This window comes from Hoplias malabaricus, chromosome Y (assembly GCF_029633855.1).
Source record: "Hoplias malabaricus isolate fHopMal1 chromosome Y, fHopMal1.hap1, whole genome shotgun sequence".
Taxonomy (NCBI): Eukaryota; Metazoa; Chordata; class Actinopteri; order Characiformes; family Erythrinidae; genus Hoplias; species Hoplias malabaricus.
The window spans coordinates 62,379,716-62,451,804 of record NC_089820.1 but is presented as its reverse complement, the minus strand read 5'-3'; the positions used below and the strand labels follow the sequence as shown (position 1 = coordinate 62,451,804).

Below are 72,089 nucleotides of genomic sequence, written 5' to 3'. Positions count from 1 at the left end.
CCACACTCCTCACAGACAGTCACCCGGAGGAAACCCATGCAGACACAGGGAGAACACACCACACTCCTCACAGACAGTCACCCAGAGGAAACCCACGCAGACACAGAGAGAACACACCACACTCCTCACAGACAGTCACCCAGAGGAAACCCACGCAGACACAGGGAGAACACATTCATTCATTCATTCATTCATTCATTATCTGTAACCCTTATCCAATTCAGGGTCGCGGTGGGTCCAGAGCCTACCTGGAATCATTGGGCGCAAGGCGGGAACACACCCTGAAGGGGGCGCCAGTCCCCCACAGGGCAACACACACACTCACACCTACGGACACTTTTGAGTCGCCAATCCACCTGCAACATGTGTTTTTGGACTGTGGGAGAAAACCGGAGCACCTGGAGGAAACCCAAACAGACACAGGGAGAACACACCACACTCCTTACGGACAGTCACCCGGAGGAAACCCATGCAGACACAGGGAGAACACAGAACACTCCTCACAGACAGTCACCCGGAGGAAACCCACGCAGACACAGAGAGAACACACCACACTCCTCACAGACAGTCACCCGGAGGAAACCCACGCAGACACACGGAGAGCACACCAACTCCTCACAGACAGTCACCCAGAGGAAACCCACGCAGACACAGAGAGAACACACCACACTCCTCACAGACAGTCACCCGGAGGAAACCCATGCAGACACAGGGAGAACACACCACACTCCTCACAGACAGTCACCCGGAGGAAACCCATGCAGACACAGGGAGAACACACCACACTCCTCACAGACAGTCACCCGGAGGAAACCCATGCAGACACAGGGAGAACACACCACACTCCTCACAGACAGTCACCCGGAGTAAACCCACGCAGACACAGGGAGAACACACCACACTCCTCACAGACAGTCACCCGGAGGAAACCCATGCAGACACTGGGAGAACACACCACACTCCTCACAGACAGTCACCCAGAGGAAACCCACGCAGACACAGAGAGAACACACCACACTCCTCACAGACAGTCACCCAGAGGAAACCCACGCAGACACAGGGAGAACACACCACACTCCTCACAGACAGTCACCCAGAGGAAACCCACACAGACACAGAGAGAACACACCACACTCCTCACAGACAGTCACCCGGAGGAAACCCATGCAGACACAGGGAGAACACACCACACTCCTCACAGACAGTCACCCAGAGGAAACACACGCAGACACAGAGAGAACACACCACACTCCTCACAGACAGTCACCCAGAGGAAACCCACGCAGACACAGGGAGAACACACCACACTCCTCACAGACAGTCACCCGGAGGAAACCCACACAGACACAGAGAGAACACACCACACTCCTCACAGACAGTCACCCAGAGGAAACCCACACAGACACAGAGAGAACACACCACACTCCTCACAGACAGTCACCCGGAGCGGGAATCTAACCCACAACCTCCAGGCCCCTGGAGCTGTGTGACTGCGACACTAACCTGCTTCACCACCGTGTCGCCCTACATAAATGCAGTGATTAATAAATTATTCTTGCATATTTTATATTATTATTATTGCATTTTTGTTAAATAAAAAGACAATTGACCATTTTATCATGCAACATTTACCATAACACATATTTGGCTAGAAAACCAAGCATTCATACAATGTACACAAAATATAGTTCGCTTTATGTGGAGGTACACGTTTATTTCTGATGCCTATAATGTGCAAAATCACCCTAAACCATGTCTCTAACCATCATCCCATTACCCCCAACAATAACACTAACCTCCTCACAATTCACAGAGAGGTTGTGTTTAGCTCATGTTGTCACCTGTGATTGGCGTTGGCCAGTTGTTCGTCCTGAAACCCCCAGCAGCTTCACATTCTTCTTTTGTATTCATTCCCTTTTCTCAGTAAAATGTTCTTTAAGGGTTGCACCTTCCACAGGAATTAAAGTTGTGACAGATGTCTCCTCATTTTTGTTCCAACAATTCCCAGCTCAAATCGTTTTCGCTTTCCAAGATACCATTTTAGGTTTTCACAGCTGAGAAATCATAGACAGCTTATTTAAGAGGAACAACACAATGTCACGGTTTCCCTCGTCACTTGCTCTCTGTTGCTAGGACACCCATGACCCTTTTGACACCTGTTTTGCCATAAACTCTTTACCATAGGCCGGGTCTTCCTATGTGGACCCCCATGCCATTATTCACCAGATATTTCTTAACAAAAAAAAAAGACTTATTTCGCTGAGGAAAAATATATATATATAAAAAAATCTTATTTAGATCGAGGGGGGAAAAGCTAGGGCAGGAGTCCAAAGGTCTGCAGAGAAAAATAATTTGTTCGCACATTCATGTCGTCTGTAGGCCACAGGCTGTGCATCTGCCGGAACAGATTTACAATCTCCCATTTATTGCTTGAATGAAAGGGGCTGATAAGCTACAGTATACCGCATCCCACCTCGGCACAAAGGCTCATGGTGCTGTGCTAACCAGCAGAGTGTGCTAAACTCAAGCCGTGCCTTTGTGAAGCATTTGTGTGCCAACATAGACTCACTAATGTAGGCTTAGCTGTAATAAAGGCCTGCATTAATAAGCATTTGGAGCCGGAGGTAGGTGAAATAGTGAATTCACACTGGATGGTCATGAAAAGATTCCGACTTTACTTCTACGCTTGTTATGAGGGTCGTAACTACATTAAAACAGTGGTCATCATAGATTTAAAAGAGAGAATACTGACATTTGCAGCTTATTTATTTATTTAGTCGCATGTGGCACCATCTCGCTACTGATTCACACGGTATTCATTCCCCTTTGTTTGAAGTTGCCTCATTTCAATGCGTATACAGCCCTCTCCCTCGACCTTACCCCTCTTTCCCAACAAGACAGGGCTCCTGGGATTCAGCACAAATCTCTTTAGACCAATTGGAAAAGAATGGATCAGTTAATTGTGCATTTAACGTACAAACAAACAACGAACAGCTAAGTGTTGTCACCGGACAAGGCTTATTTCTACCATTTTATACACAGTCCTATTCCACTACGTCTCATTTTCTTCAGGAAACGGCATGGGATTTCCACTAATGTTCTGTCAAGCCGCTCTGACCCAGCAACAGGAATTACGAAAGCCCTCATTGAGCATGGACAGCTCAATCGTCCGCGTGTCGTCCACACCTCGGAGGTACGTCCGGATCTACAGCTCACCTGCCTCCACTGTACGCTGCTGTTTGAGCTCCCGGCAGGAGAGTGGGCCGTGTCTGCCGGCAGACCACCACCACCCTCCCTCAAATCTCCATCAATCTGCCTCCTTCCCAATGAGATTAGAGCCCAACTTTGATCTCTCGCCTCCTGAGGTTTCAGACCCACTTTGATGTGTTCCCTCCTTGTTAACGACAGAGGCGATGGTAGATGACAGCATCCCTTCTGGGCCAGAGACAGAGAGAGAGAGAGAGAGAGATTGAACAGAGGTGGGGAATGATGTGGGGGCGGAGGGGGAGGGCAGAGAAGCGGACATGGATGAGAAATGCTCTCCGGAGTGATATAAAGCAGGCCAGCGGGACAGGACATCAGGACAGATTGATAGGTGCTCCTCTGTGCTCTATGCCCCCCCCCCCATCCCCCAAACCCACCTCCGAAACCCCCCTGCCGTTACCTCTCCAACCCCAGGCTCCTCTCTGTAGCCCTGTCCAACTGCCAAGGCATTTTCATGGGCTTTTTGTGGAGATGAGAGATGGCTCCTCTCATTTATTTCATCTTCTATAGGAGGTGTTTTAAGTGCTCCTCTGGGGCAAAAAAAGGGCAGCGAATTCTATCTCTTTTGCCTCTCAACTTTTCGAGGTTTTGCCTCCTGCCTTGGATCTTCCTCAAAGGTGGATATCACCCGTTTGTAAGTGATCCACTCCTGTGTTTGAACCCCGGAATGAATGCGTACAACCAATTGCCAGATTTACTCATGTAATATATATATATTGACCTCTATTTAACCCTCACAATTGAGGCATGGTTTGGTTTGGCCAGGTTTATGTAACATACAAAATTCAGGAAAAAAAACGACAGAAAATGTGTAACTAAATGTTTATCATGTTGTAAAAAGTGTGAAATTAATCTAATAATACACCATTGCTTTTAATCAATAAAAACTGACAATAACGCCTCTAAACCTCTAATGGTTACACCATTAAAACGTCCCGTGAGCCACTCTGATGTCTGGCTGTTGACAGTTTCATGGACGGTCGTTGATACACAGTAAATGCTGTCAGATAAAGCTGGTTATATCGGCTGCGTCGTGTCAGCTCCAGATGTCGTTTACCATTTCACAAACTGTCAAAACAGGTACGATATTGTCATTTAAAAATGACGTTAGAGTAGTGGCGCAGTGGTTATGCCAAAAGGCGCTAACGGAGCGGATACACAGCTGTTGGCCAATTTCTCTCCATACAGTATGTCAGAGTCCAGCAGATGTACAGTAGTGCTGGCCAAAACGGCCTGCTGGAGACCACTCTGCTCCTGTGATCTTCTCCAGCATCTCTTCAATCTCGCCTCAGAATGCACTTTGTAAAGCTTCAAGTCACATCCCTTTAGCAGGAACACTGACATTCTGCCCGTTTCTCCATCATTTATTTGGCTTTTTTTTGGCTTTTTCAACTGACTACATCCACTAAGTTTTAGTTCCACATAAATAATCATGTCTCCGATAGGTTTAATGGCATACTTTTATCAAGGGAGTTTGTGGGTATTAGTAAAATGATTCTTTCTATCACTTTATGTGGCGTGGAGCATGCCTAATGAGGTATTTTGCCTATGGAGAGTTGGAAATTCAAATTGTGGATCCTCATTGTAATGCAGTTTTGTGCACAAAGTGGGACAGTAAATCCAGACTGTGTTCAGGTTTAATTTTTACACGCAATCCACCTTATCACATATGAGCCTCTGACCATTGGTGACATTGCGAAACCATACACTAGGGAATTCAGCAAAAGCCGGAGATGAGACAAGCGCGGTTCGGTTTAAGAGAGGCTGCGAAAACAAAGGTGAAAAGGATGAAAGATTGGACGGAGAAATCTTATTTCGTTGATGGAATGTCAGAACGGGACTAACTTCTTCTTTCTAAGTCACGGCCGTCACTGAAAGATCTAAGAAAGGGACTGAAGCGAGTGGTTTCATTCCTGAGATTGATGGGAAAATTACATATGGCACAGCGGCAGTTGGCTGATACCGTGAACGCATACTTCACAAAGGCCTTGGTTAAACTGGCTCTTTTAAGTTTTCTGACAAACCCAGGCCAGCACAGGTGCTCTGTTTTGCTGCACTCACGGTTGTGGACTGACGGCTTTTAGAGTTCAATTAGTCTCGATTAGGGTTATGCATTCAGGAAATGTGCCCTGGGCCTCTGCGTGATCTCCCATCTGCTTGGTTTGCTTTTATTTGTTAGCACACTCAGAAAAAATCCTCTGTTTTGGCAGCTCGGGTTGGGACTTTAAACAATTTCTCTCAGTGTTGCCAGTTTGCCGCGGAATTTGGCAACCTTTTGATAGTCGTGACTTTTAACGCATTTTTGGAGGTTTTACAGTTTGTGAATTCCACTGCGATCATTTGAAACACAAGCCATGGGCCATATTCAAGAGTGAACAGCTCCACCCTCACCCCCCTTCACATGCCTCACAGTGGTTTGTTCCAATGCTCCCACTACAAACACGAGGGTTGCCAGGTCAGTGTATTTTATGTGATACTGTTTTTTTTTTTTCGGTGAAGTTGCACACCTGCCATGGCCTGGTGCTTAGGGAACAAGGCGTGTAACCGGAAGGTCGCTGGTTCGATCCCCAGAGCCGGCAAACCATGACTGTAGTGCCCTTGAGCAAGACAACTAACTTCCAACTGCTCCCGTGGCTAGGGCTGCCCACTGCTCCGAGCATGTGTGCTCACCGCCCCCTAGTGTTCACCAGTGTGTGTGTAAATGTGTGTTTCACTGCACGGATTGGGCTAAATGCGGAGAACAAATTCCTCTCTGTGCAAGCACTGTGGTCAATAAAGTGATTCTAATTATTGTTTATTGCCCACACAAACATTGAAATGAAAATTGCTCCCCTGAGTACACTAATCTATCAGGTATAAAAGCACCATATAATCGTCAAAAGTGGCGCTACAGAACTACTACACTTATGCCCCACACATCATTGCACAGGGGCGTGCCAGACTTGTACGTTTAGATGTCACACAGTTCGGTTCTTACAGATCATCCATATTGTCATGCTGCTACTCTCAGAACCCATCAATGCTCTTGAATAGACAAAGAGATGAGCACCAAGAGCAAGCTCCTACTCCATCCCCCAGCTGCAGATGAGATTATTAATAGGTTGCTGGCTTGGTTAGAAGAGGCCCTTCAGAAGAATCAATGGTGCACTCGAAGGGGCTATGCGAGTGGACATAATGGCCAGTCCCTCATCCTCCAACCTGAAGTCCCGGCTTTGAGGCTGTTCAGCTTGTATGCTTGTTGTTGTTTTTTTGGGGTAGAGACAAGAGACAATGAGAAAATATTTAGGTCCCTCTTTGTTCAGGTGAAATATATTCTGCAGTGGTTGCTATGACGCAAACCAGAGTGGGATGTTTGAAGAAAAGAGCACAGAAAGAATGTACCAGAGTTGAAACAGAATGAAACTGGTCCATCCTAATGGGGTAAAAAACAAACATTTGCAAGGGCATAAATATCTAAGAAAAAGAGGACCTTCCATTTCAGGACACTATTGCTAATGGACTTCGCTTTTAGACGCCCCCATCGGAATGCAGGTTCGTCTTTGCAAACACAAGGGAGACTCGGCGCTCACGTACATACGTCTCCTAAGTAGTCTGTGATCTGTGCTCATCTTTTTTTTTTTTTACTCTCCCCCCTGTCCATTGAATTATGGATATGGGCATCAACTATGCTGGAGCCGGAGTGACCTCAAAGCCCATGGCCTCTCCGGGGCTGTTTCGCCGAGGAGGCCCGCGAGCCGGAAATCACATTCTACAGGCGAGGCTGGAGCACATGAATTATTCCTATAATTTTTTATTTTTTTTGGAGGGGTTATTGGGGGAGGTGGTGGGGTGGAGGGAGAAGGGAAATAAATGCAGCGGGCGAAATGAAAAGTGCGGAGAAGTCGAGAGCGAGAGATGTGGCAGAACTTGATGATCTTTCATTTCTTCTCATCCCGAGTAAACACAAAGTCATATACTCGCCGAACGGGAGGCGTATTTGAAAACCTGGCGACAACACGGCGTCCTCAATGATAATCCACTGCATACGAAGGCAGCGAGGCAGCTCCAAGGGTTGCGGGTGTGTGGGAAGAGAAGAAGAAGAAGAGGAAGAAGAAGAAGAGGAGTTCAGAGAGGGGGTAAAAAATAAAAATCGATGGCTGCCTCTGTCGAGATGAACAGAATGAGAATATGGCCCATGGTGAGAGACGTTCTTGTGGCCCAAATAAATGTGCCTCTTGACCCTTTCATCTCAGGCTAAGAGCCGGGGCCCGTCCGGTCCGTTGGAGAAGTGTGTTAACACTTCAGATGTTCGTTGTTTTGGAGAGAGCTTTCATGTCTGCCTGCAGAAAGTTGTGTTTGCTTAATGAGGCTGCAAAAGTTCAGGAGTTCAAATAAGTGCCCGCATGAAGGGGCCATTGATTTGAACCTTCCCTGACTTGCCTACGAACAAAAGGCCGGTCCCCAAATCCAGTGGGGGATCGCTACCTGTGTCCTCTCAGGATTGACGTTACCGCAAGGTTCAATCTTTGGACGTGAAGTTTTCTGGCCTTGCTTGACCTCGCCTATAACCTCCTGCGGCTGTTGTTGTGATAGCAGGACCACAGTCACCAAACACTGCACTGTAGGCATCAGAAGACAAGAATACTAAAAACAAGGACCTGAAAAACCCACTGATGCACTGATCTGTGGCAATTCAGGTGGCAATTCAAGTGGCACTCTGCAGCCACATTTCCAGGTTTCCAAATTGGTTTGAAATACTAAATTATAAAGTCGCAAGTATGTTTTAGCAGTTAAGGATTCCATTGGAGTGAAGCTAGGACACTCAAACAATCAAACAGACCACAAAGATTTATTACTCTATTCCATTCTCAAGGGGATGTTCTGTATTATAGCCTTTTTTTCCACAAGGGAACATGGTTCTGGGGTCAGAATTCACTCTTAAAAAGATGATTCTACAAGGGTTCTTTATTATTAAGGAAATGGGTTCTTCAGATGTAGATGGTCCTACATATAGCACCTTTTAGAAAAGGGTTCTATACGACACCAAAAATGGTTCTCCTGTTGTAATAAGCATAACATTGTAATAAAAGATGAACCCATTTTGGTGCCATAGAGAAACATTTTCTAAAAGTTCCTATATATAAGCATCTATAGCATATTCTCCATCAGTTTGAAGAACCGCTTCAAGTGTTCCTTTAATAAAGAACCAGTGTAGAACCATCATTTTTCAGAGTGTAATCTGACCCCAGAACCATGTTCCCTTGGTACGTCCTGTTGAGAATGGAATAGAGTAATACATCATTGTGTTCTGTTTTGGTTGTTTGAGTGCGATAGCTTTACAACATTAGAATAAAATCAAATAACATTATTACAGTAGGTAGTTGGTTTACACCTTTCCCAAATATCCAATGTTTGGTGGATTGGCGAATCAAAAGTTTTCATGGGTGTGGGTGCGTGAGTGAACATGTGAGTGTGTGTCGCCCTGTGAAGGACTGGTGCCCCCTCCAAGTTGTGTTCCCGTCGTGCGCCCAGTGATTACGGGTAGGCTCCGGCTGCGATAAGGTGTCTAAGACTTCTGTCCAGTGTTGTTCACTCTTAGAAAACTGCATATGCATTTCCCAGAATATGTTGTTTGGTCAAGTACGGTACACATGCAGTTTATCAGCTGCTTCTTTTCATATCCGCTTCTTTTCCATCACACTTTGCTTAATCTATACTTGATGAACTCCTAGTTTCAAAAGTAAAAAAGCACTGGAATTAAATGTGGATATTTCATGACAAAAAGACAGCAAAGCCCATGAGAGTAATTCCCCTCCGAGTGCCGGCAGGAAAAGAGCAATCACACAAAAAAAATAAATAAATAAAAAATACAGTGGAAAATGAAAATGTAGATAAAAGCCATTGAAATGAGAGGTGTGTAAAATTAAGAGACAAATGTTCCACACCAGTAACAAAGCGGGGAGAAAGCATAGTGGTCCACATTAATTAGAGTAATCCATCAAATGCGTTCACCATGACGCTGCCTAATGATTGCTTTAAGAACTTTTAATGAGCACTAAGCACACATATAACTTTGTTAGCGGAAAAATGTTGACGTATCACTCCACGGGAGCTGCTATGGAGCCTGCGCCAAATGTCCTTTATGCCGCAAAATAAATAGTCCCTTTGCTTGTTAAATGAGTCAGAACTACGACAAATAAAGGGAAATGAGAGCGGTGCTAAACGCAGTCAGTCAGTGGGTGAGTGGAAAATAGGATGTGACAAAAACGTGTTTAGGACGTCGCCTGGGACACTTCGGTAAATGACAGAAAAAAGCGGGGGAAAAAAACCCCTTCTGGGAGTCTTTGTGTACGTTCTCAGCTCAAGAGGAGGAACCTGCTAATAACAGCAAACCCTCGGCTGTGGCAGGCGACATGACAGCGTGTGAAAAGGAGAGTAAGAAAATGGAAGCGTGAGACGAGCTGAGAGTGGCTCAGCGTCTCAGATTACGACTAAACAGACAGCCAAAGCTAATGAGAAGAGACGTTGAATTTTCAGCAAGGGCCGTGATGGGTTTTACCTACGTTTCCAGTGACATGACTGGCCTTGATTCGCACTCACACACGGGAGGACTGTGTTGGTGGTTCATGAGGGGTCCAGAAACTAAACCCTCCTCGAACACAAAGTGGACGTTGTTTGTTTGTCCGTATGTGAATAGCTGAAATACATTCTAATTAGACGATGCTCAGTACAGCAACATGTTCTTGAGGAAAGGTAAGTAGAAGGCAATTACTTGCCCAGAGCCATCTAGAGACCCCCAGTTTTTTATCAGGCTTTCCATGTAGACTCTGGATCCAACAGGATGTAGCATTTACAGAAAAATAATGAATGAACAAAGTTGTTAGAGTTCATGCTGCTATTCAGAACTTCTGAGGAATGAATTGACATCTCCATGACCGTCAAATTAAAGCCTGATCCCGTATTTCAGAGGTTCCCAATTGTTATAAGTGAAGGCAAAAGTACAAGTCAGTGGAGCGTCACAATGATTTTGAAACTTTAATTTTTAAGTAAAAATACTACCTAGTGTTCTTTTAGTAAAGCAATGCATGTTTTACAGTCGATGTGTAGTTGTCTTATACGTTGACCTATTTAACCTAAAGTGTAATCCAAAGTGGACTAATGAGGAAGTGAGGTTAGTGAGTGGAGAGTGTTCAAAAACTTCAGCATCACTGCTGTGTCTGTTCCACTGACACCAGCGCAACACACACTAACATACCACCACGACCATGTCAGTGTCACCGCGGCGCTGACAATGATACGCCACCCAAATCATACCAGGTCTGTGGCGGTCCTGTGGGGGTCCTGACTATTGAAGAGCCAGGGACAAACAGGTGGAATACAGTCTGTAACTGTACAACTACAAAGTGCTCCTGTGTGGTCAGTGGAGCTGATAAAATGGGCAATGAGTGTAGATACAAGGTAGGAGTTCCTGTGTAGATGATCGTTCCCGAGAATATCCCCCATAGGTCTTCTCTTTCTAAAGCCTCGTAGCACCCAGATTACCACGAGAAGGCATCTACTTCCACTTTGAACACTTTCTGAAACGGTGAGATGATGATATTGTAGAACTTTTGAAAAGCAAAGCCCAAATTCATGTTTTCCCAGCCACACCACACCTGATTCCGCTCATTAAGGGGATTGACAGTTAGCTGCAGAAGTTGAATCAGGTTTGCTGAAGCATGGAGAGCACAGAAATTGCTCAATGCTGTGGCCCTCCAGCGCCGGCGTCACAGAACCCTGCACTTATTACCAGGGCCTAGAGTACAACTAACCTTCAATCAGCTTAGCATCACAGGGATTAACCACACAGACATTTTTTAGCTATTGCTCTGTCCTCGCCACACTCTCGTGAGCGTGCAGCGTGGATAATCTCGTCTCCGGAGTTCACCCGCTAGCCGGCCGTTTTTGATTTGATGTGCTCTCATGATCCTCTGACGTCGGAAAGGCGGGGGGAGGGAGGGACGTCGGGTAGAAGTTTGAAATATCATTTGTATACCGGCATCCAAATTTCAGAAAGTTGATGAGTTCCCTGCCTCTTTGAGGACTGGCATAGTGACCACCAGAAAGAGCACTGTGTAACATTTTTACCTTAAAGTTGTTCACCTGTAAAAAGGAGAACAGAGCCTCTGTGGTTGCAACTCTGTTCGCAGCACTGCAGAAACTGCACTATGTAACTTTTGGGGGACGGCAGGAAACCAACCCCTTCCTTGATTTCAGGACAGTACCGTATAAATGAATTAAACTTGAGGGAACTCACTTACTGTTGTTTTACGTTAAAGTAGGTGTAGAGAAGTAGCAGCTGAAAGGCAACATCAATGATTCTGAACACATCTTGCTCTCTCTGGTTTGTTTGCATTCGGAAGCTCTGCATCTTTTGATGTGGAATGATGTGAAAAAAGAAATGCAGAACTCGAGTTCTTCCATTTTGTAGCACTTTTGCTCTTTGTTTTCTTTCATGCAGTTAGCACACTCTTGAATTTAGTGTCACCTTAAATAATCAGAAACAGCAAAATAACTTTTGGAGAAGGAACAGGGCGCTATCTTCATCGATTCATGTTTTTTCAACGTTTGGAGGTCTCTCTGTAGCCAAAATACCAGCACACCGGACCGAGACCCTTTGTTTTTTTCAGTTGTTTACATATAAACTAAATTAATTTTACTTGCAGTCACACAGCTCCAGGGACCTGGAGGTTGTGGGTTCGATTCCCGCTCCGGGTGACTGTCTGTGAGGAGTGTGGTGTGTTCTCCCTGTGTCTGTGTGGGTTTCCTCCGGGTGACTGTCTGTGAGGAGTGTGGTGTGTTCTCCCTGTGTCTGCGTGGGTTTCCTCCGGGTGACTGTCTGTAAGGAGTGTGGTGTGTTCTCCCTGTATCTGCGTGGGTTTCCTCTGGGTGACTGTCTGTGAGGAGTGTGGTGTGTTCTCCCTGTGTCTGCGTGGGTTTCCTCCGGGTGACTGTCTGTGAGGAGTGTGGTGTGTTCTCCCTGTATCTGCGTGGGTTTCCTCTGGGTGACTGTCTGTGAGGAGTGTGGTGTGTTCTCCCTGTGTCTGTGTGGGTTTCCTCCGGGTGACTGTCTGTGAGGAGTGTGGTGTGTTCTCCCTGTGTCTGCGTGGGTTTCCTCCGGGTGACTGTCTGTAAGGAGTGTGGTGTGTTCTCCCTGTATCTGCGTGGGTTTCCTCTGGGTGACTGTCTGTGAGGAGTGTGGTGTGTTCTCCCTGTGTCTGCGTGGGTTTCCTCCGGGTGACTGTCTGTGAGGAGTGTGGTGTGTTCTCCCTGTATCTGCGTGGGTTTCCTCTGGGTGACTGTCTGTGAGGAGTGTGGTGTGTTCTCCCTGTATCTGCGTGGGTTTCCTCCGGGTGACTGTCTGTGAGGAGTGTGGTGTGTTCTCCCTGTGTCTGCGTGGGTTTCCTCCGGGTGACTGTCTGTGAGGAGTGTGGTGTGTTCTCCCTGTGTCTGCATGGGTTTCCTCCGGGTGACTGTCTGTGAGGAGTGTGGTGTGTTCTCCCTGTGTCTGCGTGGGTTTCCTCCCACAGTCCAAAAACACACGTTGGTAGGTGGATTGGCGACTCAAAAGTGACCGTAGGTGTGAGTGTGTGAGTGAATGTGTGTGTGTGTATTGCCCTGTGAAGGACTGGCGCCCCCTCCAGGGTGTATTCCCGCCTTGCGCCCAATGATTCCAGGTAGGCTCTGGACCCACCGTGACCCTGAATTGGATAAAGGTTACAGATAGTGGATTGATGGATGGAAAATAGCTTGAGAAATGCAAGTATTACAATCTGAAATTACTCAGGAAAGTGGTCGCTACTCTTGACCACAGAGGCACTTCACCAAAGGTTTATACTGTTGCCCTGATGTTAAATCTAAGGCCGTTTGAGTTCAAAGCACAAGTTCAACAGGACAGTGGAAGGATGCATTTAAATGAAGGCCTTAATGCGCTTGTACCATAAGGCAACGAGAGATCTAATGAGGCCGTAGTGCCAGCGTACATATTTTCCGTGAGCTCAGGGTGTCGGGGTGATTGAGTTAAAATGGCCGTCGTGTGAAATGTCACCATCTGCCTCGCGACGGCTGATCCCCAATCAATTTAAAACCGAATCCCCTTTCCCCCACGCCTCAAATCCAGTAGCAAGCCCTGAGATCTCAATTATAGATTGGCCTAATTAACTGACATCCTGTGACAGGCACAAGCCAAGGCAAGACTTCCAATCACAACCATGGAAATCAAGCTTCTGCCATCACGCCTCAGTCATATCGAGGAGTGATAGCAGGTCCACACCGGCAATGCTTGCAAATTTAAGCCGTTTTAAGCGAAGCGCCACGGCTTAATGTTTCAATCACATTGCAGCCTATGGAAAGTGCATCATCTTTGCAAACTGGTCACAGTCTGCGCTGAGTTTGTATGAAGGCTTTTGAGACAGTGGGAACTTTTCTCACAAACTGTAAATGAAGCCGTTTTCACGTATGAACACCGGAACATTTGGTCTGGACATTTTCGGAGTCTGTTTTTACTAGTGGAAATGTTACTTTACTTGTAGGAGGCATGGCATGGATTCATTGTGCCTGATAAAGTCCGGGTAATATCTGGTACAAATGATTCCGACATTTGCCTTCACTCAGACAGCTCTTCCGGATATGTTCTGGGTTACGGATGTCCTCCAGCACATTTCGGAAAGCTCAAAAATGCCAGCAATAAAACTGGAAATCGTTGGTAATGTTTTAAACATGTTGACTGTTCAACGTCAGTTATTCTTTGAACTCTGGCAGAATTAGTTTATTTATTTATTTATTCATTTTGCTTTTACCAGGCAACGTGGAGGAACAGTGCTGTCTGCTCCTTCAAAATCCACGGCTGGACTACTCTATATTGTGCAGAAGAAAGAAAAAATATTTACACACAAAAATACCAAATATTTAAAAGTTTTCCATGTCCTAGCTGTTGTAGGTGTCCAAATATTGCTCGTTTATTACCTAAATACGTACGTGTTTATTTTGTAAATACATCAGTGCTTGACTAAACAATTAGTGCAGTCACGCCCCAATTACTTTCCACCGCTCCATTTATACCAACGGCACTACACAAACGCTTCCAAACTCCCACTCAGAACTCCAGCCCAAATCTCCTTGGGCGTGGCGTACGCTAGCAATAAGTTCCCCTCTGTTCTTAAACACCTGGATGCGATCTGAATTAGTTTGTATTGGGAATGTAACGTAATAACTGTATTGAACCGGAATAAAGCATATTTCAGGCTGAATATGAGCATAATCAAAACTCATAAACTTGTGGGTCAAAGGCTTTCTATAAAAGAGAACATTTATTGTAATGAAAGTAATCCATCTGTACATCATACGAACCGCGACGAGTTTACTCTGAAAGTTACTTTCACACCTCCACATTGAAAACGGTAATATTGGACGTACATGTTTGAAGAATATTAGTCATGTAATATAAATATTTGGTACAAAATATCACAGGATTTAAAGCAAAGTAGTACATGGACATCTTCTACTCTCCCAAATCACTGCAACAATGCACTGTCTCATAGAACCACATTTGTACAACAGTTAGCATTGTTTTTTTTTTTTTCCTTTTCTTTTTTTATTTTATTTTACAGTATATCACCAACAAAGCACAGGAATATTATTGGATGTGAAATCTGTATGCTGCGTGCACCTAAAACACAAATATTTACCTGCCCTTCCACTGCTCGGAGCCCAGTTCAATCATATGTATATTTTAAAAATAACCTCTTTTCATCCCCTTGATAACTGAGGCGGTGAATGCAATTCCAGACTCATTTTGTGGCTGGCACAGAGGGCAGAATAGCAGGGTGGTGATTTATTTTAACATCCCAGTCATACCTCAACATCGGACTGCTGTGATTATAATTCACTGAGGGAATGAATCATCTGTATTTTTATTACTTACAAAGGCTGCTGATAGTTTCTTTTAAGAGTGGAGTATTGCAGAGAAATAATATTATTAGAAAGCACTGGCATGAATACAGCTTACAGCATTCGACCTTGTGTTTTGTAAATTAGCTGAATGGAAACAGAGCGCACTGGTATTCATCTCTACATTTCTACGTTTCCTGTTTGCGGGGTGGCATTTTGTTTCTTTTGGTTTTTTTTGGTTTAAATGTTTGCGAATGTTGCACACACACATTGGCTTTTACAGTGAACAACTGGGAGGTGAACTTATGGAATGTTTGGTTTAGCCCAAGTCATTAGGTAACTGTAAATATGCCTTTCTCTGGAGGCAATACGAATGCAGAGTTTTTCTAAGTTCAGGCAAACGTGTGCCAAAATGCAGCATAAATCCAAGCAAACCACATTTAGTGCCTATGAGAGAGTAGATAATTGGAAGCTTTTGGCATTTTTTCCAGTGGATGATGAAAACCTGTGCCAATCATTAAACACCCCCCCCCCCCCTCTTTCTCAATTTTCCTAAAGTCTGCTTTGAGTGCTGTAACAGATTAATGTTGTTCGTAATACTTGAAGAAAAAGTACAAAAAATAAAAATAAAAATACACATGTCAAATGGTAAACAGCTAAACGGTGATCTCAGTCACTAAACACCTGTAGAGATACCGTTTTATAATGAGCTGCCTTTCACACGCTAATGTAGTGGAAAGTAGAGTGAGTTGCTTTCGCTTTAATTCCAGACACATTCACAGAGAAGTTGGTAAGAAGGTTTTGGTCCTGGCTCTCCAGCTTGTGGTTTCATACCGTGCAGGCTCCAAAAAAAAAAAAAAAAGCTTTTCAAGTAACGCTCAACACTCCTGCTGATAAACTGCCATTTGCAGAGTATCTTGGTGGGGAAGTCAGAAACAGATAGTGAGCGTTTTCCGAAAGTACATTTTCAAGCAATGTGCCACGAAGCGCAGACTTATTTCGAAAGGGAACCTCGGATTATCCGAAAATATGCCTGGTCATGATAACCTTCCTTCCACAGAGTTATATGCAGAAGTGAAGTCTGCGCAGACTTGCGTGTCAATCCGTCTGTGCTGTCTTAATGCGTCTGCCTCGCAGAGAGAAAACAGTCAGCAAACAGTCAGGCCCATGGGGGCTTCGCCTGTCTGCTGGACGGAGTTAGGTGGAAAGGAGAAGGGCACTTTGTAAATAACTCCAGCTGCGCATTTCACCTCCGAGGCAGCTGGTTGCGTGGGTCTGTTAGCAGTCCCAGTCACTGTCCTCGCCCCCGTACATGTCGGCTAATTTGCGGAATCGCGGCCCCCACTCGCTGAGGTAGTTGTAGTCCTGTGCCCCCTCGGACGAGGCTGAGCCCAGCGAGCTCAGAGACTCGGCCACGGAGCCGTTGCCCTCATAGGCGTAGGTGGCCAGTGAGTCATAAGGTGGCGCCGTGGGGCTGCCGTCGTTCTCCTGCACCCGCTGGTTGATGAAGTCCCGAACGTCTGTGTTGTCCCGGGACGGAGCGGTGGCCCGACGCAGCGGGGGCGGAGGGTACAGTGGCTCTGAGGGCAGGATGTCCCTCCTCAGCTTGTTGTTCTCCTCCATAACCTCCGGATGGCGCAACGCCCCAATGTCGAAGGCCTGTGTGTCCTCCTCTCCGCCTCCTTCATCATTGTAGCTGACCACATTGTCCCTCACGTCCTCTTTGGAGATGATCAGAGGCTCTTTCTTTTTCTGACGCTTCAGTGCAGCAAACAGCACCACTATCACTGGAAAGAGTGAAAGAAAAATACACCGTGAGCGGAGCAGATAATGGACAAGTGACGAGCATGAGGTACTCAAGCGCTGAGACTTAATTCACAGTTCTTGAGAGCTGGGCATGGCAGGATTTCTGCCTTTCTTTGTTTGAAAATACACTGGCTAGTGATTCACTGATTAGCACAATAAGCCTTGGGTGCGCATTCAAAGGCTCTGAGTAGGGTTGTCAAAAAAATAAATAAAGAACTACAGAGAACTACAGACAGTAAGAGTAAAAGGAAATACAGTTTTTCAGTTAGGAGTAGATTTAATCTCTTATCACAGTTCTGGAACAGGCACGACTTCATGCACGCCTGCCGCACTTTAACAATAACGCACTCTCTGTGGATGATGGGGTGTCACCTACACAAGAGAACAGCTGCACACTGTGCTCGGGTAAGATCTAGCTAATGCTACCACATGCGCTAGAGCCTCTTCCATAACGCTACTCCAATCTGATACAGTCGCCTAGATCAGGAGCTCAGAATCCACAGTGCCAGAGCAAGAACAGTGTGATTACTATGTAGGCACAAAGATTTTAAATGATTTGCTCAAATTTGCTGTAAAATACAACGCGATAATATTTCCTTTTGTTGAATTAATTTTCGATGGGATTTAATTAAAACTGGATTGACATTTATTCTTTGTTATTCAATATCCTGATTGAAAGCCTAACAAAATAGCGTTTATCAGTTCAACCATTTAAGCATGTCAGGGCTTTTTATTCCCCCCACCACCACCACCACCCCACCCACATTTTATTTTGCATTCAGACCAGACATGCACATTTCAGACCACCGGAAAAGTAATTAATCTAATGTTCTAGCAGACAAAAGCGCAGGCTGACAGGCAGACAGGTGAGAGAATGAGGGGATCCACTGTTTTCCAGACAAAATTGACGCTGAAGAATGAGTGCTTACACTCAACACAGACAGATGGATAGAGGGAATGATGATCAACCTTCTAAAGTCGTTCATACAGTGGACTCTGCCCAAGGAGGAAATGGTATTTTGACTGAGGACCTCAAGGGACGGGACTGATTTTTGATCACCAAGGCAACAGCACACAGCACCAGGACAATCTCTTTTCCCACAGCAGGCTTAGCAGTGGATCGTGATGTTATTATATTTTAACGTAGACTTTATCTTAAAGGTGTAACGATTCCTGTAGGAGAATTTTTTTTAATGTGTAGTTATTATATTATTCTTACATGTTTATCAAAATATTACCTAGTATACAGATAACCATGGTGACCGTGGGTCTGTCCCAAAACCTAGTGAGCTGTCTAACTAGAGAGCATTATACGCCATAGTGTGCACGCTCCTGACGCATAGGCTGTGCCAATTCTTAGAACTCGTTATACTAACATTTACTATTTTTAAGGCAGCATCGAACCCGTCCTCAGCCGCGAAGGCAATCCCATGATGCAATGCCAGAACAACTCCCATCTATTTCGCTCTTCTCCCACGAGCAAAAATAATTAAAGATAAAGCAAAGATTAGCCGCCGATATACAAAACCACTGGTTGCGTGCGGTGGGCGGGAACAAGCCGTGATGCAATCATTCTCTAACTAGAGCGTCTCAATAATCCGGCTCATGAGGACAGACGACGGATAGAACGCTACCTACTTACACAGCTGTCTACCTAGTCATTACCTACCTAGGCTGCTCACTAGATTTTGGGACAGACCTCATATTTTCTTAAACTGGCTCCTATTTATGTCCTGTGTCTGTATTTAAGTTTGAATCATCTTAATGTATAAGAACATGGCTGTAAATAATACCCATTTTAAACAGATATTTTCAGTTATATCAATATCCAGGTTTGTGGATGGATTGCTTGTGAAAAACAACCAAACAAGTAAACAGCACCCCCTTGTGGAGGATGCTGAGACTGCTAAATTTGAGCAAGTGAGTGATTGAACAGGTGAATGACCTAACAAAAAATGTCTTTGATGTGCTTGATATCTGAGTAAAAAGACTTTACTGCTCAGTCAAATCTTCTTCATTCATGGCTGGCATCTTACGTTTTGGACCTAGTGCATCAGAGCCAGGCCTCATTTTGCGATTTCCCTGCTCAAACACACATGAATTATTTCATAACCAGGTTCTGTATGTCTGGCTCTGAGTGTTCAAGCATGGAAACCACAAAACTGTGCTGGACTACAGGAACACATTCATGTTTTTGAGCTTGAGGCTTGAATGCTGAGTGTGGCATGCCAGGCTGCCATTTCACAAGCTTTATATGTAAGATATGATTGCAATTGCAACTTGTAGTATTTGAAAACTGGAAGCAGTTAATCTACAGTTGCGCTATAAAACAATGGATTGTTCAGCCTTCCGTTAAACTAGACTTAATCTCATCGTGTTTGTGAGCCACTGCACCAAAAAAAAAAAAAAAAAAAAAAAAAAGACGGCAGGTTCTTACAAAGCAAGATGAGGACACAAAGAAGAATGGCCACCAAAGCACCAGTGCTGAGTCCAGCTGAGCCGCTCAGTGCCTCTGCATTACACAACTCCATTGTGCCATCACGGCTGCATGTACACACACGAATGGTCAGTGTGCTCGTGCTGCTCTGCATGGGATAGTCTCCATCAGAAATCAGCACAGAGACCAACTGTGTGCTCTTCTGTGCTCGTCTGAAGCCTGTTCTGCGTGTGAAGATACTGGCGGTGTTATCTGTGGAGAGGAGAGAAGAGCACTCAGTTCAGAAGGAGGCTCAGTTAGTGTCATGTGATATCACCAAGTCTGCAAACCAAAACAAACCGAGATATAGCAGAGGTTAGGAGTGCCGCAAGAGCCTGGCTTGTGCAAATCTGCAAAAAGCCGAAGGTCGGAAAAGCTGAGCCTCTGACCAGGCCCTGCTACCCGGCTCCGCGCTGACTCTGACAAGCCGGCTTTGGCGGATTGTTTGTGAGAGGCCACTCACCTCCATTGTCTCGGACTGAGAAGTTGGCCTTCACAGAACTCTCCGGTGCCAGAGAGAAAAAGAAACGGTGCCCGCCCATTGGCTCATCTGGATCCACTGCTGTTATTGTTTGTATTTTCTGGACAAATAATAGAGATTTTTTTCTTAGAGAAAAAAAGGCACTGTACACATTTTATGAATTCTGAGTAGTGTTCAGTCAAATGCCAACATTTACATTTTTTAGACCGATCTAGACACTGATGGCAGTTTTATAAATGTTACTAATCCATACAGAATAAACAAATAAATCTGTGCTGAAGCCAGAAGAATTCAACACGGTTATTTTTCCACAAGTCTTCAGAGTAAACATAGAAAATCTGATTTTCCTGTGCAGTAAGGAGCAGCAACATTTTCAACCCAAAATGTGTGAGGACAGACCAGTATAGTGACTGAGCTCAGAGTTGTCTTGTGTGGCTACCAAGGGCAATTTGAGGTTAAATGCCTTGCTCAAGGGCACATCAGCAGAAGGCTAGGTCTAAAATTTAATCAGCAGTCCTCTGGTGTTTAGCGTGTATCTGCCTGTCAGGCATAGCAACTGGCCAGACTCTTCACTTTCATTGGCCTGCCTCCTTTACCTCCAGGCTGACAGATAGAGCAGCCTAATAAAAGTGGGTAAAAAATAAACATGGTGTATACAAATCCAAATCCTATTTAATATAAAATTCTTTTTAATACTTCATATATTTAGTCAAATTCATTCTTCATCATCATTTACCCTGAGGTTCACTTCTGGGATTTGTGTGGGTTTAGGCACTCAAACGTCTTTTCATTCATTTCTGTATCATTCTTTATTGTTATCCCTTAGAACTTAAAATTAAGAACGTATGTGAACGCATCTGCCCCTAAAACATGTACAAATACTTGCTTTTTATTCATTTTGGCATCATTGTAAATTGGCAGCAGTCCTTTACGTTGTTTTAAAACGTTACTGTGAACAGATCAGTAAAAATGGTCCAAAAGTGTAAGGAAATAAAAATCCTGCTTCTCTCATTCAATGCAGATGTGTTGGTTTCCATTCAAAAATAAACCATGGGGTGTATATGCAGTGTATGGACTGGAAATTGAAAAGGATGCAAATGGAACCTTTAAACTAAACTACATCAAATGCCTTCATATATGTACCTCTAAGTCTGGATCATCTGGAATGAACGAGCTATTTTGAAAAGGATCTAAATGCTAGATCTAAGACGACTGTTAGGAGTGCAAGTGAATGGCAGATAGCAGATCTCAATGGCGAACGATTGGGACGTCAACCCAATGGGCGGGTCAGCGATCTGGGTGATGACAGACAGCAGGGGCGGCATTTGGAGTCAGGCACTGAAGGAGAGGTGGACAGTTATTATAAAGTGCCTGTGATAAGTGACAGCCCCTGTCATCCGCCGCGACACATAATCTCATCAAGCATGACAGAAAACGGCCCTGGTGTCTAATCCACGTAGGGGAAATACTCATCACTGATCTCTATCTCCATCCGGAGGCGGCGAGTCCCACAGAGGTCGCAAAGTGTTCAACAAACGCCCCTGCTTCAAATCGACACAACCCCAGTCCAATGGCCAAACGGCGGCGCTGATCTAATTTCGTCCTATCTCACATCTAAATTGACAAGGTGCCCCCAGAAATGGAATGCTAAAGTCTATTAAAATGGGACTTTACCTGCCCAGCTTTAGCATTTTCGCACACAAAGGTGTCGTAGAAATAGGCCAGCGTGGGAGCGTTATCGTTGACATCCAGCACACGGATATACACAGGTACTCGAGTCGTCTGCTGGGGGTTATCTGCAAGGACAAAAAGAGGCAGTGGTGATATAAGAAATATAGCTTCATGTCGCTGGAGGTAACAAGTCAACAGTGAACAAGATTAATTACTCCAAGGTATGTTTACTCTCTTGTAAACCTCATTTTTGAAACCCATTTCCATGAATCATTTTTACTGATTCAGTTATTTTAAAGGCTCTATTTCTATGTGTAATGTCACAAGAATATAAACCTATATTAGCTTCTTAGGAACACTGTGGCAGGTGCTGTTTAATTTCCCAATGAAAGATGATGGTAGACGAGCTCAGCACTCTTTAATGAATTAACTAGCTTGTTTACCATAATGAGCTTTAGGTTGCTGATAACTAGCTCAGGCTATAATCTATCTTGCCTGTGCGTTAGGTAGTTAATCAATGACAGATTTGGCAGACACACTTTTGCTTGCTTTAACACTGTATAACAGAACAAGTAATTTCTTTCTGTGGTTGTTAAGTAATTTCTTCATGGTTGTTGTTGACTTTTTATGCCTTACGATTAAAAATAAATCTTAATTAATTAAATCCTACAAGAAAAAAGCGAATGTAGTTGGCATATATAATACCAAACGGTGAAACAGCAGGCGAGTCATAGATATATACAGTACATGAGTACAGTGTTATGATGCAGAAATACTTACTTCTCTGGCCACAGTAATGTAAAGCTGTGGTATAAAATTTACAGATAAAATTCAAACGACTGTTGATCAGATTTGACTCACACTAAGTGCTGGGTTCAGATCCTTGTCAGATCTATAATCTGGGTTGGATAGGAGCTGTGTGCTTTTTCCAACCTCCCAGAAAAGAATTAAGCCAAAGAAATCTTAAGAGTGACCTGAAATCAAGATGTTCATTGTGTGTACATGACTTACTGAACTCGGCCGCAATCACAGAGATGTTGTGCCACGCAAGCTCCTCTCGGTCGAGAGGCTTCTGCAGGAATATAGACCCATTTCCAGCGTGCACGTTAAAGATCCGGTCCACGTCTGTGTGACGATCAATTGTGTACCTGGAAATGACACCATTCCGTGAATCGATAACTCGTAAGGATGTTGCGATGGCGCTGTGGCACTGCATGTTAAACAAAGAATGATGTTCTGTACCAAGTAATCTCACGTTTGATAGGGAACAGGGGCTGAGCAGAGGACACTGGAATCAGTGACACCTCACGGAGAAGAACTGATTACAAACAAGGAGCCGGAAGCCCTCTTCTGCCCTGTGCCCATTTGTTCTCGTTTTTTAGAAGCCCACAATATTGCTCCTTCAGACGCAATCATTCAGAGGGACTGTTCAATTTACTAATTATCCTCCTGATGTTCAGCAGGACCATGCGGCTTTTGCACACTGGCTCTGATGTCTCTGATAATTACCAGCCCTGAAGTCCTGCTCCCTGTCTGCCGAGGCTCTTTAATTGCACTTCTTCTCTTTGCTCTTATTTACTGTGCTCTCCAGAGGGGTGGAGAAAAAAAAGGGGGACCGTTTATTGTAGTGGTGAGCCCAGTGCATCAGCTTTATCATTTAGAGGCTTTGGACAGTGATAATATACTCATTTATTCTCATAATGGAAGCTTATTACGATTATCTCAATGAGAACTTGCAATCGAGGGACCTTTTGAATTAAAACAGTGTACAATGTGGATGAATTCAGTCTCTGTTCATGTCTGAGGCACTTGAAAACAACAACTGGAGCTCTACAGTAAAAGCTTAGCTGGAATATGTGGGAGCGACTTGCAATATCAAATCAAGCCTTTTGTATACAAGATTTAAAAAAAAATAAACTCACTGAAAAGATGCTGTGGAAACATATTAAGATGTTTCATAAGATGGTCATTTTACTTGGTAGCCCACAGAATGCCACAGAGCTTTGAGAATAATAAACTATAATGATTGTACCAATAATAATAATCAGTATCATAATTATCATCATTAATGGCTATTTCAACTGGGCAGTGTCTAAGCTCTGTTTGTGCCAAATAGTGTGTCTGTCTAGCAAATCCAACTCAGAAAACTCTACAAAGAGTTTAAATGGCAAGACAGATATTTGCTTTTGTTCCAACTGTGCACACAACCACATGACTTCACTAATTAGATTCCGCCTTTGTCTGGAAAGAGGGCTCATTACTGAAGTCGTGTGGTTGTGTATGGAGCTGGAACACTCCGACCTTCTGTGGGCCAGGTAAGAGTGCCAGCATCCCGGAGACAAAACTGCTCTGCTTACTTGACTGGGCTGCGTCGAGCGTCAGGGTCCACTGCACTGACGGAGCCGATGGAGGTTCCCAATGCTGCGTCTTCTTTCACCTCCAGGATGTAGCTGGGCCGCTCGAAACGAGGAGGCTCGTCCACATCCTCCACGTTGACCCTGACCGTGGCCGAGTCTTTGGAGTCCACGCTAACGTAGCGTGGGTCGGGGTGGGTGTTGCGCACCTGAATCTGCAGCGTGTACGACTTCTTTTTCTCGTAGTCGAGAGGCTGCAGAGATAACGTGATCAAAGGTATAAACAGACCGCCCACATTGTGTACTCAGTACAGTATGAAGAACTGGTGTGTTGGACACACACTCGCATGTTCCTGTTGAGCTAAATTCACAGTGACCAAGCTGAGGTAAATCATTATCTCACAGCATGAAAACCTCTAATGAGTGTATTCAGGTTCTGTGTGAAGACTTTACCTTCTTGACAGTGAGGATGCCTTCCTGGGTGTTTCTGTCTGTGGTTATATCAAACGTGTCCAGGCCATCTCCGCTTGTCACAGTGAAGATCATCTCAGCGTTTCTGCCGATGTCGGAGTCCAAAGCTCGGACTCGGCCCACCACTGCCCCGGGGTCTGTCATCTCAGGGATGCTGAACTGGTAGACACCTGATGGGGAAGTTGACACATCTTAGCTGTACTGTGTTGTACCCCTGTGGATGTCACACCTTTGTATTCTTGGTGATGTAGTCTTTGAGTGTAGTGTAATGTGCTCTCAGATCAGGGTCTGGAAGTATCTTCAACAAGAATTTATTAAGGCAATAAATGCCTTACTGCGATTTTATCAGAGGAAAGGGTGTTTTTGGCATGATGCACAGTGGTCTCAAGTGGCTAAATGCTTTTATAAAATGGCGGTCAATAAAAAAATATTGTAAAACATTATTGAACCATTTCTATTGGTCCATTCATCATGAATACAGGAAGTAGCAATGGCTTAACTAAGAATTGCATATCACTGTTTTTATTTTCCAAAGTCATTCTGATATTCAAGAAGAACTGAATAAAACTGACTGGGTTTATTCAATAGTGTTTAATATGGCATTTAGATGTGGTGAGGTTGTCATAAATCTTATAACATATATTCCACAATGGTTTCGAATGTTTCCCGCTCCAAGTGACTGTCTGTGAGGAGTGTGGTGTGTTCTCTCTATGTCTGCGTGGGTTTCCTCCGGGTGCTCCGGTTTCCTCCCACAGTCCAAAAACACACGTTGCAGGTGGATTGGCGACTCGAAAGTGTCCGTAGGTGTGAATGTGTGTGTGTCTGTGTTGCCCTGTGAAGGACTGGCGTCCCCTCCAGGGTGTATTCCCGCCTTGCGCCCGATGATTCCAGGTAGGCTCTGGACCCACCGCGACCCTGAACTGGATAAGGGTTACAGATAATGGATGGATGGATGGTTTCGAATGTGGCTCAGCCAATCAGATTTTAGGAGCAGAACTATCCGGATTCTATAAAGACATTCTTCTCTAATAAAAATAATACTAAATAAAACAGTGGTGAAAGCCATAGTGATGGGGAATGGAGTCAGACACATGAGTTACATGTTCACTGACTTGTGACTTAAACTTGCCTTTGAATGACTCAAGGTCTGTGAAATATCAGACTTCACGTCATTTGGTGTAACATCTACAAAAGCCACTCCCCCTTTCTTTTTATTGCAATGAGGCATGTGACAAACAAAGTAACCATGTAAATCAGAAGTTTAAAGAATGTCTGATAACCATCACAACAGAATGTCACATTAGCATGCAGAAAAAATGGCAGAGACGAGAGGAGGGGGGGGTGAAGTAAAGGCAATAAAGTATGATCAAGCTTAGCCTGCTCTGTCCATTTTAATCAGGATTACCACACAGACCTCATGCACTTTGGCGAGGGCAGAATGGCAGCTTTGCCCCTAATCATGCCCTGCTGCAAAATGGTCCCTCTGTGGCACTAAACAGAGCCATGAAGCACTTTGCTATGGCCAGTGTCCACATGCTTTATATTGGCTATTGCCAGGGCTAAGCAGTGTTTATGACTAGTATTCATCAAGAATATAATAGCACATTTAGGTGCTACATTTAAGAAAAGGTCCTCTCTTGTTCTTTGAAAGGGCATGAAAACCAAAACAGAGTCTGGATATTGATCGCTGAACTATAGCCCCAGGATACTGGGTTCAAGTCCCACTCCGGGTGACTGACTGTGAGGAGCTTGTCTGCATGGGTGCTCCAGTTTCCTCCCACAGTCCAAAAACACACATTGGTAAGTGGATTGGCGAGTTGGTTGGTGTGAATGTATGTTGCCCCCTCTAGGGTTTGTTCCTGCCTTGTGCCCAGTGATTCCGGGTAGGCTCCGGACCCACCACGACACAGAACTGGATAAGTGCTTATAATGAATGAATTAATGTATTAAGTGGCCATTATGCATTCAAAATGAGTAGTCAGTATGTCTGTGACAATCACCTATAAATGCAACAAGACGAAAATGTATAAACATGTCACCACTGCTAGAAAAAATCCCAACCAGCAAAGTGTGTCAGAAAATGTACTTTATACAGTAATTTTTTATTGTAGAAGTGTCTGCCGTGGCCTTACTTTGTGAGAATTGAGGGGGGTTGTCGTTCACGTCGGTGAGGGTGATATTGACTATAGTGGATCCAGTTAAGCCTCCCCTCTGGCCTCCCATGTCCTTGGCTTCAATCACCACCTGGTAATGCTCCCTCTGCTCCCTGTCCATGTCCGAGGGCCCCAGGGCTGTCCGAATTATGCCTAAAGGAAATAAAGAGAGGTTTGAAGTTTGAGTTTTTATTTTTTGGGGCCTGATTGTTTCGCTGATATCCACACTGGGGATAAAGTCAGTTCCTGACTCAAAGAGATTAACTACACTGGGCTTTGTTTTCTAAAAAACTCCACTCTGAAACGTTCATTGTTATATGCTATGGAGAGTGTTAAAAGCTGCACTTGTTCTACGGTATGACAATGATCGTACTGCTATGGGGCTCTTGGGGAGCATAGCGGGGGCTTTCAGCAGCAGCAAGAAACTTGTTGTTTTGCAACAGCATGAAGCTCATTGCATGCGCACACACCCTTATTTTGCCTTAGAGATTGTAATGGACATCAGTGGCCACAGCAGAATACAGCTGCAGGAAGTGAAGGAACAGGTCTTATCGCACAAATAAAGACCTTCGTGCCCTCCTAGCTTCAATCAATGCTTTCTGACGACTGCCAAGGTTATGCTTCATTACCCTGACAACTATTTCATAACTTCCATTCTTATAGTAAATATAATAGGCAGATACCGTACACAACAATATCAAAGAGTACAACACTTGACAAGAAGGATTGCAAATGGTCATAGAGGAGCCACAGATCTGTGTCGGAATGATACATCTGCTGTATCTACATAAGTACGGAAAATGGCAACAGGCAAATCCAGTAATTCATATAGCATGACATCCAGGCTTTTCCTTTTCTCTGAACGGCACAAACATTCCCAGATTAACAATGAATCCGGAGGGATATCCCTTTTTTCAGCCCAAAGCTCTTTTGGGACTTTATGTACTCTGATGTGTCGTAGCTACCACATCCATGTCACATCTGGGCTAGCCCCTATCAGTGTTAAGCTGGATGGTAATCTGCCATAGGAGCTTTTGTGTTTCAATTTCGCTTTTGTTTAAACAAAGACCTCTGCTGGAGATGGTCCAGAGTGCACATTAGGATGATTAAACTAACTGTGAGTTTCTACAGCTAAAACGCTGTGGCAGGAGGGCCATAATACTAACCTCCTACATTACTGTGCCCTCTCTCTTTCTGTCTCTCTCTCTGACCGATTATTCTTTCTCTCTGGATTACCTCTCATCTTTGTAACTCTCTCTCTTTCTCCCTCTCTCTCTCTCTTTGCCTTAATCTGAGAAATCTGATAATGATATAACAGACCACTTTGGACAGTCTGACCTGTATTTGACTCCACCGAGAAGTATGGGTGACCCTGGCTGATGCTGTAGACCAGTTTTGCACTCAAGCCAAACATTTCATCATCTGCGTCGTGTGCTGTGACCTGAATAACAGAGGTGCCTGAAAAAAACAAACAAAAAAAAAAGTTAGCAAATGCACAGATTTAACACGATTACCTAATAACACAGTTACATAAACTTTACGTTGGACGTAATACGTCGTACACAAAGAATCATCTGGTAGCTTAGTGTGAACAACAGCAAATCAATTAGAACACGGACTCTGACTTAATACACACTCTCGGACTCTAATAACTAATAGTGGTCACTGAAACCAATAAATACTATTTACAAAAATACTGTGCCGAATGTGAAGGTCTGAGCTGAAGAAATCCTACCAATGTGTGACCTCTCAGGGACGGTGGCTGTATAAACCTCCTGCTCAAACTTCGGCTCGTTGTCGTTGATGTCGTGGAGCTTGACAGTGAACTCTGTCTCGGGCTCCAAGGGGATGCCGTTCTTCTTGTTGACAGCCTGAGCTCTGAGAATGTAGAATGGCTTCTCCTCTCTGTCCAGACTCCTGGTGGCATGCAGATCGCCTGAGTTTGCATCTATCACAAAGATCGTCCCGGCTCCCTCGCCTGTGAGCACATACATCACCGTGCCATCTCCTCGATCCATATCAGAGTGAAGCTGTGGACGAAAGGCCATTCAGGCAATTCATCAGGAACCCCAAGATCAGTCTTTAGCTGATAACACTCTTAAATATGTATTACATTCAGTAGTCTGGAAGTATATATATTTTTTGCAGTGGTTGTTTTTGTAGGAAGTAGACAATAGACTAAAAGCTGGAAAAGGCAGTCAAATATGTGCGGGTACTATGATGCTGATGTGTGAACACGAGCCTTGAAAAATCTAAATTTGATTGCTTATCACATGAAAGTAAGAGACATCAAATATGCAATCAAGGTGAATACATATTCATTACAAAAAAAAGCCATCCCCACCTGCTATCTCAATGTGGAGAAAGCTTTTTTTTTTTTAATTTCATGAGCAAAATCAAACAGCACTGTCCTTGCCCATCCCAAGAGAAGTATGTTTGAAAGACATCTTACAATAACGCTTACTAGGTTAGTCTGAATAAGGGGGTTTGATCAGAAAGTTCACTTTAAAACTATATAGGTGTTCATCTGATTACTTTAAACAACAGCTCTTGAAGGAGGAAAGAGGAACGCAATCTGCATTATGTTCACAGCTTGAGTGGGCTGCTTTGTTGAAGTGAATCTTTGTCTTCCAGCAATGGAATGTTTTTGAGCCACACCTGTTCTTAGCATTTGAAAATTAGAGCATTTCGTCAAGAGCATATTAAAAATCAGTGTTTTGGAAAATCAACTCTTGTTCTAACACAATAGTTCTTTCAGAGAATTTCCAGGCATGTCTTTGGAATGCAAGTTATTCCTCCACATTGAATAGATCCCCTTGGAATTATGCAAAAAAAGAGGGATTTCAGTGTTAAAAAGGTGCATCCATAACTCCATAAAAAGTGCATCCGTAATTCCAAAATCCCACCAAAAAGCCTTTCAGAACCCCCTTCTTTTGAGCATGCACATCCCTCTATAGTGTCTTTTACAGCTGAAGTTTGCATCACGCATGGAGTTCATGTACAATCTGTATTCCCAGCACCCCACATGAATAGTCCAGTGTGAGCTGACCCTTCACAAAGCATGGAAGCACTAAGCAACAGTGCTGAATTTATATATATATATATATATATATTATTTTTTTTTTTCCATGTTATTATTATTTTTTTATATATTCTAATCTTTGATCCTTTGTCCAGACCCTTCCGCCTCTGAGGGTGGGCAGCACAGTGAGAAAGCTAAGGCCTTAGTTTTCTCCTTAGTCCTTATCTTCGACCTGGCAGAAGCCATGCTGGAGAACACTAGCATCACCATGCCCACGCTTTTCATCATCTGTATCCCTCGTTATTAAGAGACGACAGCTGAGAAAGGGGATGAAGAAAGATGATGAAACTGTTCCAGGAATCTCTCAACGGTCATATCATTATTCTGCTCATGTTTGGAACATGTAAGATTTAAAACAAAAGAAACCCTGAGTGCATTGGAGATTTCATTGACATGGCATTCCCCTTTTTATTGATAAGCTCATGTTCTCCAGGTGGTTTCCCTCTCAGTGTTCTTATCAATTCGGTTATGACACTTAAACTGCACTTAAGAATTAATTATATTACTGTTTTAGAGCTCATTGTATTTCCTACTGTCTACATGTGTGAATAACAGCTGTCTACATTCAAAAATTGGCATTAAATCTAGTGTGCCTGTTTATTTTTGGCAGCAATTGTATGGATACAGCATATTTTATATGTGTGCAAATTTGGTACACGTATGAAACAATAAATTCAATGCAGTGCTGTGTTCAGTGTGCATGTGTGAGTATGAACGGTTTCCTACCTTGCCAATGTACTGATTATCCGTGCCAGTGTATTCCTCTTGGAGAAAAAACTGCCTCCACATCCAGCCTCGCTTAGAGCGTCTCAGAGTCCCCACGTCTTTCTCTTCCTGTGTTACTCTCACTTTTTCTTCTCCGACTGTCCCTTTTAAAAGTGCCATGGCGTCTACGCACTGGGCCGCCCACACCCATAAGAGGCACACCGTCCAAGTCCTCATCCTGTTTGATTTTAAGGTAGCCCGCAGCTGTCTTTGGTCCTATCTGCCCAGGTTAAATCCTTGTTTTGTGGAGGCGTCTGCCACCCTCATAGTCCTCCCTGCTGGCAGCTGGCGGTGGGCAAGTGCTACCTGTAAAGACAGAGAAATTGAGTCATTAATTGGTTGGAAGCTTCAGGTTGAATTAGCCAACAGAGAATGCGAATCGTTCTTCTTCTTTTTTAATTAGAGGCAACTGTATCACGACGACAACCATCTGCTAATTAAAAGATATCTCTTAAAAAAATATATGATGGCAATTCTGCAGGACTTCAGAGTGACTCAGGCTCTGATATCTATATAATTGGTGTCCCACGATTTAGAGAGCATGAAGTGGAAAGTGGAGGCTTAGACCAGCGCTGTTCGGCAGGAGCCCGTTTAGCACAAGCATGATAAAACTCAGATAAGCTCTCTCGCATTCTCTCTCTCTCTCTCTCTCTCTCTCTCTCTCTCTCTCTCTCTCTCTCTCTCTCTCTCTCCCTCTCTCTCCCTCTCTCTCCATTTCTCTGTCTGTCTCTCTCCCACTTTTCAGCCAGCCATTAAACCCTGACTCCAAAAATACCACCAAAAGAAAAAAAACAAAAAACAAAAACGCCAATGGCTCTTGCAAATCTATTATCAATTAATCGATGCAAGTCCACTCTAACTGCTCTGGCTTTAAAGACCAAAACACTTATGTAGCAATTGAGTTAGAAAAAAAAATAGACAGGAAAAAAAAGCCTTGCTTGGACATACAAATGTTATGTTTACTTGCAATCCACAGACAGTTTCATCATTTGGCTTAGAGAGAAGAGCACAGGCCCACTGCTCTGACCCCTCCAAATGAAAGCCAGAGAGACAAAAGCACCCTGCCACCACATAATAATCAGCAATCACTGTGTTTCCTGTTTCCACATCAATCTTAAGGCTTGTCCACAGCCCAGTGGCTGGCTTTCCTCCCTTTCGCTCTTTATCAAGTAGATTGCAAATGTAATTGCACCAAGTTGGAGAGGTAGGGGAGATAGCCATTGCTTTCATGAAAGTTAAGTGCCTTCACTTTTTGATTTATAATATTGCCAGTGACATTTGCATGCATGTCTCCATCTATATGAACCGACACTGGGTCAACTTGCCTGTATAGAGTGAGAGAGTGAACGAGAGAGAGAGAGAGAGAGAGAGAGAGAGAGAGAGAGAGAGAGAGAGAGAGAGAGAGAGAGAGAGAGAGAGAGAGAGAGAGAGAGAGAGAGAGAGATGCTCAAGGCCCACTGATTCAGCTGAAAAAGCATATTAGTGCTGCTGGATTTCCTTATACATCCGTACACTACTGCCATTCTGATGTACCTCTCTGTTGAGCTTTCCATTTTGTTCAGCTTTATGAATTGGCTTAATTGAATAAGGTAACAATAGATACTGGGTCATATTGATTTGCTGTCAAACTCAATGAGCTTGAATGTACCATGGGACCTCTATAATGTATATGTGTGCAGTTCAGTGTGTGTGTGTGTATTGGGGGGGTGAGCACACATAACAAAGAAAGAAAAAGGAGATGTCGGTTCTCTCATGCCTCACAATTCTAGTTTATGGAGGCTGATCTTTATAGATTTCTGGACTCCAAACTCCAGAGAAAAGGCTCCTGGAGCACATTAGTCAAACTCAGAGAGCCATTTCGCACAGCTCTATGACCTGGCAAATCCCCTGACACAGTCCTGCCGGGGGAAGTCAGCTGTATCTAAAGCGGTTTTGTTACATGGTGTGGCCGAGGGAACAGACACAGCTTCCACCACAAAATGTCTCCCCCTGTTCATTTATGAGTCCGACCCGCTGCGAGGGAAAGCGGGGCGAAGGAAGCACTGAAGCTTTCCTGCTGTCCATAAACACAACCTCATGCTCTGGAAAACTCGATGTGACACCTTGACTTCACACTGTCCATCATTTCAGAGGCTCATGCACAATTCCAAAATGAACCAGGATGTTTATTGTCTTCATCCTTGAAGTCTCAGGGACCTAAAATAATAGTAATATCATTTAATTTAATTTATCTATTGATATATTGTATAGTTATATAGAGATTATGAAACCTTTGCACAAAAGCAGGTGTATGAATTTGATTTAAATAATGCCCAAAAAAATTTAAAATAAAATAACATAAATGCACAGGAATGTTTTGTTCCTGCAAGGTCAAAATACAGAACTGTAAGAAAGGAGCAGCCCTAACATTAGCTCATTTGTGAAGGAATAGAACGACAACTGGGCTAATAGAAAAGGTCTGAATGTTCTTTATTTAGAAGGACACAATTATGTTTTTACACTGGCCTCATAAAGTACTACTCTTTCAGGAACAAGGAGAAATCTGTTATCATATCCATGACATGGGGTAATTAGCAAAGGGGTCCTATCACATGTCTCTGGTTTAGTTTTTGATGCCTGTTGTTTATAGAGAACTTAGCATGTAGTCTGACCTTGAGACATCAGGTGTCCTTTTTTTTCTTCTTCTTTTTTTTAATGGCTTGTTTTTATTTATTCTCAAAGACAAAGTCCCCTTATAGTCTCTAGGGAGGGGCAGAGACAGAATTTTTGGGGGGTTGGGGGGGTACAAGAGGACTGACAGGCAGAAGGGATTTTGGCAGGGGGGGTGGCAAGAAGCAGCAACACCTGTGGAGGACACAGGGAGCTAGTGGGATGATAAGAGAGAATGTTTATGTGTGTGTGTGGGTTTGTGTTTGTGTGTGTACATATATATATATATATGTGTGTGTGTGTGTGTGTGTGTGTGTGTGTCTGTGTGAGAAAGAGAAAGGGGAGGTGGGCGCTCTTAGTGTGGCCCTTGCTGATAGCCCTGCCACACAGCAGACAGCACAGCACTCCTGATGAGTCCCGCAGGGGCAATTAGGAGCGAGAGAAGAAGAATGTCAGCCACGGGCGGCGACAGGTAACAAGTCCTGCTGCAGAAAGTACAGCGCAGCAGAGCGAAGAGCAAGGCACAGCCGGCTAACACCAACACTCTGTCTCCTGGTTCTCCCATATAATGAATAAGTCACCGGACCACTGCCCATTAACTAGATACAGCCCGCTCTCTGCTTTTTTTTTTTTTTAAACAGGCCAGTCATGTTTAGCACGCTGATCTTACACGATAATGCCGCTTAAGATAGCAGTGGCTGAATAAATGTTTGATTACACTGAATTGATATATGGATATCTTTTTTTCCCCCTTCTCTACCACAGGGTGCTCTATTAGGAGATCGGTAAAGCAGCACTGGTTCTCTGACTGCTTCAGTGAGTTCTGGAAATGAAAACAGTGCGAGCAACCCCTCTCATCTCACTTGCACAAAATGGAAGGAGACATATGCCATGTTGGATTGTGGTCGGCCTCTTCTCTCAAGGCAGGAGAAGCGCAGCCAGGATCAGGTGAAGGCAAATTGAGTCTGGGTGGCACTCTTGAGCTGATCAGAGCTGATCCTGTTTCCATTCTGTGGACTAGCTAGCCAAGCAGCCAATCCATGTCATTCCCTGGGGCAGGCGGGTAATCGATACCTATTGATCCGTCTGTTTGGGGTAAAAGGGCTGTCTAGACAGCTGGGTTTTAGGATGCTAAGGTATCACTTCTTCTGATTTATTCATCTCAGTCATAATTATCCCATATTGCTCCATTAGCCCATGCAATTTACACGTCTCCAGCTTTTGTAGAATTACATTCCTTAAAGAAAAGGGTCACTAGAGATGCACAAGAAATCATCAGTTGGAAGGTGCTGAAAGAAGCTTGCGTCTGGTCAAGTTCGGAAACCCAAGTGACCCGGTCCAGTGGATAAACATAACCATAAGCTACGCTTCACACACTTCAGCATAGTGTGAAGTGATTATTCTTTCTTATGACCACTTGTTGCGGCACACTGAAGTGGAAGAAGCCTGAAGCATGTGACTCAGTAGCTGCTGGTGCTTAATGTGGAGGGCTGCCACACCATACATGGTGTAATCCTGCAGCCCAGGCCCCTACCAGACACAAGTGTCCCCCAAGCCTTCCCCGCTAATCTCTTCTGCAGCATGTGCTCCTTAATCTGAACAGGAGGAGATAATGGATTCAAATGTTGAGTTTCTTTATTTATTTATATATCTTTTTTCTTTTTTTGCTCAATGGGATGGCCATGTGCACCAACACAATTAGTGTCAGGGAGCATTGCCCGGACCAGATGGGACCTCTTAATTACGTAACGCGAGAGGCCATAATGTGGTCTGGAAGCAATACTGTGCCAATGACTCTGCTTCTTCTGCCCAGTCTCAATGGAGGCGTAAAAACACAAGCTTTTTTTTAAGGCACAGTTGTCTTGAAGCTGGCTGCTTAGTGAATTAAACAAAGCAATTCAGTCATACGTGCTAAAATCCAATGCTCCTAAAGGCCCCATTCAGGTGCACGACATTCATTTGCTCACGAGGGAATTCAACCGCGGCCGTCAAATCACTGCAGCTCAACTCTCCATTGTCTATCCATGCAGACTATTCAAAGAGCAAGCACAAAGCACCTGTTAACCTGAGTGTGTGTGTGGGATTGTCGTTTACAGTCCTGTTTGCGAGTTTCCTCTGTTTGCTGCCATACTGTAGGGTGTTTGTTTGAGGGTCTCTGTGTGATGGGTGGAGGAGACGCCGTGAGAACTGAAGCTCTCGGCTGCTGTGTAAAGAACTCTGCGGGAGCCCTCGGGTCAGCGGCTTCCCCTTTAGCATTGTGGCGCAGCCTTGGAATGTAGTTGCCCATTGCAATGCAAATGCACCTCTCTCTGGGTGTGAGGGAGGTATTTTTGTGTATACATTATGTGTGTCTGTTTGGTTGCTTGTCACTTCCACCTCACTGACAAATACGCAAATCAGGAGTACTCCCTGTTAATAGAGTTGTTGTTGCTGTAGTCAAAGTCAGGGTGAACTTTTTCACGCATCATCGTTGATATTTATTGTGCGTTTTTCCCAGAAGGCCTTTAACAGCTTGACAGCACCATTAACTCATCCAAAGATTCACATGCATCTTGAAACCCTGGCACTTTACAGGCAATCACAGCACCCCAGCACTTCAGACCGGCAGCCCCAGAACTATCACCACCTCAGAATACACTTTGGATTATTATTATTATGGGGGCAGATTTACTAGGAGGAACCCAAATCTCACAACACATAAGTTATAAATCAGAATATTAAAAAAAACGATATATATATAGATTAGTTTTTTTATATTCTGATTTATAACTTATGTGTTGTGAGATTTGATATATATATATATATATATATATATATATATATAATTTTCACCACCAAGGTAACAATGCTTTCATTTGAAAAGGTCACACTAAGTCATCTTGATTGCAATCACAACATCGTCTGACATTTTGATTCTGCTCCTTTGCTAGTATTAGAGTTTAAGCCCCACAACAAAGAGAATGAGAAAGGGGGGGCAGTGAAAATGTGTATCAACAAATTAATCGATAATGACATTTATTGACATTAACAACCGCTGAAATAGAATAGAAAACCCAAAGCGTTACACCTATAAATAAATGAAAGCCTGTGGCGGCATCTCGGAAATTCTTAGAACAAAAATGCGATGGGGGTGTTCAAGGCAAAGGGAGAAAGAAGGTTCAAAGACAGATTAAACTGATTTCTACTCTTTTTCTGTTTTTCCCCCTCTGCTCATCCATAGTCTGTAGGCTGCGAAGTGCTGTAAGGAGAGCTGAACTTGCTGGCCCTTAGCTTGTCAGGTTATTAGTCCGCACTTGTCTTGCTGCTTTTGTACAAAAGAAATGGGTTTGTTCTTTCTACGAGGGTCTGTACTTGGCTTCCACATGAAGTGCATGAACCATACAGAAATCTGAACGCACTGGTCGAATTCATTGCTGTCAACGGCTGGAGCCCATGACCTTTCTGTGGCCACACTCTGCTGTCCACCGCAGCAGCAATTCTCCTGCGAATGGGCATTTGGCTGAGAGACACTCATAGAATGATGGCTTTTTCAATGAAAGAAAATAAGTCAATGACACCCGAAAGTATCAGGTCAGAAGCTGGACCCAGGTATCCAAACGCATTGGAGTGTTAAGATTACGTTAACTATGTCTTTCTAGATATGGCGTTGATCCAATACCCAGTATCAGTTTTGGACTGATACCAGCAGAAAACGCTGGGATGGTTATTGGAGGTAAACAGAACCAATTCAGTATTTAATTTTAAATAAATACTAACAGTCTAAGTTTAACAGAAAAAGTAGTTGTGTTACACTACACTTATAATAATATTGTTACAGTGTATTTCTTAGAAAAGTAGTGATTGGAGCCCTGTGCTCATACTTGGCCATCTGAAATGAAGTTCTTAAATTAAAACAGCACATTTGAAAGCTTAGGAGAAAATCTGGGTCAGTATCAGCTTCAGCCAGAACAGGAAAGGACAAAGTAGTACTGTGCCATCTGTAAAACTCACTCCTGCATCTTGTGATACCATCTTTTGCACTGATGGCTTTAGAAATCTGGCCTTTCTGAGCCTTGACATTATACAGTAGTTTCACAAGAAACACTGCATATCTGGGTGTTGTGTCACTCTTCTGAAACTGACTTGGCAAGCTCCTGCTACTGAGTAATTTGTGTCTGCTGATCCACTCTTAGTTTGGATTGACTTGTGAAGTAGGAGAGGATAATCAATCAAAAGAACAAAGACAACAGAGAAGTGACTCAAGTTAACGGCGTTAGGGTGTTATCAGCTCCTGCTGAACGTGGAGAAACAAGAACATGACGGGAAGCTTGCCCAGATGTAGAACCAGAGGTAATTTTTGTCAGCTCCAGCTGTGGGAGTCATTATCCGCTGGTATTCTCAATGGACTATATTACCAATATTATCAGCTGGGAGATAATAAGGCATGGAAATTATACCATACCACCAGGGGTTGAAGAATATAATGCCAAGTTCATTGCAATTCCGCTGCATTTTCAAACAGCATTAATCCTAAAGCCAGGTCTTTCCAGCAATCCAGATACTGATCTGTAATTGTAAGAAATGTGAATATGGGACAATGACAAAAGCCTACGCCTTCAGTGGGAGATGTAGTAGATGGTTTGAATGCAGTAATGAATTCCTGGACGTCCCCAAAAAAAAGGCTCATTTTACAGTGTAGCTGCCATGGAATATCACATCAGGAGAGACTGTTGCATGCATTTATGCATTTACGTGCCTTTTGTGCCATAAATCAACGCATCCATGAGGAGAAACAGATTCTACAGGCCAGCATCTTTAATCTTAAAATGACAGGAGCAAGGTGGCTTCCATGATAATCTGGATAGGAAGGGGTTTCCTCTATGCTTCAGAGCATGAACATTTAGAGTACGCCTGCGCAGAGGTGATAGAATCAGATGGTGGTTCACACCCATGGAACATGTGAGATGGCTGGAACAATATGGTGCTTAATCAGTGGATGACCTTCACCGGCAGGGTCATTGCGATTACTATGTAAAATGGAGATCATTAGAGGGCACCTTCGGCATGCGCTTGGCGAATAAATCACTTTAACACCGATGCAGAAGCTGAAGACGTGTGATCTGACTGGTAGCAATACGTCTTTACCATCAGTATTCCATCTGTGCATGCTGCACAATTCACAAAGAGAGCAAGGCCCTTCCTTATTTATTCTAATGCACAGGCCCTGAATGGCAGAAATATTCACTGTGCATTTAGGATTCCGTTTTAAGTTTGTTTTTCATCATCGATGCCATTTTTTCCCCCCCAAATTCTCTCTCCCTCTCTGTGATCTGCCCTGTCATCTCAGTCACTGTCTGATGTGAGCAGTATGGAGTGCGTCCAAAGCCCTCAGACTCTGTGGCTATTGCTACTACAGGGACAAGGAGGATGAAAGTACGAACCGAGGCCCATAATCATCGCGTCTGTTTAAGTCCAGTTCTTCAGCACTTTGCACTCCGTTCTTTCCATGTCCACAATGACATGTTTATATCCATTGGTGTTTGTGAAATAATAAGAACAATGATAAATAAATGTGCAAACGATGTTCTTTGCTAAACTTAACCTTCGTGCATAGAAAAGTTTTATCTCTGAGAGCCTCAGGCTAAGATTTTAGTGTGCTGACTGAAACAAACAAGAGAAAAACAAGCTTGTTTATGGAAATCACTCATATCCACTTATGAATCCAATTATTAAGTATCCTTCTCTTGATAAATTACTAAACAATGCCTGAAATAACACAAATTAGCGAGCACAAACAGCACCATCTTCTACAAAATTATTTGGAAAAAAACAAAAAAAACAACAGATGGCATAAATAATTTTTTAAAAGACTTTTGGAAATGCACACCCATTGTTTCCAAATCTGGGCAAATTAGCATCCAAGAAAAAAAAAACCCTTAAAGAGATTTTTCTGTGAAACTCTACCTTAAGCTTTAGAAACTGTGCTTTCTTTGAAATGGATGCCCTGTGTTTTCAGCAGTTCAGCTGTCACTATCTCAAAGTGCTCTTCTTTGACATTGCGATAGCCATGAAAAATTCCATTAGTGACGTAATGACACTACACATGGCTTCATAAATCACTCTGGGGTGAAATTAATTACAGGCGTCTGCTAATCAATGTTATCCAGCTCCATCTCCAGCAGCAAACGCAGCTGACTACGGGCCATTGTCATGTCAGGTGACAGCGGGCACTGATCTAATTAGCATACAAAAGTACAAACTGCATTTGCATACAGAGATCCTTTCAGCCTGGATGACTAAACTCTTTAAACTCCTCTTAAAAAAATAGTGTATAATCTAATCCTAAACTGCTCATTTACATAAGCAAGAAATGTCATGCTGTTTGTATTGTATTTCAGAAACTGAGAGATGAAGAGAACTTCAAAAGTTGTATTAGTTCAGTCCAGGCCAAGACGACATTAAAGGCCATGAGGTGGGGCACTGCTATAGATCTCTAAGTACACCACCGTTAGCAAACTAAGAGTCAGTGTTGTCAAATTCCATTTAAAATATGGATCAAAATGTTATACAAAATGTCATATCAATCCTACGTTCTGAAGTGAGTGAGGGGAAATGAAGGAACAGCAGCCTGTTTTCATTAAACAGCCGTTTTAAAATGTCAGAAGTCATTACGGCCTAACTGTAAAGATCCAGATTCATAGCACACGTTTAAGATCCTACGGGAGTTTGCATCTATGGATATAGTTATATAATTATTTATGACACTTGCTAGGTATATGATTTTTATTAGTATTAAAAAGGCAGAATCTGGTGTATCTCTTGTCAGTTACATTGGACATGAAGATATCAAAGCTTGGATCAATATAAGCGTATTCTAACTCACAATAGATGCCTTGATTTTTCCTGAAAGAAGTCAGATCCATTCTTTAGATATAGTTATTTTATGGGCTTCAGGCCCACCACTCTGTAAAGAAAAGCAGTACAGGTTACCATGGGGGCTGCATTTAGTTACTACACTATGATTTAAATCCGCTTATATAACTTAAATTAAGGCTAAGGCCTTGTTTATGCAGAGAAGGTACACACATTCATTTTTTTCAGCCTGAAGGCTTAAACACTGTGTATGAATGCAGTGTGCCAATTCATGAGTCCTGTGTTATTAGGTTCCATTTTCCTATTTAAGACCTGCTAAGAAAATCCTGAAAATGTGGGCTATAGATGCAATTGAATACAAGTTACACAGTACAAAAAAAAAACTACATTAAAGATTTGAAATGCATCTTTGGCAGCAATTATTATTATAACTGACATCCAAAGACATCTCAAACCCCAAAAAAAGCATGAATATCTCACACATGAGAAACAAAGGTGAAGATCTTAAATATGAACATCTCAAATCCATCCTCCAACCATTAATATCTCAAAACTGAAATACAACCACAAACATCTCAACATCTCAATCCCAAACCCCAATCAAGAACATTTGAAGAAATGAACTCATGAAATCCAACCATGAAAATCTCCAACCCAATATTCAACCACAAACATCTCAAATCTAAAATATAACCATCACAAACCCAATATCCAACCACTAACATCTCAAACCCAAAAAAACAACCACAAACCTCTCAATCCTGGAATGTCCACGTGCCCCACATTTACAGACACAGCTGTGAACGCAGAGTTAAACCTTCAGACGCATGGTGCAGTCTCTTCTTTATGTAAAGGTTCTCTTTATGAATATTTAGAATAAAAGATATATGATAATATATAGCAAAATCAAAATTAGCATACATTCTACTGAAATATGTTCAGGGAAAAAGGCCTGGAGCAGTGATACTAAATAAGAAATACAGTGAAAATATATTCCTGGTTTAACACATAAAGCTTAGAGAGGTGCTGACTCGTGAGAAATTGACTACATTTTCCCTCTCTTTTCAATATATTCCCTCATCAGGGGAACTGTTGCCTCTATCACTCCGTAGTCAGCACTAAACTTTGAGCGTGGTAATATTAGAGGGCATAATTACCAGCACAAAAATAGATAAACATTAAACTCCTCAGCTTCAATGGCTTAAAAGAGACCAGCTTTGGAAATATGGCTTTTCTACATAATTAATATCACCTCCAACACAGTTCAAAACAGGCTTCTGTGCAAATCTCAGAAAACATTCTGTTCTTTGACTTCATTTCCAGCCAAAACTGGCATTAAGCACAGGTTCCACTTATTCCAGTGTTCAGGGGAAAACACATATTTAACTGAAAATGTCATATAATATTTATTTTTCTTACCATATAAATATGATCAATATTCAGTGTAATTATGAAGAATTTACAGCAAAAGCGTATTATTCCACACCTCAAAAGTTCAGTCTTAGATTCTGCTTCATACACTCCAAGTCATCCCATAATGAAAAGGATGGAGAGAATCCTGATTTCTTGAGCTTGACAGACCTTGATTTCCCCCCCTGTGTTTCACTAATAAAACATTAAAAGTACTGTTTATCTAATGAGGCCGGGTTTGGCGGCCTACAAGGCCTTGCATGACTGTTAAGAGTCCAATTCTGCCTTAAAATAATACTAAATCTAGTAAAGGAAACTTCTGCTGTGACTTTCTACTTTATATTAGATGCTTTGCGAAGATCACACCTACAGCTAATCTATTCAGAGGTATTTCATGAATAATGAATGACTTCTATTTAAAAAAAAAATGTCTTAACTGCAAATCAAACAAATGAATTGTGGTCTCTGACATTTGCACCGCGCTGTACTGTAACGTTAGTTAAGAGTTATATCGCCCGCATACTGTAGATACATAAGCTAATGAATGTGACCATAAAACTTCTGACTAACGCTAGCACAGAATGATAAAACACAGCGACAATATGAAAAATACTTTTTTCTTTGCGCTACATATCTGTACCAGACCCAAACATACGTGTTCCACGCTTCTGTGTTTAGTAAAAATAAATATTATCAACAGTACCACGTCCAACCCTTCACTTTATGCTCCAATCTGTCTAATAAAGTGGTATTAACCTAAATTCTGAGCTTATAAAGTGTAGGACGCCATAAAGAATGAGAAAACAACCCGCAAATCCAAATAACATGAGAATATAGATTTACCTCAGCGACGAGTGACCGTTATTCCGAGCAGAGAAGCGCGTGCGGTGGATGCGCGAGAGAAACTGTTTGAGAGAGGGAGAGTCTCGCTCTCTCCTACTGACTTGACAGTGAGTCGTTCATTACAACTGATTCCCACTTATTGAATCATTAGAACCGATTCAGCCGTTCAAACTGAATCGCACCTAGCGATTTGGTTGTTTCAAACAAAATTAGACATGCACACTTTCACGACTGAATACCGAAACTTTACAAATACAAAACAAACACAGAGCTGAGCTCATTTACCTGCTTACTTGGTGTTCTATTAGCTATGTCTTTGTTTTCGCTGTCTCAATTGATTAATTTGCAATGCAAGTGAAGCACATTTTCGTTCAGGTTAAAAATTACAGTATAATTGGAGTTGTCTTTGAACAATCTTTTTACAAACATTAAAGGTATATAGAGCACGCAAATTTACACTATGTTTGCAATTGTTTTTCTAAAAAAATAAATAATCACAAAAGTTAGCTTACATATAACTGCTTGGTTATTTTATATGCAAGGGATGGGACCAAATTGTTCATGATAAATCACTGAAGACATGGTAATCCTTTCTGAATAGTAGAATTGAATAGAGGCGTGACGGAGACTAATCAAGAGAATGTAGACTTGATTCAATGAATCTATGAATCATTTACTCGGTGTTTTGATTCATTACAAATGTCACTTTGAAAGAATCGGTTCTTAAAAGTGAATCAATCGCCGCACCCCCCCTCCTCCTCCCCGCCCCCACCCGCGCAGCAGTCTCGCAGGGCCGACCGCGAGCTCGGCCGCTCATTGGCCGCGAATCGCTACTCCGCGGCTGGGGCGTCATGGAGACGGAACAGTAAAAAGTTCTGGGACTGAATCTTCACATCCTGCTGTTTTTTTTCTGTGGAGATACTTGGGGCGTCCTTTAGTTTCATTATTGTAGGCTTTGTGTTTTCTATGGCGGTTAAATGAGACGCTGGATTTGTCAGCTTCTCAAAAGCAGCTCATTAATAAATATAAAACCTATTAAATTTTCAAAGTTGTCTGAATAATTCGATGAAGATGAAAACAGAGTTGCTCAGCGTTGTTAACAAGTCATTTTCTGGTTATCAAATGAACCCCTAAAACCCCAACTTTGCTGTTTTAAATGACACATTAAAAGTTACCCCCCCAAAAACAAACAAACAAACAAACAAACAAACAAACAAACAAAAAACAGATAAATAAATTAAAACAACAGCAACAAATAATAATAATAAAAAAAATAATTCATTCATTATATGTAAGCGCTTATCCAGTTAAGGGTCGCAGTGGGTCCAGAGCCTACCTGGAATCATTGGGCGCATTTACACCCTGCAGGAGGCGCCACTCCTTCACAGGGCAACACAGACACACACACTCACACCTACGGACACTTTTGAGTCGCCAGTGCACCTACCAACGTGTGTTTTTGGAATGTGGGAGGAAACCGGAGCACCCGGAGGAAACCCACACAGACACAGGGAGAGCAGACCACACTCCTCACAGACAGTCACCCGGAGGAAACCCACGCAGACACAGAGAGAACACACCACACTCCTCACAGACAGTCACCCGGAGGAAACCCACGCAGACACAGAGAGAACACAGCACACTCCTCACAGACAGTCACCCGGAGGAAACCCACGCAGACACAGAGAGAACACACCACACTCCTCACAGACAGTCACCCGGAGGAAACCCACGCAGACACAGAGAGAACACACCACACTCCTCACAGACAGTCACCCAGAGGAAACCCACACAGACACAGGGAGAACACACCACACTCCTCACAGACAGTCACCCGGAGGAAACCCACGCAGACACAGAGAGAACACACCACACTCCTCACAGACAGTCACCCAGAGGAAACCCACACAGACACAGGAAGAACACATCACACTCCTCACAGACAGTCACCCGGAGGAAACCCACGCAGACACAGAGAGAACACACCACACTCCTCACAGACAGTCACCCGGAGGAAACCCACGCAGACACAGAGAGAACACACCACACTCCTCACAGACAGTCACCCGGAGGAAACCAACGCAGACACAGAGAGAACACACCACACTCCTCACAGACAGTCACCCGGAGGAAACCCACGCAGACACAGAGAGAACACACCACACTCCTCACAGACAGTCACCCGGAGGAAACCCACGCAGACACAGGGAGAACACACCACACTCCTCACAGACAGTCACCCGGAGGAAACCCACGCAGACACAGGGAGAACACATCACACTCCTCACAGACAGTCACCTGGAGGAAACCCATGCAGACACAGAGAGAACACACCACACTCCTCACAGACAGTCACCCGGAGGAAACCCACGCAGACACAGGGAGAACACACCACACTCCTCACAGACAGTCACCCGGAGGAAACCCACGCAGACACAGGGAGAACACATCACACTCCTCACAGACAGTCACCTGGAGGAAACCCATGCAGACACAGAGAGAACACACCACACTCCTCACAGACAGTCACCCGGAGGAAACCCACGCAGACACAGGGAGAACACACCACACTCCTCACAGACAGTCACCTGGAGGAAACCCACGCAGACACAGGGAGAACACATCACACTCCTCACAGACAGTCACCTGGAGGAAACCCATGCAGACACAGAGAGAACACATCACACTCCTCACAGACAGTCACCTGGAGTGGGAATCGAACCCACAACCTCCAGGCCCCTGGAGCTGTGTGACTGCGACACTACCTGCTGCACCACCCCAATAATAATAATAATATAAATGAATGAATGAATTAATTAATTAATTTAAAAAAATATAGTAGTAATTTTACACCACTTCATTATTGTGAATCTATAAGTGATTAGTCTCTGCGTCTGTCTCCACCCAACCCCTCCTCCAATTGCCTTCAGCCTGAAAGCCCCGCCCTACATTTTGACAGGACATGTTTCTTAGATTAATGACATCAGAATCTTAGGCAGTTTCAATCTGCGTTTTTGGAAATGCTCAGCCGTGACACTGACTGCTACTTTTGCACACCTTTTAGCATTTAAATAAAACCACACACACATGCAAACAATAAAGGCTAATAATTCAATTTGTTTACCATTATCCATATTACACATATGAATCCATGAGTGCGTTATTGATTATTTGGATCATATTTGCATTACTTGCTTCCTGTCACCACCTTTTTAAAATATTCCAAACCAACACAACTTCAGGAAATCTTAACCAGGGCATCTAAAAACCATCTAAATTCCCCTCAAGATTAGTATTCCACCTAACCAAGTTTCAGTCGGGGTCTTTTCCCCCTGTTTTCTTCCTCTTGGAAAATCCATAGTCCTCAAGTCCACACTGAGAAGAAGGATATGATGAAATATTCAATCCATACTCTCCAGCTTCAGTGCAGAGGGTGAGGTGAAGCTGAAGTGCCCAAAAAGTGGGCAGTTCTGGCTGGAAAATTCATGCGACTGGGGGCTTACTTCATGCCGGGTGATATGTTCACCTGCCTCCATGTGCCTCTCTCTCAACCTGTGAAATTGTGTTTGCTGCAGGGACTGAAAAAACATACACAAAATCCCTATCTAATCTAACGTCCTGCCTGGCTGCAGAGCTGGAGATTCACAGCCATGCAGAGTGCCGGAGGAGCCGGGCGAGCTCCCCTGACGAAGGATGTCAGCGGCTCAGAGTGACAGGGCAGCGCAGGTTAACGGAGCACCTGTGCATCGCTACGCTTTGTCAGAAGAGAGTGGGGGAGGGGTAGAGTCTCAGACAGTCCATATGCTTCAAGTCTCAAAGTGTAAAAGAGCTGATCTAAGGTTCACTGGGATTCAACCCCAGGCAAAGAGTTATGGCAGATGCATATCAACTGATAGTGTAGCATATGGCCATAAAGGATTGGCAGTGTATGTGTGCACACTGAACAGCCATAAAATAAAAACCACTGACAGGTGGTTACAACGGCCCCTGTGGAGTATATTTGGCAGCAAGTGAAGAGTCATTTCTTCAAACTGATGTTGGAAGCAGGAGAAATGGTCAGCGTAAGGATCTAATCAACACAATTAGAACGGCTAAATGTGACGGTCACCATAATTTGCTCAGAGCTTCCCCAAAATGGACCGTGTGGGGAGTTTCTTCTGGTATGCAGTGGTTAGTATCAACCAGAAATAGTTCAAGGGAGGACAACGAATGAAATAGGGTCATGGGAACCCAAGGGTCATTCATTACAGATGGAACATAGGGGTCAGCATGGGCATGCTGCTCAGAAAGTGTATGGAAATCTGTGGTTAAGTAGCGATTCTGAGGGATCAGACCAGGCTAGTTCCCTTCCTCCCTTCCCTACCATCACTGCTGGACTGAGAACAGTCCATCAACCAGCTGACAGCGTCCTGTTTCCACTGATGAAGGACTAGAGGACGACCAACACAAACGTTCCAGCTGTAGATCAGCTACTGTGTCTGACTTTACATCTACGAGGTGGACCAATGAGGTAGGAGTGTCTCACAGAGTGGACAGTGAGTGCACACAGTGTTAAAAAACTCCAGCAGCCACTGCTGTGTCTGATCCACTCGTACCAGTACAACACACAATCACACCATAACTACATCAGTGTCACTGCAGCGCTGAGAATGATCCACCACCCTAAATATACCTGCTCTATGGGGGTCCTGACCTTTGAAGAGCAGGATGAAAGGGATAGGAAAGTATGCAGAGGAACAGATGGACTACAGTCTGTAATTGTATAACTATAAGGTGCTCCTGTATGGTCAGTGGAGTTGATAAAATGGAAATTAAGCCCTGCACTGCCAACTGTTTTGAATGACTGTTTACCTCCCCACCATTATGTGGAAAAGGAAGATGACCGGAATTCCACCGTAGCACCGTGTTCTGGAGGAACTGTATTTCAACACAGAAAATGAATCAAATTAAAGCTTGATTAATGAGAGGTGTCACTGAGGTTGTTGGTTTGAATCAGTGTTGAATGCTTAGCGGAAATTGAAAAATGCTACCGATGTGCTTTATTTTCATAGAATTTCAGTCTGGAATTTAGTTGCTGTACTTGTCCAGTTCTCAGCCCCAAACGATGCTGTACTCTGCTCTTAAACATCCAGCCGTAAAGGCTTGAGGCTGACTCCCCATTGAGACCTGGTTAAAATTCAACAACAAAAAAAAAAGTCCTGCTGATTTCCCCACATTCCCCAGGAGTGGAATGTGGTGAAATTCCTTTCCATCTGAAGATGCTTCAGCAGCGGGAGGTGTCATAAAGTCATCTGAATTCCTGATAGGAGTGCCTTCTCTGGGAGAATGTCCCAAATCATCAGTGTGGTGTTGGTATGTCTCTTGCCATAGCTAATTTTTCACCACCAAATGTTACGGTTTGGATTTTTGGCAGAGTGCGTTTACAACAAACTCAGTTAGCGCCTAGCCTTATGGAGCTGGAATGGGACCAAATGCCACCATTACATGAATCTCTCGAGGAAAATCCATACTGTACCTCACTCACAGTAAACGTATCAGTTGTGATGTAATTGTGGCACTGCTCAGATTCCTTCTCTGACATCGCTGATGCGCATGGCTCTGGCTGAGTGCTGATGCAGCACAAAGTCTCGTTTCAGTCAGCGTGAGTAAGTCAGTTGAAGAATGCTTATTTTGCAGGAAGAAAAGGAGAAAATGCAAGCCAAAAAGTCACTCACGAGTTTCAGCCCTGATTTGAAGAGATGGTTGGGTTAAGACAAAATGGACTGTGGCACAAACACAAGAGCAAAGCGTGGGGAAGAAAAATGAGGAGCTTAGATATTGAACTAGTTGCCCTTTCAATGGATTTGCTTTTAATGGGAAACAATGAGGAGGCTGGCGACTCTTAGGGAATCACAGAAGTTTAATGTGGTCCCATACGGCTCGGCAGCACCATACTTTTAAGCACTTTTAAGCAAAAGTGGTTATATACTATATACAGTAGAGAATTCAGGTAAACTTTGATCAGTTCACAACCAAAGTGTGGTTGACCTAATTTGCAACAGTTTGGAACATTTCCACAATCATAAATTTGTTCAAAAACCAGAGAAATTCTTTCCAGGCTAAAATCAAAGAATAGTATGTTACTCAGTGAAAACTATGATGGCGTCTGTAAAGCTCCAGAAAGAGCACAGAGCCTCAAATAATGTGTTATCTCACAGTAGAGCTGAACATGGTCTTCTCAGTGTGTTGTATAAATAAATAAAACAGGAAACTGCTTCATTTGTGTGTTTTCTGGGACTGTGTTCAGCACGACATGTGGTGAATTGGCTACTTTTTTTCTCTGCTGTTCACACGGTCTGTACCAGAGCTCGGAACTTGGCAACATTTACACACGTATCGTATCTCACTCTGATATAAACATGCTGTATACAGTGGATTAACCATGACTCTTTCCTAACTCTATCCATTTATCTGGCGCTCTGAATTCAGCCACAGCAATGCTGGAATTGAGCTCCATAACACCCCAGCTGATCCTTAGTTTCCATTAAACTAGTGGAAAAGTGGGGGGAGCAGTTCCCTGGATATAATAAATGTTGAGAGAATCTAGTGAACAAGGGCACATAGCGCTGTGGAGCTTAGAGTTCAAATTCAGTTATTAACGTGTTTGTTGTTTATTTCACGTAAGAATTTTTACAACTTGTATTGGTGAAAGTCAATTTTAAAGAGCGCCATGTCCAGGGGAAAAAAACCCTTCAGAACATGAAGAACCAAGACTCAGAAATAACTCATCCTCATCTGGTTGACACCAGTGGAAAACAAACAAAGAGCAGTGTACAACCAGGAAGCAGTTTGATGGAAGTACAGTGAGTGTACAGTAAGTCAATAATGCAGTTTTATGAGTGTATTAAAGGCTGTGTTGTAAAAGTATATTGTTGAATGTGTATTCTTATTATTATTTTCATTTTAAAAATGACTAATTATTGTTAATATCTGATATTACTAATAACCTTACACTGAACTCAATCAGCTCTTGAAATTCTTCTGATAATAGCAATGATATATCATCAAGTTACGTTCCAAAATATGAAGATATACCCAGTCAACCACTTTCAAGTTTTAAAGGATTAATTTAGTTAATACAGTGAAGAGTGTAGATAGTGTACAGTTCAACATCTCAGCCTAACACCCCTCTGATCAGTGGGTGTAGGACGCAAAGTCACATCTCAGCTCAGATTAATGCTGAAAAGTCGAGATACGCACACACAAGACCTAGTGGAAGAGGCACAGAGAGTCCACATGTTCTGAGTTAGCAGCCAATCTAACTTCTTGGCAGCGTTTTTGCGTTTCTACTGCTTTAAGAGCTATATATCTAATCTAAACTAGATGGGACTCGGACACGATGCAGATTCCCTGTCATATATATGAAGAAAAATGTCGCCAAGCCGCCAAAACTAGAACAGAGTGAAGGGAAAGAGAAGATGCTGTCAGAAATGTCGGCAGATTGAGGAAGCAAATAACCCATCTACATGCTAAAAATGACTGTTGTTTCTTTTTCTAATCCAGGTCTGCCAATGCGAATATTTTAGAGGATTCTCCGAAGCTTAGGACAACACGCCTTAATCCGCTTTAAATCAGAAACAGCATATTGGCTGGGGTTTATTTGGTGTTATTATTTTATTATTTTTTTTCTCTTCTTTCTCCCACTCAAGAGAGAGTCAAGGAGCAAATGAAAGATAATAAGCAGCCCAGATCTGTCAGCAAGCATTCACTAATTCAATGAAAGACATTCACACACATGCCGGAAATGGGGGGATACAGCGGCTGGGTTAGCAGTGCTAGCATGATGGCTGTGGCTTTATGAACCAGGCTTTTCATTTTAAAAACAGTGTGTCTCTGAAATGTAGTTCAAACAAACACTCTAGTGTGAATAAGAAGGAACTGAGGGTAATTGTGGACACTTAGTATAGTGTTGTTTACCTCTTAAATGATGCTTGTTCTCATTCATTCACTGGCATTAATTAATGTTACCATTTTGGACTCAACATTGTAGACATTGGTCCACATCAAGCTACTAAAATGAGCAACCCCATACTTTATGATTCTTAATTAAGAGAGCCTTGGTCCACACATGGCACTTTTTTACTATTTCCATGAAATTCTCTCTTATGTATGAAAATATCAGAAACAGTGCTGTAATCTGCTGTGGAAGAGCATTAGACAAGAGCATTACACAAGGCCAAAGAAAGTCTTCAAATATTTAACCTATTTGCATACACTTAGCATAAGGTTAGCTTTAGCGTTATGCTATGTATTAGCTTCAGGGTTATACTGTGTTTCATTTACCTCATAACTCGGATGTCGAAGCTGGAAATGATGTCACACCTAAGCTGAGCATTTTCCAGTGAATGATCAAAAAACCCTATGCCTTTGATTGTAATTGTTATCTTGTTCTGGTTTAGCATTTTTAGAAATACCTTTTGATAACAGCACCTTGTGATGTTATACACATTTAAACAACATATAAACATGTCTACTTACAGCAGAGGGACAGGGTAGAATTGATTTACAGAGACAGGCTAATAAAAACTATAGCACTACTGCTTTTCACAACGTGTGGATGTGCAGGCAGCCATCTTAGATTCTGATCTCAGAATTGGTGAAGCTCCCCATGTAGGAAATCTGACTTATGGAAGTTTCCAGTTGAAATTTTATACTTGGAACTCAAATAATTCGACATCCATGTTCAAATGGAATGCAAAATTAGTCTAAGGTTTGGTTTAGGGTTATGTTAGAGCTAGTTTTAGGGTTAGACTAAGGGTTTGGTGTATAGTAAAGGGTAAGGGACAGTATTCATGTTAGTTAGGCATCAGAAATACACACCCACCAAGGCCTATTTATATCTCTTTACAGTGTATAAATCATGGAAATTTACTTGCATTGGAGAATGGTAGAAAAATGCATACAAATGCATGTTGAGTCCAGGCTGTTGACCAAAATATCCCATAAAATCTTGAGGTATACTTGAGGTTCCTATTGGTCCTAATGCCATGAAATGTTTACAGGTGACAAGCACCTGGTATCTTCAGCTTGTATAAAAATGTAAATCTTTCATTCAAAGTAACATGATTCTTTAATTTTAATAATATTCAAAAATGCTTCATACATGCAAATGACCCAAAACCTTATTGAATGTTATAATTATCGATTCCACAATTAGTACCGATGACCATTTAGGTCAATGCATCACTAGAAAAAGAACAATTCAACAATACTAAATAAAAAACTGAGAATTACTGTTTAACCTCGGGTTATGAGGGTTTGTTATTTTCAGCAGTGAATATTTCCAAATTGATGGTCATTTACATGTGTTTTTGTGGTATTGTGGTTAACGGAGAGTGGACTCCGAAATGCCCAGTCCAAGAGGATCAGTGAGTTTCCGGTGCGAGCGTCCTGGCTCTACTGGAGCGTGGAGAATCAGCGGGAATTCACTGGCCTCCATGAGCCGAATGAGATTTCCGTCGTCGGCAAGTGAGCAGCTTCCAGCGACCCATGGGCAACATCTCTACAGCAGGGGAAGAAATTTATTAGACGGCCCTCTCAATAGACTTTGTCACGTTGCATTTGTGGGACGACTTTGGACGGCGTGGAAGACGTAGTGGTGCAGTGGGGGTTGGGGGGTGGGGGGTGAGGGGCAGGTTCCGGGAGGGAAAACGACAGCCGAGAGGCATGAAGTCTTACAGACTGTATGTTTCTTGTCAGGAGGTTACAATGAATGAAAAGGCTGGGGAATACTAACGCTGTCGGATGGCTTTCTTAAAGCAAGGTTGACTGCAAACGAAAAAGAGGCAGCGTGCTGCGTTGCTTTTTTGGCATTTACAGTATTTCAAAGTTTCAGAATCCAAAGAATTCCTCCAGATGAGACTAAACGGAGCATTATGATTTGATTCCAGAGTTTGTGCCCCGATTAACTTCTGGCTGCTTGGACCTGATAAAGATGCTGAGAAGTGCTATAAGCCATAAGCTATTGAGGTGAGTTAACAGGCAGTTACAGCAGTCAGGGTATTTGCCGTGCAATTGTTGGAGATGCTGAACTAATCTTGTTTGTGTTTGATTGTTTTGCAGAGGGCATCTCATGTGGACCGTGAGATTTGTACAGTCTTAAGGCAGAGAGGGCTGTCAAACACTTGTTAATCCTTCTCGATTCATGTGCAAAAGGAGGCAGAGCGATTGGACGGCTCCTTTTGTCAAGTGTCCATTCTTACCACGGCTCATGGTGCATGAGGGCCAGAGGGATTAATGACCCCCCTCCGAACTCCCCCAGATGGACAGGGTCTGTTCTAGGTTATTAAATCCCTAAGCGTTTTCCTACATGGCTCATCATCTGCGCATCTCCGAATATCCGCGCTGATGTATATTTCAGCGGGTTATGCCCATGGCCATTCCCAGTAAAACCTACCACATATGCATCCCGCTTACAGCTTGTCTGAACCATCCCGGAGATCTTTCTTCAGGCCCTCAGACGATCGCATGGAAATCTGGGGCCAGGCCACTAATCTAGCCGAAGAACTCTTTGCCAAGGGATTACGGAGTGACATTTTCAAGAGGAAGGAAAGATGTAATGCCCCGCTTAAGCCGCCTGGTCCTATTAAAAGCCAAATTGTGCAGTGACATCAACACAAGCACTGCTACAGTTGCTAAACATTTCATGAAGTTGACAGATTGTTTCCGAATGCAAATAAGGATAGTCGTATCCCGTCCCTCAAGAAAATCACTTTTCACACCCGTGTGGTTTCGTCTCTCTCTCTCTTACTCTGTCTCTGAAGGGTTGTGCTCTGTGCTTAAGTACCCCATGCTTTTTTTTCTTAAAGAATCTGCCGAGGCCGTTGGCTTGATTAATCCTGGAGGTATGCGCAAATCCATCTCCAAATTAGCGGGCAAAAATGAGAAATTCTTTAGACCCAGAGCGCTGCCTGCTTAAAAGTCTTTTCAGGTGTCAGTGGTTTACAAAGCCACAGAACTTAATCCCCCCACTTCCCTTTTTTTTGTTTCAAGCAGCCTAGTATCTGCCTCTCCAAGCTACTGTTAAGGTCCAGGACTTAGGTGAAAGTGGAAGAGGAGGGTAATGACCCACAGAGCTTTTGCTTCAGACAAAAGAGAAATAATTAGGGAGTTTGAGGGAGGTTGGGGGTAGTGGTGGGGACTTCAGGGGACTGCAGGTAAAATGAAATAACTGGTTTAGAAAGTCTGCAAATGGGGAGGAGCAGGAGGAAGGGCAGAATTAAGACCTATCCTAACCTTTCGCCATTGTAGGAAAAGCTTAGGAGATTTTAGGCAGCAGGAAAATGAAAGAAAGGTAGAAAGGAAACTAAAGAGGAACAGGCACAAATTCACGAGTCACTGCCTTATTTTCAAACTGCAGGAAATCCCGCAAGGACGACCAAATAAGTTCAGTCCACTCTAATTAACTTTGGCGCAACCTTTGGCTGCAGAGTGCAGCCGACCCTGCAGTTCTTTTGGCACTTTCCTGGAAGCTCTCTGTATCAGGGTCCCCACAGACCAGCCGCTGTAATGCTGTTACAGAGGCTGACCACAGCCACTGCTACTTTATCTTTGGACTTGAAAGTGGTTGAACACTTCTGATCAAAGTTTATCACTCGCTGTATCACAGCCTCCACTGATAATGTTGTGTTTAGTGCTAGTGAGGATTAGAGGAATACGGAGGATTAGAGAAATTTCTAGAACCAAGGATGCTAATAGTAGTATGTTCCTTGTTTACTTCAGAAACATTGTATACATTTCTTGGAAGTCTTTAGTGTTAATTTTAGCAGGTGATTGTTATTTAGTTTTAGCTTTCTCTTCTCCATGTTTATAGATGTGTGCCAGACAGTGCTCTGTCCTCCTACTGGTCATCGTCAAGGAACATGCTGTAAGAAAATCAGACTAGGCGGAAACTTCCAGAACATGCTAGATTTTCGTAGGGGTGTTGTGGGGTGTCTTTGATAATGTCACACTTTACAACCATTCCTTGTCCCGATGCTAATATTCGGTTCTGACACTGGAAATATCTAATTTTGACAAAATTGTGTCAGACTTGGGCTAAATATGCGTATTGCATTCCTGCCGTAATCTATCCGACCGCTCTTGTTGTCCTGACAACAGCAGATAACCAGAGCATTTTCTTGTTTATATTCCTAGTGATTTTCTGTAGCCAATCAGAAATAATAGATCAGTAATCCGTTTTTTTAGTTTTAGTTTTTATTCACTGAAAAAAAATGGCAAAATATTTTGTCATAGTTTACCATTGTTTTCAAATGTTTACTTTTATTTCACTCTCATGTAGTTTTCATTGTCAAAAAAGAGCTCATAGAACAAATTTTTTTCATCATAGTTTTTGTTAATGAAATGAACTCGGATTTGACGGTTTGTTGGATGCTAATTCTGAATCATAAACACGTCCCCAGCTGTATCTTTCTAGCCCAGTACAGACTTTTGGCATTGAAATTGATGTCAGACACGATGACTGCAGTTGAACCACATCTCATTACATTTCATGCCTTTCTACAAAGATTCAGAGAGTTTGACAAGTATGATTGAACTTAGCAGTAAGAAGAACATGTAATAAAAATGAGCTCAGAGCGCTTGCTGTACATTTTGGCGGTAGGTAGTTTGTGGCATAATCCCAGCAGACCCTCCACGACTTGCCATATGTCAATACGCCTGCTGTTAGTCTCGCACCTCCTTTAGTTAGAGTGCCATTTTAAATATGACTGCTATTTTGGCACAGATCTCAGTGCTGAAGAGCACTTATGCAGTCTCGTCTCACCTTATTCAGCCTCGTAAATGTGGGCCAAAAAAAACAGTGTGCCAGTTATACGCTTACCACGCGGGAACCGAGCTTCCTGAGGGGGCTGCCGCATCCTCAGATTCTGCTATTGTTTAACGGTAAGTGCAAGAAGTGATAAAAAATAAATACAAATAAAATATATTTATATGAATTTGATTTTCTGCAGTAGCCATTCGCTCTTTAAGAAATCGCTGCACTGTCATGACAGTGAGCCAAATTACTTTTCTTGCCAGGTGTTGGCCACTTTATGAACAAAGTTATACGTCCAGAGTGATAGTGCTTGTGGAGTTTTAGAATATTTCTTAGTTGCTTACTTACACTTACAGTTGGCTAGCACTTTTCTAGACACTCAAAATATTTAAGGTTCTTTGGAGTAATAGGGATTCGCCTCAAAAACCGACAATGTGCAGCATCCACAATCTGAGAAACTGCCCTCAATGGCCTTTAGTTAGGGAACAATTTAAATAAAACATATTAAATGTAGATTTTAAAGTTGTGTTGATTTCAATCTACTCAGTCATTCACACGCTCACAGCTGCAGACATCTTCACAAAAACTCATACCTGTGAACAATATACTCTGCCAGTAACACACTCACCCAGTCACTCACACACTCAGACCCATGGCTAATTTCACACACTCACCCAGTCACTCTCACACTCAGACCCATGGCTAATTTCACACATTCACCCAGTCACTCTCACACTGAGAACCATGGCTAATTTCATACACTCATCCAGTCACTCACACACTCAGACCCATGGCTAATTTCACACACTCACCCAGTCACTCTCACACTCAGACCCATGGCTAATTTCACACACTCACCCAGTCACTCACACACTCAGACCCATGGCTAATTTCACACACTCACCCAGTCACTCACACACTCAGACCCATGGCTAATTTCACACACTCACCCAGTCACTCACACACTCAGACCCATGGCTAATTTCACACACTCACCCAGTCACTCTCACACTCAGACCCATGGCTAATTTCACACACTCACCCAGTCACTCTCACACTCAGACCCATGGCTAATTTCATACACTCACCCAGTCACTCTCACACTCAGACCCATGGCTAATTTCACACACTCACACACTCAGACCCATGGCTAAATTCACACACTCACACACTCAGACCCATGGCTAAATTCACACACTCACACACTCAGACCCATGGCTAATTTCACACACTCACACACTCAGACCCATGGCTAAATTCACACACTCACCCAGTCACTCACACACTCAGACCCATGGCTAATTTCACACACTCACCCAGTCACTCACACACTCAGACACATGGCTAATTTCACACACTCACCCAGTCACTCACACACTCAGACACATGGCTAATTTCACACACTCACCCAGTCACTCTCACACTCAGACCCATGGCTAATTTCACACACTCACCCAGTCACTCACACACTCAGACACATGGCTAATTTCACACACTCACCCAGTCACTCTCACACTCAGACCCATGGCTAATTTCACACACTCACCCAGTCACTCACACACTCAGACACATGGCTAATTTCACACACTCACCCAGTCACTCACACACTCAGACACATGGCTAATTTCACACACTCACCCAGTCACTCAGAGCCCAAAGCTGAGCCTTTAAGCAATTCCTTGCACTTACCATAAACATTGCTTGATTTTAATGCATCATCATTCAGTAGATTTCAGTAAGGGTTTTATTTTGACAGCACCACATCCTTTCACACCCTGAGCGTTGAATTGTGTCCTCACAAGTCTTGCACAGTTGTTATTAGTATTATATTTTTCAGTTTATAAGTTCATACAAGCAGGGGTCTGGAGGGAATATCTACTGCACATCCACTCATGGTCTATCAGGCCTAGCACCTGTCCGTGGTCAGCTTGTTAATGCCCACACTACATTAATTCATCTGTGCCAACTCTTTAAATGAGACCCCTCATCTGGATTAGGGCATAATCTGCACTCACTCATTAGTGGAGCGTGCATGTTCGGGTCTTACTCACAGGGTCTATACGCTGCATCCTGTGGAATCGCTCCAAATGAAACATGGCGCTAAATCCCTGCTGCCACGCGAGCCACTGGCACAGCTGACGCCACTCGGCCCGCCGTGGGTCTCCGGTGGACCATTGCAGATGTGGTTTCTGATGCTGTGGGCATTTCGTCTGCCCTCCCCCTCTCTCTCCCTCCCTCCTCAGCCCTCCAACCCTGTTATGAACTATGGCTCTTCACTGCAGATCCCTCTCGCAGAGTGCTAAATTATCCTCGCCGCCTTTTCTCCACCGTGATGAATGTCAATGCTGCCGTGTGATGTCCACCTGATCTAGCAGGGGTCCCTAACCCTTCAATTATCGCCATTCTCCTGCTGTAATCCGTCAGGTCACGAGAGGCTGGGTGGCGGACCGTCGGCACGGACCATGGGCTGTAATTTGTGATTAGCGCTGGGTGAAAGTTGTGTCTAAAAAAAAAATTATGTTAAAAAAATATATATAATAATAATAATAATAATACAAATAATAATAATGGAACTTTAACAACTTGGAGTGCTTTCAGCTTATAATCAGATGCAATATAATCGCACTGACATTGTAATCACATTTCTTGGACATTTCTTGGATATTTCTTGGACATAAGGACATTTCTTGCTAGCACAGCAAAACTTTGGATACACCGGTTGGAGGAGTAGTGCCTTACAGTTTTTCTCAGTTGCTAAAACACAAAACTCTGTTGTCTGAATCAAATTCTCAGTGTCCTAAACCCGTTTATTGAAATTGTCACACTTTTGGCAGAACCTTAAGCACGTATCACCTATTAAGACACAATTTGCAGTCGTATTTTCACCCACTAAAACACATTTTGCACTGTGATGCACGTGGGTTGCATAATGGTAAGCACAGGTAGCAAAAGTGAAACTCAAATAAAGCACTGGTGTCACAGCGTAAACACAGCCTCTCTGAACTGATCACACATGTGACCAATGATGTGAAGAAACCAATATTAGCCAGTACAAGGGTCCCGGTCGTAGAAGTTTCACTATGGATAGAAACGGAGAGGCAGAGTAAGCGTACAAGGTGGAAGGGGAGGAAGGAGAGGAGGGATGAGACGAAGAATGATAATCTCAGATGAAATACGGACAACCATCATTGACCACGTTCTTGTCCATGGATTGACTATGAGGGAAGCAGGACTTCAAATTCAGCCCAACCTCAGTAGATTCACAGTGTCCTCCATGATCTGAACATTCAGAGAAGAGAACATTCATTCATTCATTCATTTATCCATTATCTGTAACCCTTATCCAGTTCAGGGTCGCGGTGGGTCCAGAGCCTACCTGGAATCATTGGGTGCAAGGCGGGAACACACCCTGGAGGGGGCGCCAGTCCTTTACAGGGCAAGAGAAGAGAACAGGTAATAGCTATATTCATTTCGTATATGTTTACAGTGTGACTCAATACAGATCTTTCATTACATGATTTTCCTTAAACATTTGTAGTCTTAGTGCTGCGTGTAATATTTTGTAACGCCACTCGCAAGAGTGCCACATCACAGGGGAGGATGTCTATGTTGAACCCACACCAAGAGACCCTCGTTGTTGACATGGTCCCTTAAAGACAAGTGTAATCATACTCCGTAAAATACAGCAGAGAATGTTTCAACTGGATTCCTCAGACCGTCCACATGAATATATTTATATAGATGAAGCTGGGTTCAGTCTCGCCAAAAGGAGGAGGAAAGGCAGGAACGCGATTGGCCAATGAGCCATTGTTGCAGTCCCTGGCCAGCGTGGTGGCAATGTTATGTTATGTGCTTCCATCAGCAATCATGGGGTTCTCCACCATCATCCCACATCGGGGCCATACAACACATCTCTTGGCTTTTATGAGTGATCTTCGAGATATTGCGTTAGGGCGTGAGCAGCAGGGTCATGAAGAGTCAGGACATTCTGTCCATGTCATTGTGTGGGACAATGTGAGTTTTCACCATGCCGTCCAGGTCAGACAGTGGTTCAATATCAACCAAGATTTTCTAAATGCTTTTCTTCCACCATACTCCCCTTTCCTCAACCCAACAGAGGAGTTCTTCTCTTCATGGTGTCGGCAACCCTCTTGCAGCAAAATCTCTTGCAGCAAATGGAACTGTAAGGAAATGTATTTTTTTGTATGTTCATCATTGTGATTGACTCGAGACCTGATTTGACAACACTGTTTGGTTTTGAGCACTGCGTGGACTGTTTTGAGGCAATAGTTTGGTTTTGCAGGAAGAGTCAGAGGTTTTGTGAATTAAGTGTGTGAACTGGGTTTTGTGTTTACAGTTTGGAGAAATGGATGCATGGTTTCAGGAAATGTGTCTTGGCACCTGATAAAACTATAACATTTCATCTCTGACATGTGTCATCTCACGTCGACTCATCTCAAAGGTATTGAATGCAGTTCCATTGCTTGACCTCCCTGTGCTGGAAGACTTACACCCTCCTGGCTGACTCCTGACATTGAGTGTGGTGATCTCAGACCTGGGGTGCTGCTTTTCCAAGAGTTCCATTTGGCTCCATGCTTTTCTGCTCAGATTACTCAAGCAATTTGCATACAGTCAAAGGCGTGTGTGTTGGTATTTGGGGCAGTGTTGTGATGAAGTGGAAAAATAGCCAAAACATGACCAGCATCTGTGTCCTTGGGTTTGATCTGTACTCACTTTTGCAGCATGTTTAGTGTCTTTCGCTAAGCTTATCTCTCATACTTTGTGCAGGAAATGGGGTTTTCATATCATACCGCCACGGGCAAGTTGTCTCTCTGTTTTTCATTGTTTGTTTCCTCAAGCACTGCGGCTCAGATCCCATCAGCTGAGCTCAAAGTTTTCCGAGGAACGCTGATCTCGCTAAAACGCCAGGGGACTCCGGTTGATAACTGGAGATGTTTTACTGTGTTTTTCTTTCCTTCTTTCTTTCTCTGTCCTGTCTGATAACTTCAGGAGAACAGGAAAATAGAGAGAGAGAGAGAGAGAGAAAGAGAAAAACTTTTTTTGCAGTTTATCCATCGGTGGCAGGCTGATTTATCAGTTGCTGCGAAAGGAAGGGAGAGATTTCCCCCTGTCGGCTTGTCCCCCTGCTGGAAGGCTGATAGCGGAGCTGGAGGACAGGGTCGGGTGAGGGGAGCATGTCTGGGGGCCGCTATCTCCACCCCCACCTCACCTATCCTCTTGCCCCCTCTCCGTGATATGTGATTAGCATTGTCCACCTTATCTTCACCCGATTGCTCAACAATGGACCCTGTAACACAGGGGTTTGACGAAGCACTATCATCCACAGGGCTATGGGCTAAGGGCTATGTTTCCTTTTCAAATGCAGAGCCTGTATCTAACAGCTGTTTGCCGTGGTTTAAAATGTAACATGGGTTTAACACCCACCACGACGTATGCAGCTGTAAACGGCGTCACAGTTTAGTTTTTTTTGTTAATTATTGGAAAGACCTTCCAATTTGTGCTTTCTGAGTGAGAAGTGCTGTTAGTTTAACGGCTGGAATCTCATCAAAAGGTCAGTGCTTAAAAATGATATGTTGTTGGCATTTTGTCACAACAAAAACAGCAGAAGTGGGTAAGGAAGACTGGAGCAGAGGATTCGTACCCGCTCATACAGGATGGAAACTGGATGATATATGAGTAAATGCAATGATATTACACATTTAATAATAAACCTGCCACAAGTGGTTATTCACATAATGCCATAGAAGAAACGCTTATGGCTGCCTCTGTCCACTTCCATTCTTAAACGAGTTGCATATCATAAACCTGCATAAGATTTTATATATTTTAAGTTGACAACGGCACCAATGACAGCGTACTTCTATGTGCCAAAATATTCAGGATATTTTGAGTGAATTATAGGTGTAATAAATGGAGGGAACTGGAGCTGTGAAACCTGTGTGGGTGAGAGGGTGAGGACCCAGGCTCTGCAGACTGGTCAGTGCAGCGGTGAGCTGGTTGCAAGGGTGCTCTTTATGTACGCAGAGCAGGCTCTCCTGCCCTTCACTCACTCCACAACAGCTAACCGCCTGCGGATGATGCAACTGGCAAAAGTCCCAAGTTTATATCCTCCCTTTAGGAGCCTCGGTGCCAAACTCCCAGAGAGCTGCAGCACGCTGAACTGGTCGAGTCCTCACAGGGATCGTTGTTGGCCGCCGAACGCACAAACTCAGCCTATTCCTCACAGGCCGTAGTTAAGTTCCTAGCTCTGTAATACTTTGATTGTTTATGCTGACTTGTTGACATGCTGCTGGCAGTGAAGGGGTGTTCTCTGTGCCAGAGAACGTGAGGCCGAGGGGAATATCAGGCAGTCCGCCTTAAGTGAGCCAATACTATATGATAAAATAGCATCAGCTCAAGATACAGAATCGTTAGATCCAGATTTCTGATGTGTGTGTGTGAAGTTGGAGGAAGTCGGTGATAAATAAATGGATGTACATCTGCGAGTGTGTACCCAAAGGTATTTAATTATTATTTCTGTTGTGACTAATTTATATTTTATAACTCTGAAATTGGACGGAGGTGCTACAGTGTTGCTGCCACCCAACTTCATGGTCCCGGGGTCCTAGGTTCAATCCTCACTTTGGCTCACTGTCTGTGAGGAGTTTGGTGTGTTCTCCCAGTGTCTGTGTGGGTTTCCTCTAGGTGCTCTGCTTTCCTCCTATAGTTCAACACTTTTAAATATCAAGTGCTAAGATGGGTACTTCGAGCGATGACATACAAGCACCATTTTTGTGATGTGTTAGAAGTCAATGTCAAGGTTCCTTATCAATTTTTAAGAGTGAAACATGGATTTCTATGTGACATAGATGTGAGTGTGTGATGTGAGGACACTGACTGCAAGTTCTGTTTATGAAATTGAGCACACCTTTGGTTGATGCCAAGTGCCAAGGAGGATTAGTGGAGATAAAGAACACAGCCCACTGCTGGATTCCCATTGGTTATCGTCACATTGCTAAGTTCCTATTTTGCATAAAGTTCAAGCAACACTTGGTAGGGATTGGTAGCTTCGCTCCAGGCCTCCCCCTACAGTTACAGAGTATAATTCACTTTTACAGCACTGTCCTGAAATCAGTGGTAACTTCAAGACCTTTACCCAGAAGATACATAGTGCAGATTCTACAGTGCTGAGCCTGGAGTAGCAACGACAGAGGCTCCGTTCTTTCTATTACAGGTCAGTGGAGCATCACAATGTTGTTTTAAGGTAAAAGTGCTACATAGTATTGCTTTAAACTTTGCTCAAATTTGTCACATCACTGACTCCACCCTCTTCCCACTTCACAGTTCGCCTGCTTTCATCGAACAATAATGATGTGTGGCGGCTTTGTCGCACTGTGTCTCTCTCAGTGTGAACACACTGTGATGAAAGATAACGGGGGAGGGAGGGGCGTCAGCAGTGATTATATCTGATAATGGTGATGTCTTGGAAATAGTCATACCATACAATAAGATTATGCTCTATTATTGATAACAGAAAACAAAGATAAAGAGCCCTCTAACCAACACTCAACAAAACTGTGAGGACCACCCTGTGATCTACGTTTCGTCCAGATATTAAATATTTTACACAGAACTAATTATATAAGAAGCAAGTACAGAAAGAGTAGCAAATGGTTTAATGCAGATATGAAGTGGTATTGGTGCAGTATTCCCATAGCATTCCATATAACTAGCCTTCTCCAGGGCAAAGGCTCCTCACTAATAAATCAATAACTTCCGCCCTGATGAAGACAAATATCAGATGGTAGATTTTTGAAGTGTCATGTTTGATTAGCAGAAAGGCCCGGTGCAGCGAGGCTGTTTGCGCCCTGTCCTGGCAGCTGTTTCACTGGCCTCTCACCAACAGCATCCCAAATGAAGTCTGGACTTTCAAGGGACTTCAAAAAGAAGCTTCAATGAGAGGAGCCTGTAATTACCCCCATGTCTCCCTGGAAACAGTTTGTCAGGAGAGAAGTCGGATTGATTTGAATTTTATGCTCAATATTTCATATTAGTCACAAAGTCAAAACAACAAGATGCAGAGCTCGCTCCGATAGCGCTCGCCAAAAGGTCATCAGGAGCAAATCGGAATCGCAACACTCCTCTTTCTTCCCGTATCTCCGGCATGGAACGTGACACCTCATATCTTCTGTGTTTTAGCGCCTGCAAGGGTTGTAGAGATTGTCCTATTTCCTTTTCATCTTAACTGGTGAAATCTCCACTCAGAGTTTGTTTTTATATGCATTTCTATTGGTTAGGTCTTCAGGAGCTATACTGAAGGCATTTGAATTTCTTCTAAGGAATGGAAAGAATTCAATGGCAGTCAGATTGGCATTAAAGGGTTAAAAGCCCATCCACTGAAATATATTTACACATTCATGCAGCATGGTCTCAAGATGTATTCGTACAAATAAAAATGGATGAAAAGTACCTTCCTTGGATTCATACAATGTTTACTAAATGCGATTGGCACTCGTACAATGTGTACTAAATATATTTGCAAATGTTAATATAGAAATGTTAGCATAGAAAATCAGCCTCACACTTTCCCCTAACCTTAAACCTAACTCTAAACTTAACTTTAAGCTCATAATGAGTGGAAACAGTAAAGTTTTGTGCTTGTATAATGCCATTGCTAACAGACAACAGCACTGTTTCTGTAGCTCTTCTTCAGACACACAACAGAGCTTGAGTGGATTTAGTGAAACAGCGCCTCCAGTGGATGAAGGTAAAATAACTATGACTCATTACAAATCATAATGTACAAACATTAGGAATATACGGTGTACCTTTTTGAATAAAATATACATTATTATTATTATTGTCATACAGTATTGAGTATTGGGCACCTCAGATTATTATTACTATTATTACTATTTTTATTATTTAAGATAACTGACTGACAGAATAACTGAAATTACTCAATTACTGCTGGTGCTCAATGGGTGATGCTTGTATCAATGATATAATATTACAATAAACACAAAACTGCAAATACAGTAAGTTTTTTTTTTTTTTTTTCCCCCCACAATTACTAGACGGTGGTGCAGCAGGTAGGTGTCGCAGTCACACAGCTCCAGGGACCTGGAGGTTGTGGGTTCGATTCCCGCTCCGGGTGACTGTCTGTGAGGAGTGTGGTGTGTTCTCCCTGTGTCTGTGTGGGTTTCCTCCGGGTGACTGTCTGTGAGGAGTGTGGTGTGTTCTCCCTGTGTCTGCGTGGGTTTCCTCCAGGTGACTGTCTGTGAGGAGTGTGGTGTGTTCTCTCTGTGTCTGCGTGGGTTTCCTCCGGGTTACTGTCTGTGAGGAGTGTGGTGTGTTCTCCCTGTGTTTGCGTGGGTTTCCTCCAGGTGACTGTCTGTGAGGAGTGTGGTGTGTTCTCTCTGTGTCCGCGTGGGTTTCCTCCGGGTGACTGTCTGTGAGGAGTGTGGTGTGTTTTCCCTGTGTCTGTGTGGGTTTCCTCCGGGTGCTCCGGTTTCCTCCCACAGTCCAAAAAACACACGTTGGTAGGTGGATTGGTGACTCCAATGTGTCCATAGGTGTGAGTGTGTGAGTGAATGTGTGAGTGTGTGTTGCCCTGTGAAGGACTGGCGCCCCATCCAGGGTGTATTCCCTCCTTGCGCCCAATGATTCCAGGTAGGCTCTGGACCCACCGCGACCCTGAATTGGATAAGGGTTACAGATAATGAATGAATAAATGAATGAATGAATTACTAGACGTATTGTGAGCAAAGTTTCCTTCCGGAAATTCTCTTTGATGGTATGGATTTGTTCATGGATCAACAGCACACTTGATTTAACGTAGAGATGGTCCTGGACTAGACAGTATTTTGAGTTATGGATATTCATGGAAAGGGAAATTCATTAATTTATATTAAATTAATGAATATATTAAAACTGGGTATTGAATGTTAGCCTCATATAACACTGGTCTGAAATAAGGAGAGTTCTGGAAAGGGTTAAACCCACACACTGATGTAGAAAATATCACAAATTACAGAAACAATGCTCTTTGTTTTTAATGTAATATTAGTTTTTTGAGTAAATAAACTCTAACTGCTCAGATAAATATCTTTTTAAATCTGATTCTCTCAGGCGCCTAAACCTTGTGCACAGTAATTTATGTATCAGTAATGCAGGTAATATATCACTTTGGAGATCCAGTTTGCCATATTTGTGTCTTGTAGAACTCCAAAGAACCTTGGCTTTGAAGAGTATGCGGCTTCTTTATCAGTATCTCTTTCAATTAAACATGAAATCTCAAACATTTCCAACAGGAGCCGACTCTCAGCAGGTTGGTACACGTCCGAAAGCAGGCGGTGTTCATCCATGCGGTGCGTGGACCTTAAATAAAGGCACGGCCTCACTATTTTTGGACTAGATGCTTCAAAGGCCGGTGGATAATATTGTGCTCCAAGCCCAATTTGGAGAGAAAAAATGAACTGCATCAGAGAACAGAACCAAAACAATGCCAGTTCTTTGAGTGACTCCAAGCACTCCACCAGCCAATAATGAAGTGTGAAATTGAACTGTCAGTGCTGTGTGATTGTGTGTCTTCTCTCGCCAGAGGGATCACGTTGGGGGCTGATAAAACCCTGCACAATGTGGCGGCTGACACCCAGCCATGGTAAACACTGTCCTCCCAACCTCCACTTATCTCGCTGTCATTTCTGGAATTACAGCCAGCGTGACAAAAAAATAATAAAACAAAACAATACAAAACAAAGCAAGAGGCACGCTGCCCCCTTAGAATCTATCTGTTGTGGTGTGGTGGGGATGAGGGTCTTTTAATTTTGATGAATCTCTGATGAAGCTCAGAGAAACCTCAGAGGCACGAGGCAGTCAATGGGCCATTGATGGAACGATTCATTCTTTTTCCCCCCTCTGCCTCATCCTTTCAATTTTTTTCATTCACAACAACGGCAAAAAAAAAAAAAAAGTGCTGCTTAGCGCTGTGTGGGGCATGCCACATTCATTCAGAGCCGTTGGGTAATGTTTGACTTAAAAAAGCCATGAATATTATAGCACATGACTACTGTTCCATATTCATGTGGAGATTATTCTCTAATTAGACACAAATTAACAAATTGTGATGAATGATTAAGGAAATGTGATGCTCGTTTCCATGCTTAATATTTAATAAGCACCCAAAACGGATCCCTTTTGTGTTTCACAAGTTGATCCACTCTTTACTAGATCTTGCAAGATGTGTGGCTTAGACAATCTGCCTAAATTTGACCACACACTCAGTGTCACTGTGGTGGGACCCTCAATGGTTCATCTTTATATCTTTCATTCAGGAAAATTATTGGACATATTTCATTTCAGGTGTAGAATTCATGTTAAGGAAGTGTCCAGATATTTCACTGTCCTTCTGGAGAGGAGAATTTCCTTCATGGACCTTCATGGAAAACAACTTGACTTTTTGACCCCTGCTGGACCTTTAAGGGATATTTACACTGTCGGGACCTTTAAGGGATATTTACACTGTCGGGACCTTTAAGCATATCATTTCCACTGTGTAATGTGCTTTACTAGAACATCATCTAACAAAACTTAAGTGTATCAAATAATTAAAGAAACAAGACATATTTTATACAGTGGTAGACAACAAATAGCTTTCGATTTTGTAATCAGACACTCAGCTTCATTAAATAAAATATTAAAGTATATTGAACTATGTCAATGAGCAGGAACAAAAACAACAAACAAATAATAAAAGTCAGTTCTGATATTAGATAAATGAACAATAATGCAATAACACTGCTCTTTCCTCTTCCCACATCTGTTGCTTTGTGCAAGCCTCTGGCTGCAGTCATGCACACTGTGCTATTATTCATGGTACGCACAAGTGGATCATCAGCACCCTGTGTCCAGCCACTCCACTGGGACATGCATCAACATCTGCCCAGCAAGAAGCAATTCCCCCTTAATAAAGCTCTTAACTCCATCTGACCCAGATCCAGGGGTAAAAATGTGACCAAACCATTCACAGCATTCTCCCTGAGCCACAAAATCACTTTATATATAAATAAATCAGGACTAAATGGTCATTACTAGCCATTACACAAACCATAGTCCAGACCTCAACCAGGGCTGTATCATCAAGCTGAAAATCCAAAACCAAAGCCCAGCAGAATTCAGGCAAAATCCATCCGTATCCAAACCTTATCATAAAGTGGTGAGAAACTGACCAAAACGGAAAAAACTGGCCAGATACCAATCATAAACTGGCCTGAATCTGATCCAACTCAAACCACATCATCAAGTAATCAGAAACTTACCCAAGCTCAGCTCAATTCTGTCCAAACCGATTGGAACTGAAACCAGACATGAGCCCAACAAGATATGACCTAAATCTCCATGTGAACCACATCAAGTTTTGGCTCTGAAACTGACTCAAGCTCAAGAAAATTCTACATATTATACACTATCTATCATACACTGGGTATGTCAACACACACAACATGACAAATTAAAGAACACTTGGGCGAAAACACACTTCAATGACTAGAATAACAAAATCGTTAATTAATTACAAAGGAAGGAAACAGGACGGAGAGAAAATATTTAAGAAATAGCGCCTGAATCTGACAGAAACCACTGTGAGACGTCAAATCCTGGTAAACAAGTGACTAATTAGCGGCTGATGATTTAGCCATGTGCAAGTTGCTAATTGGCAGGCTAGGAGCTTCTGTTTGTTGTTAGCCATATTAGCATTGTAGCTCCAGCACAGAACTAAAGAAATGAAATTCGGAGACCAGAACCTGTCATTGCCTGCAGGGCAAAAAATAAAAGGTAAATTGGTCAAAGATTCTTGGTCAAAGACTGAAGTGTGGTGTGGATCGATAGAGCTTCAGGTGAGCAGCTGTGGATAGTGGGCAGTGTGTGGCCAGCGCTGTTACTGGATTTTACAGTGAGTCAAACAGGCAGGTGCGATGTGTCCAGCATATGTCAGTTTTCTTGTATCGTTAGCCATGAGGCCAAGAGGGAGGTGAAAACGAGCTTGTATGTGTGTGTGTACATGTGTGTGTGTGTTTGTTTGGGAGCTGGGGGAGGGCTCTGGGGTTTGGGCTAAGTCACAGGGATGGGGATAAATTCTGCCTCTCACTCAGGCTGTAAATTGACTGTGACATTTAAGATGCAGTGTGAGATGAGATGTTTGCATTAATAAAGTCGTGGGGAGCTTCCCTTGCGAGCCGTTCCCTGTGGAAAACGCGCTCATTTGCACTCCGGCTGATTCCTAGAAAAAAAAAAAAAACATGGAAAAAAAAAAAAACCTCAGCCGCAGCTCTTTATCGACAGATGTTGTTGTCAACGTCGTGTGTATTTTCGACCCCCCTTCAGATCGCATTCTCCGTATTTAGGTGTGCGGCACCTTCGCCACCTGATTGATTGGTGTTATTGCAGAAACTTAAAACTGTTAATTAACTTCGGCAAATGTGTCTTAACTGCTTTGAGGAAACAAAATATAATCAGCTCCCTGCTTTCCCGCTTTAAATCGAAGTGTGGTGAGAAATTACTCGGCGCTGGCAGTTTTACTGCATGAGATCCATATTTGCTGCTAGATGCTGGTGTTATTAAATGAAGTCTGCAATTTCTGCTTAGCAATTACTGAGAAAGTCATTTAGAGTGTTTAGATTCGAATTCTAGAGACAATTGGACCAGCTCTCACTTCTTTAAAGCATTTTTAAATACATACGAATCCTCAAGATTGCAAGAGCGTGTCAAATTCAGACTGGTATCAAGGTGAAAACATACATATTTTACTAAAAGAGCATTTCCTGGATTCACCATTTGTCTACAAATGAAAAGCGAATATCTGGCAACCCGGTTTGAAATTGTTTTAAATCCCGAACCTAAACCTAAATGCAAAATCCAGAAAGTTAGAAATGCTGTGTGATTTGTTTGTATAAGGCCATTCCTAACAGAGAACTCTTTAAGTAGCTCTTCTTTGGGTACATAACTGTGACCTGTGGAAATTCTCTTTTTAACGTATAGGGTCCTCTGTAATTTTACTTCCGTCAGTATTTTTCTCTGAAAACAACTGATAAATAACAGGCTGAATTATAGTTATTCACTGAACTCAGCAATGGTCTGATCATTTAAATCCAGTCCAGATCCAAATCTCTGTGTTTAAATCTTGCGTTGGATAAAATAGGAGTTTGGGGACTGCTGCGTACCTTATTTAGCCTCTGAGCACACGTTTCCTTACATATACTTACAGAAAATATTCTAGAATATATCAGAGCCACATATATTCAGATATGCACATTTTCATCAACTTTTTCTACTGCTTGGCATTGACCCAATATAATACCATCTTCCGTTGTTTCATTGCCATCTGGATGAAAGACCTAATCCAATCCAAATGGGGCTTTTGAATGTATTTAGTGAAACAGCAGGTTCTGTTAGGTAGCAGATGTGTTCATTTAGTAGTATGTTTCGGTTTGAGACATGAAACCAGGTTGGTCAATTGCAGAATGGTTGACAGTGGCATCACCACGGCAACGTAATCCATTCTGAAATGTTGAATGATCCTTCTCATGAGAAGCTAGGAGAGGGGGAAGGCTAGCTCTAAAACGTTCTAAGGCTAGCATGTCCATGTTATGTTTATATGTATAGCATATATAATTAATTGCATGTTTATATTTCAATACTGGCTATATAAATCAAATGTTTACCAAAACAAACTTCCTGAGCTTTCTGAACTTTCTGATCCATGCCCTTGAGCACTGACCCCTGAGGACTGATTCCATTTCAGAGCTCCAGTATGTGCAGGTGTTAGTGTGAAGTGGGGATTTAGTTAAAGTCCTCACATCCTGCTTCGGACACTCTTCCCTTTCCTCCAATTTCAAAGTCGTCACCATGGACAAGGTCACATCACAAGTTATGAGCAGGTTCTGGGTGGGGGGGGGGCAGTGGTGGGGAGGTGAGTCCTTTGAGTTGGGGAGGGTGCCCAACTTTAGTTGACCATTGAAAATGAATCGATTTGAATGAGCTAAAGCCTTCAGTGATGGTTACTTTTCCCATTTACTTTTCATTTTCAATGACCAACAATATCTCCAAAAATTCGTACGTATGTAAACACACCTTCTTGGTCCACTTTGTAAATGTTCAAAATAAAGTTTATTCAAGTTCCTGGACTTTTTTACGACTTTGTTACGTTTTTACGGTTAGGTTTAAGATTAGTTTTAGTTTTACAGTTAAATTATGGGTACGTTTTTAGATTGCTATTTTACACAGGGTTGCCAGATATTCACAGGTGTACACATTTTCCAAATCCCTGTTTAGCTAAATTCTTCACCTACGAATTAAATATTTTTTTTATTAACGTCCACTGAAATTCTAGAAAATGAGTCACTATGGAGCAGTACCGTTTCTCTGGAGGACTATGTCGGAGTGATTATATACGTACATCCCTGTTTGTGTGTGTACGGAGAATTCCTGTAACTTTTCATCAGTTTATGATGCTTTTTTATCGCGAGTGTGATCCACATCATTGTAAAAGCGGCAGAAAGCCTGGCTTTGGGGAACATAGGAAAATGTGTGTCATTGTTTTTTGCTGTTTTTCTCATTTTTGCTGTTTTTTTTCTGCTTTTCTGATTTGTTTCCTGTGTGTCCTGGTTTTGATGCCATCCCTTTCGCAGGAAACATCTGGCGTGTGATGCTAGATTTATCGTGGGAACAATAATTAAATGCATCACAGATGAACCCATCGCTAGAGCGAGGTATGAGAAAGAGGAGGAAATAAAAATAACAAAGCAGCACGGACAGCAGAGCAGAAACTTTTAGGGCTTTATGACACTCTGAAAAATCAGCACCGAGAGCAGATCGTGGGGTTATTATTCAATCTGTTGTTTTTAAAAATTGGCTGTGATTCGCAGTTAATAACTGAACTGATCCACAGTCTATAATTCACTGTAACATCTTTATAGAAAACATCACGACCTGGTGGAACAACTAAAGCTTGTAACACACACGTTTACAGCTTGGACCAACGTGTCACCGTGGTATATTTGAGACAGTAACTCTTACAGGTTTAATCACTGAGTTTAGGGTTAGGGTTAATGTTGAAATGAAAGTTAGGCTCAGGTTGAGGCCTAGTGTTAAGTTTGGGTTTAAAGTGAGGAACAATGCGAGGGATGTGTACATCTTTGGGAAAAGTATAAAGGTGATTTTTGTTTTTTCCCTCTGTTGCCCGAAACTGTGTGTGTGTGTATCTGTGTATATATATATATATATATACATGTGTGTGTGGGTGTGTGTGTGTGTGGGTGTGTGTGTGGGTGTATGTGTATGTGTGTTTATGTGTATGTATGTTTTTAACTGCTCACTAGTGTGTGTGTGTGTGTGTGTGTGTGAGAGAGTGTGTGCGTGTGTGTGAGTGTGTGTGTGTGTGTGTGTGAGTGAGTGTGTGTGTGAGTGTGTGTGCGCTCACTGTACAGTTTGTGTGTGTTAGTATGTATGTCTAATCCAATGCTCACTAGTATGCGTGTGTGTGTGTGTGTGCTTACTATCCACTGTATGTGTGTGTGTTTGTCTGTGTGTGTATGTGTGTATGCGTGTGTTTACTTCTACAGATGTTGTTTTAAGCTGAGGATGTAGTGACATCACACGTGACTTTAACCAACCACTAATAGCACATTTCTATCAGAAAATCCTTGGACAACAGATGTTTCTCACGTCAACAGCCACAAACACTCAAAAGAAAACATCATTTACCCCCAGACTGTGTTTCCGAAGTGTAACTGCCATCGCACTTTAATACGTCAGGCTCAGACTCTCTGCTCTAACCCACTCTGCGCTGTGGGTGGGTGTTTCCAGGGGGTGGGTGAGGGTCGGGGCGGTCTTTTTGAAGCTGAGCTACTAGTTGCTGGGAGCATTTTTCAAAATATTGTAAAAAGTTTAATGTTGTGAGCAGGAGACTGTGGGCCCCTCAGGGACCTTGATCCTTCTTCAGTGTGGTGTTTTACCACCATGAGATGCCCTTTGTTTGGATGAATTGTGTGGAGTTTGGATTCTGTATCTTTCGTTCAGCAGAAACCATCACACACACACACACAAACACACACA

General features: G+C 43.0%; 1 protein-coding gene across 1 annotated transcript; it reads right to left on the bottom strand.

Annotated features, from left to right (window-relative positions):
• Nucleotides 1–14,619: 14,619 nt before the first annotated feature.
• LOC136677729 (cadherin-6-like) lies at nt 14,620–42,247 on the bottom strand. Its single transcript, XM_066655329.1, has 12 exons — nt 42,185–42,247; nt 30,392–30,736; nt 28,319–28,613; nt 27,922–28,041; nt 26,563–26,736; nt 24,413–24,600; nt 23,963–24,213; nt 22,617–22,753; nt 21,609–21,730; nt 19,917–20,034; nt 19,415–19,666; nt 14,620–16,958 (listed from the first exon to the last, which is right to left on the bottom strand). The coding sequence occupies exons 2-12, from the start codon at nt 30,605–30,607 to the stop codon at nt 16,450–16,452; spliced, it is 2,382 nt and encodes a 793-aa protein (XP_066511426.1). The 5' UTR covers nt 30,608–30,736; nt 42,185–42,247; the 3' UTR covers nt 14,620–16,449.
• Between the last annotated feature and the right edge of the window lie 29,842 nt (nt 42,248–72,089).

Bases quoted from the DNA above. Each gene is read 5' to 3' on its own strand.
- LOC136677729 (XM_066655329.1), bottom strand. From the start codon at position 30,607: ATGAGGACTTGGACGGTGTGCCTCTTATGGGTGTGGGCGGCCCAGTGC. The intron at 28,614-30,391 runs GTAGGAAACCGT...TTTCGTCCACAG, and splicing joins ATAATCAGTACATTGGCAAG to CTTCACTCTGATATGGATCG. The intron at 28,042-28,318 runs GTAGGATTTCTT...TGTTTTTTTCAG, and splicing joins CCCTGAGAGGTCACACATTG to GCACCTCTGTTATTCAGGTC.